Source organism: Cibotium barometz, chromosome 26, assembly GCF_041138505.1.
Source record: "Cibotium barometz isolate CiBa-2024 chromosome 26, ASM4113850v1, whole genome shotgun sequence".
NCBI classification, from domain to species: Eukaryota; Viridiplantae; Streptophyta; class Polypodiopsida; order Cyatheales; family Cibotiaceae; genus Cibotium; species Cibotium barometz.
The window spans coordinates 1,610,206-1,682,294 of NC_141071.1; the positions used below are offsets into that span (position 1 = coordinate 1,610,206).

Consider the following 72,089-nt stretch of genomic DNA (forward strand, 5'->3'; position numbering starts at 1 on the left):
TCTCTCTCTCTCTCTCTCTCTCTCTCTCTCTCTCTCTCTCTCTCTCTCTCTCTCTCTCTCTCTCTCTCTCCGTGTGTGTGTTTAAACCAAGATCTTTCCTTATCCTTACCAAATTATATGTTGTTTGGTAATTTACCATAGTGCTATAAACTGTAACTTCATGTGTGGCTGCATTAGCTCTTCCATCACATCCTCACTTCATTGTCACACCATAATTCTCCTTTGCAAAGGGGTTAATGTAGAACTTCCTTTTACTAGATGGAGGCAAGAAGGAGATAGCCTTTGCAGTGGTTTTCTCTCATAAAAGGTGGAACACCATATTAGATAATTTGGGAAAAATCCCATTCCCATTTGAAAAATGGGAGCATGGTGAACTTGTCCAAAAGTTTGTCAAAACCCCCTCATGTGACATATCATCGGAAAGATCTTGAAGAGTAGAATCTAAATCTATGATCTCCGACAAATTTGAAGTTAGTATGTTTAAGATATGTCCAAAACTATATGGAGTAATTGATTCCCAAAATGTGAGATTTTTTCCAAATTACCTAATATTGACTTGTGGGTGGAGAAGATGCTAATAATGAGAGGAAAAAACCTACAAAACCTATCTATCACAAGTAAGTAAGATTCAAAATAGAGCACAAGCAAGAGGGTAGTGATAATCCTTGGGTAGGCATGTAGGTAGGCAACTTGTTGAGGTGGCATGAAATATATATGCAAGGTAGAAGTTTTCCAGGTCTTCTTCTATTATGAAAGTATCTTAGGCCCTTCAAATAAAATCAGTTTTGGTAGAAGAAGTGGCCCCAACCTCTTGATCAGTAAAATTAGTGCCAAGACCACTAATGAATGATTTGTATGGGTAGATGGTGGGTTGGACCTTCTCAGTGGAATGACAAGATGTTATTCCCATATCTCATAGCTTGAGGCATGGAGATTCGACATTTTCATTGGCTAATACCTTAACTAGGGCGAGGTTATGTTTGTGTAAAATTAGAGTCATACTAGAGGTTGAATTAATTGAAGCTCTTTGGAGGTACCCGATGGTGATCCATGCACTGAGACAATGGGTTATACCATGGGCCAGTCCCCTATCATGGTTCCCTTATCCAAAGATATGCCTCAAGGGTTATCATTCATCATTGAGGTTAGTTTTAGGTGCATGTGTCCATGTGTGCCATGAGGTGCAAGATGTGAAAATCAACTATAATGCGCATAGTGAAATTCACAAGTGGCATGCATGGGCAATGGAAAAAAGGTGTGTCTAAGGGTATATGTGTCTATAGTTTATAGGGTGTGATATAATATATGTACAAGTGGCATGCATGGGCAATGGACAAAAGGTGTGTCTAAGGGTATATAGTGAAATTCACAAGTGGCATGCATGGGCAATGGACAAAAGGTGTGTCTAAGGGTATATAGTGAAATTCACAAGTGGCATGCATGGGCAATGGACAAAAGGTGTGTCTAAGGGTATATGTGTCTATAGTTTATAGGGTGTGATATAATATATGTACAACTTAGGTTTAAGGGGTTTGTCTTGCCATGTGGACTCACTGAGCAAAGGCAAAAGGCTGCTTTCCCATCCATAAAAGCTTTGACATCACAACAATCAACGTCATCAATTTTTGCTTGCACACTTGATTGAGCTTTATCCTTCTAGTTCCTGCTAGCAAGTTAGTGTCAGCAATGTTGTGCTACACGGGAGTGTTGTGGGACCATGGTGGTTCCTTGCGATTTCTTGGCAACACCACAAAAGCATGTGCATAGCTCTCTTGAGGCTACTTGTTGTTGGTGGCACCATGAAAGCATGTGCACCTCTCACTGGGGTGTTGTGGTCCTTTCATGGTCCCTTTGAGTCTTGGAGTTTCTTATTTTGGTGGAACCACGAAAGCATGTGCATAAGGCTATCTTGGGGGCTTGGTACCATGATTAACTCTTCTTTGATGGAAATGGAATCAATTACGGCCACTTTAAATGAAGTTAATATTACCTCTCTGCTTAGTGTCCACGTGCTCTTTCGACTCCTTCAAAGGTGGTGTCGACACATGAATCAAGGTGGTTGGGCCACTGCTCTCCATTACTACTTAAGCTTTGGGATTAGCATCAGAGTTATGATTTATGTCTCCATCTTTGGTCTCCATTCCTACTTAAGCTTTGGGGTTCGCATTAGAGGTACTACTTAGGTCTGGTTAAAGAGGCTTGTGATCCGGGTTTTCTTGACTTCAAAACCTAAATGTGGTGGTTCCCTTTGTAGAAGCCTTGTGCTTTTAGTAGCTTGGTTGGGACCCAACATAATGTTATTTTCTATGGGTACAAATTGGGGTTCGGGTTTGTTGCTTGACTCTCTTTGAATTTAGAGATTAGGGCATAGACCATGAGGTCTTTGGGACCTAAAACAGAGGGGTTTGCTGCTTGACTCTTCAAATTTAGAGATTAGGGTGTAGACCATGAGGTCTTTGGGACCCAAAATAGAGGGTTTTTTTTGTCGTTTGAAGCCTTGAGATTCTAACATTTTGACAAGGACTCAGTTTGTGGGAAAACTCTTTTGCTTCATGGTAAAACTATTTTGATTAAGGCTCCACCTTGTAGATCTCTACTCATGGGTAGGCTTCTGGCTAAACATTGGATGCTAGGTCTTTGCTTGGGCCTTTACATTCCTTGGCTAGCTAGGGCATCCTTGGGTACCTACTCTTTTTTTGTGCCCCCTCCCCCCCCCAAGGTTCGTTGGGGTTAACATTTATGGGCCCTTTTGGCTATCCCTTGGTCTTGGGTATGAAGGGACAGTGGCACAAATCATCCACCTCATCTTCAAGTTCAAGTGTGTTGGCTCTTAGTTTCCTAGTCATCGAGTCAAATAAGTATCTCCAAAGATAATAATTTCCTTTCAAAAGAGAGAACTTATTGGGACTCAAACTTTCAAAGATAAGAAGGCTCTTAGGTTCCTAGTCAGATAAGTCTCTCCAAAGATAATAATTTCCTTTCAAAATAGAGAACTTATTGGAACTTGGAATTTCAAGGACAAGAAGGTTGTGAAGCTATTACGTGGTGTCAGCTTTTAGGTTCCTAGTCATCCAGTAGGATAAATCTCTCCAAAGATAATAATTTCCTTTCAAAAGAGAGAACTTATCGGGACTTAAACTTTCGAGGAAAAGAAGGTTGTGATGCCTTCTTTGTCCTATGATTTTGATATTAGCCCTTACTTTATTTGTGCACTCACTCGGAGTTGGACTACATGTAAGGGATGTGGCATTGATCCTTCCCTAGGGGGTAGTGTATCTGAAGGGGATGTGTACTTATCCTTCCCTAGGAGGCATTGTATCTGAAGGGAATGAAATAAAGTCACTGTTAATCACCTCATAGAAAATGTTTTAATGACTATGAAGACCCATTAAAGGCCTCTCATTGAGTCCTCACAACATATAGAAATGTGGGCCCTAGTTAAATTGGTTTGTGAGGCGAAGACTCTAATTGGCTATTTTTTATACCTCTTAAGGATAGTCACTGGTTTGATCAAGGCCTTTGGCAAGCTTTGAAGATTCCTCATAGGTTCTATGATTGTTTCTCTGGAGTAGGGTGGTCCAAGTATGCTTAGGCAGGGGTCAATGGTGTCGTACTCAACCCCTTGCTCAAGTATGGGCTCTAACTAGCCTACACCTTCCTTACTTGTTGGGAAGAGAGGGTTTAAGTAGGAGATCACTTGTTGCTATCTCTGTAAGAGAGGCAGCTTGAGAGCTCTCATCTAAACCACTTTGACTAGCTGATCATGGTTATGTTCATGTGTGCTCTTTGAGGACTTCTTCTTTTGGACCTTTAGATCTAGTTCATTAGCAGCACTTTTAGGGCCTACTACTACATCCTTTAGGGCTTGTACCTCAAGTTCTTTAGCTACTTGCTTTGAAGTTGAAGCTTGGGCTTTCTACTTATTGGCAATCTTTAATGTCTTTTCCTTAGCTTGTATCCTCTTGTGATGGAATTTAGGGCGACTATATGAATTTCTCCTTGTACACTCAACATGATAAGGTTTTTTAAAGTGGATGATGCTTCTGCTGCTTGTCCCTCTACTAGGATAGCCCTTGAAATTATGTTTGAATCCACACTTGTAACATGTGCCTCTATAAGGAATAACATTGGGCTTTGGGGATGGATTTAGGGTACTTGGTGTGATGACCCTATGAGGTCACTCCACAACACAATGCAGGCCCTTTCAATTAGCAAAATGGTAGAGGTGGCGTGTGTGACATGTCATTAAAGTCTCTCGCTCTTTGTTGCACCATGGATTTGAATAAGGAGACATAGTCAATGGTTGGGGGCTATTATCCATAAGAATGATATTGCTTATATAACTCAGAGCTATCATATGGTAACGTCACCGAGTATTATTGTCGTACTAGCATGGTTCTATTAGGACCGATTATGGTGGTAGTACCAAAGGTGGGTATGGCATTGATGACAATCTCTATACAGACTTCTTAATAAGGAGTTATAAATGGTTACTAGATTATATGTCAATTGGGGATTATTTATATGGCTCATAGGCCTAGTGGCTGTTTTAGCATTGGAAGCATGGGTTGTGGTGCTGGAGTCCACCCTATCAGGTTTCCTTGGCACCAATAATTAGCTCTATCATGGTTCTCATGATACTGGCCAATGAGCATAATATTATTGATATTTAGGCATTTAGCAATGGACCCTTTGTACTCCTATGGTATGGTTTCGTCGATGATAAAGTGCACATCAAACCATATCTGTTAGTGTGGGTGTCCAGCTTGAGGAACTGGTTAGGGCTGGGCCTTGAGGTTTCCCTTGGGTATGGCCCTAGTGTTTCCTATCTCTTGGTTGGGGTGGGATGACTTCTACACTAGTGTCCCCTATCTCTTGGTTCAGGTGGATAATTTCTACATCCTTACCTTGTAGATCCAAATATTGGCTGCTAGGCTTGAACTGGAATTCAAGGTTATGACCTGACTCTCTTAAGAGATTGGAGTGCAGTGTGTGAGGTTTTTGGGACCTAAACGAAAGGGTTTTTGTTGTAGAAGCCTTGAGCTTCTAATATCTTGATAGGGATCCAAGATTGGGTAAAACTTTGTTACATGGGAATCTTGCTTGGTAGATCTCCACTCATGGGTAGGCTTCTGGGCTAAATGGTGGTTAAGTCTTTGCTTGGGCATCATACTTTCCTTAGCTAAATCGTATACTTGGTTACTCATTCTTTCTTGGGTAGGCTTCTGGGCTAAATGGTGGTTGTCAAGTCTTTGCTTGGGCATCATACTTTCCTTAGCTAGCCATGGTACAGTTGGTTACTCATTCTTTCTTGGTGACCTTCTTGAAGGATTATTGAGGTTGATGTTTGGGGGAGTGGTCTTCGTCTTCGTGTCGGTAAGGTTTTGGATCTCCAAAATGGTTTGAGGGAGTGGTCGATACTGTGAGCAGAGTGTTGAGTGTTAGGGGTTACCTGAGATGATGTCTTGTACATGGAGGATGAGGCTTGGTAAGTTGATAAGTTTGGGGATGTCCTCGACCCCCAAGGGTACGGTCCTTAAGGAAACTGAAATGTTACATTTATTTTCTACCAGATGACTACACAATTAGTGACCCATTGCCTCCCAAGGATGATGCTCTCTTTCATTATACCTATTGCTAGTGAAGGATACATAGAACTTGCCAGATGCAAGTTTAGTTCCAATATAACATTTAGCTTTAAGATAACCATCCATGAAAATGGAAAGCCAGGCCCGTGCGTTAACCAAGGTGGGCCATGCAACTAGGTGGCCTTTCTGGGGGAACTCTAGCTCAAGGTGAGTGATTTCATTCTGTTTCAAATGCACCAAGCATGAACAAGGGTGTAATTTTGGCACTATCTAATCGTGCAAACCTTGTCCCAAGATTTTGTGGAAGAGTGTCCGTGGGTCACTGAAACATGAATCCAATCCTCGCTGTCGCTAGGCTCTGGGAGGGACTCATATTATTGGTCCTCATCTTTACCATCCAACATCTTATTACAACCTCTACAGACATTAATTGACTTGGTCCGAGTGGTTGTGTCACACTCATTGGGCAAGAATTCCCCAACCTATGGGATGATTCTTCCCTATTTTCAAGTTTATTTTCAAGGATTGGTTACCCTTGTGTATGTATATGTGATTGATTTGAAGCAACCTTGCGTCTCTCATGTAAGGCCCTCTGAGGATCATGGTGTATGACCCTCTTCTCTAAAACTCCATCAGCTTGAACGTGTGGTGGAAGCTTAGCCTTGAAGGTCTTAATCCTTTCATCTTAAAGGATGCTAAAAGGTTTAAGTGTATTCCCGTCAGCAAGGTTGAGACCACAAGGCTTGTACCTATGAGTGGTGGTTTCCCACCCATGCCTCCCAGCAATCCTTGGTGATTGTGTTGACACTAGCACCACCATCCAAGATTGCAGATACAGTCATTCCTTTATAAATGATAGGTTACATAACACCATTCCTTTTACGCTTTTGAAATAGTATCTCGGCTTGTTTTTGGGCACTTTTGGTTGTTCTTCTTTCTTTGGAAGAAGAGCTCTCAATGTGGCATGGCTCATCCTCCTTCACTTCAAGTTTAGATGGGTGGGCTCTTAGGTTCTTAGTCATCTAGTCTGACAAGTCTCTCCAAAGTTGAGAATTTTCTTATAAAAGAGAACTTATGGGGACTCCGACTTCCAAGGATGAGAAGTCGATGAGGCCTGCGATGTCTATTGTGCAATATTCAATTTCACTTGATTTATACTCACTCAAAGGTTTAGACTTGCCAATGTGTAGGGGATGTGCACTGATACTTCCCTAGGAGAGGCGATGCCTATGATGGCGTTGAAATAAATTCGTCACACCTATCACATCCGAGAAAATATTGTGGTAACAATGATGACCCATGGAAGTTCAACTTTCACCTCCCACTAAGTCCTCCTTCACTGCATCTAGCAATGCAAAATCTAGTTGAATTGGTTCCAGAGGTAGAGGCTCTGGAATTGGCTCTTTTTGCAGAATGGTTATGGATTTTACACAACCTTTGGCACACTCTGAGGTTTCTTTACTCATTCTTTACACTATGATGACCCATGGACCTACAACCTGCAATTGTTGTAATCTCGGTCAGTTCCCATACATCTAAATGTATAACATCTAATGGTCTTGCACTGACATGCTTTTTAAATGGGAAAGCATGTTTGGCCTACTTACCAAGCTAGCATGCTTCACGTACTCTATGCATACCATTAACCTTAAACTTTGGTGAAACTACAATAATATTTTGGGCCTGTATAGACTTTAGTCGTTGTATATTCACATGACCAATGCGCTTATGCCATATGTCAATATATCTGTAATGACACATGTCCCATGCGCAAACATGGTTGCCTCTATCTCAGGCATGTTCACATCCTGCCATTTATGTTACCCTTTACAACTAAGCGACACTGATTTTTGAAGTCTTCCACAAAACATACTTGAGGATTAAGCCTCACTTGTAGACCTTGCTCAACCATCTATCCAACAGAAATCAGGTTCTTTGTAATATTTAGAATATTAAATACATCTGCCAAGTACTTTATTTTGCTATCCTACATAGACGATGGCACTTTACCAACATGCGTAATGGGATGCGTAGTATCATCACCTACTTCTACGTAACCTGATTTTTCTATTTTCTACATGTCTCTAAACCACTCACCATGATTGGTCTTGTGGTTGGAGGTGCCAGAATCCACATACCATTTATCTGGAGATCCTAACATATCTCCTATTATTGAATTGAGCATGTGTTGCATCACAAATAGTTGCTCACTTCTGTCATCACCACCATGTTTTTACTAAATGATGCATAGTTGCCTTGCTGTAACTTTTCACTTTTGATGTCATTTCGCTTTTTAAAGAAGTCCTTTGCCATGTGCCCTGGTGGTGTATCACAATAATAGAACTCTATGCTATTTACACTCTGATTTATTTACCAACCACCTTGGCCTCTTTGGCTCCCCCTGCCTCTAGACTAACCTCTTCCACATGTGTATGATTGCTGATATTGCGAATCATTGAACTGTTGTTGTCCATAATTATGGTTTCCTTGCCGGCTATCACCTTGGCCTCGACCACTACCTCTATCTCTGCCTCTACCTGAATAAGAGTAGAAGGTCTATTCTGATGTATTCTTGCTTTGGAGGAAGAGTCCTTACCTAGAGATTTTTCTTCTATGATCACTATAAGCACCAAGTCCTGAAAGTTGGGAGCATTCTCTCTGACTACAATAGAGTTCTTGAATGGCTTGTACTCTTTGCTAAGCCCATTCAAACAGACACTCACTAAATCATCATCTTCCACTGATACATTTACAGACCCAAGGGATTCAACAATGCCCTTGATCTATAAAGCATACTCATGATAGACATGCTTTTCTTTTTCACAGTATACATCTCTTGTTTTAGATGCAGTTTCTTTGCCTTTATATTGGTTTAGAACATCTGCACACCAGATTTTGCCATGCAATTGTGGGAGTGTTAGCATCCTGTATGTGTCCTATCATTGTATTAGTCATTCTAAACTTCTAGGCATGGAAGTTATTCTTGTCTAGCTACTTACTGCTGATAATCTGGTTGAGTCCGTCAGACATGTTTGCGTACAACAATCAAAAACCTACAAATAGACAATTTCTATATGCAACCTGTAACACAATAGTATCTTCTGTGACTGCGCTGCAGTGGTACTTCAGCACAACCTGTATGCCACCAGATTTGACCAGAGTACATTGCACTCTCTAAAGGCACTAACGCACTGCTGCAATGCAATAACCATATTTTACCCAGAGACAGTTCTCTACTAAAACTTCGCTAAACTCCCGAAAATACCTTATAGTAATCGAACAGAGACCTGAACGCACCCAAAACATGATTCTGACCACAAAAGTATAGTACAAAGTATTTTCTGCGTATCACACAAGTTCTTTGTTAAGGCTAGGTGAAATTTAGAAAGTGTGGTTTGATGCACTATAGTCAATTGTATTGTCGTTCCAACAATTAGTTTAGATCATTTCACTCTGGTAAAACGGTCCCTAACAAGTGCTTCAGGTCTAAAACTGATTTCAGAAATGTCTATTCTATTCAAGCTATAAAATAATCTTTTTTTTACATATATTTTTTATGTTTAAAGATTTTTTTTATTTTTCTAAATTCACATGAATTGACTCGTGTGTTCACTCATGTGTGTCCACTCACGTTTGTTGACTCACGTCTATAGGCTCACGTCTTTATTGTATGAACTAGACTCAACACCTTGTATTTTTATGAAATATGTCTATTTAAATACGAAATTTTATGCGCTAGGCCTATAATAGGATTGGTGTGCAATTATTGAATAATATTATACTTTAATGATCGAGTAATTACAAAGGACAAGAATTTTCCTTCAAAATTATAATTGGTATAAATTGTATGACAAGAAAATCCTTAAAGGACATGAGTGGTATGTCTCTACAAGTCTTTAAGGCACTAATAATTGATTGATACAATATTAGATATACCTACTTCTAGGCTTACATCTAGTTGACTCATGACTCACATCTCCAAGCTCATGGCTCACATGTGTTTGACTCACGTCTTTTTTCACGAGATTGCGAACTCATGTCTCCCAATCCAAGAGCTCCTTTGGCTTGGTTTTTGAAGCTTTTAAAGGTTTTTGGGACTTGGTAGGAGATGATTATAAATCTTAATCCTAATTAATAGTCATTATATGCAAGATTTTTTTTGCTAAATTTGCATGCTTCTAAGCTATCAATTCAAACAATGCATGAAAAAATATGAAATGCATGAACAAAAATTAACGATTGCACTCTAATCCACACCTAATGGAACTTAATGCTTATGATTCCACTAATAATCATAATTGATAAGCTATTACTTAGCTCAATGCAACAAAATCAAAGCGTTATGGACTCCAAAATCATGCAAATCACGGACTGGAGATTGTGACACTAGAAAGTCAGTTTCTAGACATTGCTCACTTAGATCCGGTGTCCTCTCTTGGATTAGTAAGAAGCAACCCATAGTGGCACTCTCTTCAACTGAAACAGAGTACAAGGCCGCTTGTTTTGTTGTCTATGAGGCAGTATGATTGAGGAGGATTCTAACAGATATGGGAGTTCCAATGAGGTCATCCACGACTTTACATGCGACAATCAGAGTTGCACGGCCTTTGCAAAGAACCTTGCGTTTCATGCTCACACAAAGCACATTGATCATTATGTGCGGGAGTTGATTGAGAATGAGATTGTGGAGCTAGAGTACTATTCTACGGAGCAGAATTGTGCCGACATCTTCACCAAAGCTCTTGGGAAGAACCAGCTCACTCGACATCTTCATGGACTTGGCATTGGACCAAGAAACTCTTTTAGTTTATCTTCGGGTGGACATTGAGAAGGAGTGTTAGTATATTTTCAATGCCCGCCTCTCAACATGTATCTCACATTGATGTATGGTATATATTTGTACGGCCCCCATTATGAGAATAAGCCATTGGTGCACGTATCTTTAGTGGGAACCCCAGCTTAAATGCTGAAAAGGGCCGTAATTATGACCGTTGATGGTTAGGAGATGATGAGAGATACAAGCGTTAGTTGGGTCTGAGACGTAGTCCCATCCCGAAAAGGTATAGAAAATATTTCCAAGAATATTCTCTTGAATACTAATTTTATCATTAGTGTGCAGTGGTCGGTTGGGATGCGTTATGAATGCACGGGCGGTGAGCCACGTCAATGCAACGTAACCACCCACATCTTGGACGCATCCACCGCACTACCTGTAGCACTATAAATGGACATAGTTGTCACAAGCACAAGCATCCAATGCTTGTGAGCATATATTCCCCATACTCTCGGTACGTCCTCTATCCAGAGTCTTATCTAGATCGTCATCTAAGCTCTACACTAGAGCACACGGGTGGACAGCAACATCATATTGTACCTATCTTGTTTGGTATAATCAAAATTTAAAAATTCTCTCTAGTCTCTCTATTGCATTGTCTAGTGTACTTTTTCTTGCTATATTTGTTTCCGTTGTGCCACATTCTTACACTATCACATGCCATTTGAAAGATCTAGTCATTGTTGAAGGTAGCCATGACTGCTCATAATACTCATGCTCTCTACTGATCAGGTAGCCCTTTTCTATGTTACTTGAATCTACACTCCCTCACTCTCTTGATAATTTCTCATCAAAATCTCCATAGAGATGCAGCTCTCCATCCACAGTGGGATCCAAATGTGTGGCTTCTACTTCTTATCAACATCTGGTCTGTATAGTGAGAAACAAAGGTGCTATGACCATGGACGAGACACTTGTATAGTAATCCATGAATGTCCAAGTGAAAAAGTGGTGTCATTCGTATTTCACCTTTTTTGGGTTCTGGATCTGACATGGCGACTTCCAAGCAGTTTTGCAACACATGTCACAATAAGAATGATTTTGAAAACAGTATCTCAAGACAGATTCGATGGTGGATAATAGATGCATACAATTTGCAGCAGCCTTGAACTACTTGAAGCAGCATCTCAAGACCATGGTTTTATGGTGGATGTAGAGGCATACAATTTACAGCAGTCTTGAACTATTTGAGACAGACGCCTTGCTTCAGACCGTGGGACATGAAAATATAGTACACCTGCCATTATTTCTTCTTGGTTTAAAGTGGCAGCAGCAGCATTCATACACTCTTCGTTTGTATCACCTCGAAAGCTTTCCTCAGATTCAAAAACTTCTATCGGCTGTTTCCTATCACTTCCAGAGCCAAAGTTTGATCGATTAGCTTGACGTATTTGTGTTTGTAATGCTGTCAAGTCAGGTTCTTGTAATCTCAAAGTTGTAAGATCTACAACCATGGTATCTAAGCTGCCAGCCGGCCCCTACAGTATAAAATGAAAATCAGCAGTTGGAGATGGAAGAGCTGACCTCTTCACTCACATTTGAATAAGAGCTGGCCTTCTGAGTTTTGATAAAATTTTCACAAAAACTTGAAGATCAAGGTCTTTTGCTGCAAATACCTGGTCAATCCGTAAACATGGCCACCCAAGGGCATCACAGTAGTTTCTAAATGTGTTTGACAAGGGATATCGACGAGTCCACAGTTGTCGAACTAAGTAACCCCTCTTCTTTGCAAGCTCATATGCCTAAAACACCCCAAAAAAAAGAAGGCAAAAAACTTAATGAGCATGACATGTGAACATTCAAAACCTTTAAAATTTACCAAAAATGGCATGTGAACCTTCAAAACCTTCGTGAAGCTTTTAGAGAGTAAATGTATGGTAACAAATCAGCATTGCACTGTGGCTTATTGCAGACACTCAAAGACTAAAATAGTTCTTTCTGATTTGCACACCTATCCTCTATTCATGTAAACTCTATCAAATCTCCATCAGGCCACTCCTGTACCCAGTGTGCTCCCTCCTCAAGCTTGAGCCATTCCACTCTGCTCACTTGCCAACACAACCCATTTACAGTAGCTTTTGGGTCTAATAAAGCACAATCAGCTCTTTGACCATTCTCCAAGCACCACCTGCGTGCCCTCCATCGTCTACTTACTCTCTGCTGGCTCTTGCTTGTGCCTAGCTACTGCGGCCCCTCCCTCCAATTTGACTATCTCAAAGATGCTCTGCTTAGATTTCTGCATTCCTTGCATCTAGATATTATTTGATACCCCTCTAAGAGGTGGTTCACACACATACCACTCTCTAGGAGATGGTTCACACACACACACACAAGCAATAGCTTGATCCCAATAGTACACATGCTCCTCTGGCTCCCTTTTCCTCCCACTTAGCTTTTCTTTACTCCACTTGCAAGGGTGTGAGGTCATCCCCTGAGTATAGCTTGGTAGCTTTGAGAACTACCAAAAAAGAGTAGCTTTGAAAGCTACTCTTTTTTTAAAACAGCCCATGATTCAAGGTCTCTAAACTTGGTAAGGAGAAGGGGTTGTTCCCTCTATTATAGATCCTTCCTGACTCTCCATGCATCTACAAAGGGAGTTCATGTGACACCCATTTGCCTGCATAGTGCCACGTGCAAAAAAGACCATACCAGACTTCACATAAGGTGTTTCGGCCACCACACATTGCATTTACAAGCACTGCCATACTAGCACACCAACAAAAGTTGAAGTCTCGCAAAATAAAAAATTCAATGAAACACAGACAGCAGAACATGATCAAGACGTCAACACGACACAGAGTCCCAGATTTCAAATTGCAACTCCCAGCACTGTTTCACCCATCAATGACCATAGTGTCACACCTACAGGTACAGCGGGAGGCACACCTAAAAGTACAAGGATGTTGGAAGCATAGTGGACAGCATCTTGGGCGACCAGGCCGACAAGAAGTGGGTGCCCAGGTTGAGCCAGGAACTGGAGCTTCCACAGACCTTCGGGCAGCGCCCCCTGGAACAATCCCCCTTGTCCCCCTTTTAGCCCCTGCATGTTTCCTTTGTCGAAGGCCTTCGGGCAGGCTCCAATTGGTACGGGACATTGGAGTCAGACATGGGCCTATGGATTGTGCAAGAGCCCTAGCCTTGGCTCGGGGAGATCAGTGGATGTCAATCATGGTTGGGAGGTGAGCTAGCCTGCTACCTCATGATTAGGTTTGGTACTAACCGTGTTGTGATTCGTGGGGAGGACTTTGGTATTGGAGCCACCCTAAAACAGAGGCTGACAAAGGTATGTCCATCTAGGCGTAGATGTCAGGATTCCGAGTATTTCTCTCATCGTTTCGCTTTCCCTAAAACGATTGCTCTGTTGAAGTTTCTGTTTACAAGGATTTGCAGGCGTTTAGGTTTGCATGACGTTGAGAGGGAGAGAGATAACAAGCGCTCTTTTTTTTTGTTTGGTGTGTATTGGGCTGGTCGAGTACCCAGGATAGGCATGGGGAGCCAGCAACCCTCTTGAGAATGGAGTGGGCCGATGGCATAGGAGGCTGGGCAGCAGCCGCCTTAGGGCAGCCAAGCACGGCTACCCTAGGCAGCCTGACTGGGGACATGGCCGGTCGCAGCACCCAGCGCATAGGCCAGCAGCAGCCAGCCGCCTGCAGCCCACTTCCCCCAGCCATAGTGGCACAAACCCTTGGCGATGGGTGGAGTATAGGCAGTCTACGCAGGGAAAAATGACCAGGCTGCGTGTGCAGAAAAGCACTGTTGGGGTAAAGGCATTATGCCCACCCTTATAGTGTGTACAAGCCCATAAGTTTTATAGTACATAGTACACTTAGTACTTTTAACGTACTAAGTGCACTATGTGTACTAGAGCAAATATACATGTGTGATAGGGGAGTCACACACTCATACTTTGTGAGTTGACTTATCCCCACACGTCTCTCTCTCTCTCTCCCTTCTTCTCTGTGTGTGTCTCCCACATGAAACCCTAACTGTTTCAGCTGAGCTTCTTTAGCTCCCTTCAACTGGTATCAGAGCCTCAGTGCATGATGAAGCAACTTCTGTAATTACTGGCTATGGCGGCACTGCTTCCAATATTGAGGACACCTGCATGCCAAGCTAGCACGAAGGCAAGTGTCTATGGACCGGCAGTTTGAGGAGTTTCGCGCGCAGCTGGAGGAGTCGGGCGCCGTGCGGGAGAGGCTCCGTTCCAATCGGTAGCTCCCTACCGTCGACCGTGTCACTGTTTCGTCTTCTGGCAGCTCCCGTCCGTGTGCTTTGACACGGCCTCCACTCCGCCGTCTGTGACTTCCCAACATCAGCCCTTGCCTGTCTGCTGCACAGTCGCCGCTGCCGGCTCCAAGGTATAGTCGCTCTACTCGTCTGCACGTTGCCGATTCTCCCACGCCGCCTGTGTTTGCAGCCTGCTGTCTACGACTCAGTCCGGCAACCACCTCTTCGTCATTAGCTCCCGCATGCGTAGCTCAAAGTTCGCTCATTGCAGCCTGTGAACTCGGCTACACGAGTCAACAAATACGACACCCCCCCCTTTCTGCAACAGAAATCAGAAATTTTCAGAGGTATTTGCTTCAATTTTGGTATTTGCATGTCCATTATCATCAATTGAGCAGGTACAGGTCCTAATGGCTCAGATTTGCGCACAATTGGCAACATTGGGTGACATTGGTCACATTCCGGGTCAATTGGCAGGAAATTGGGTGTCAACATTTGGGGCTTTTGATGTAATTGTGCCATTGGGCATGCTGTATGATGTGAGCAATCTCACATTCCGGGCTAAATTGCAGGAAATTGGAGTGCAAATCAAAGGGCTTTTGTGCCAATTGGGTTGATTTGCATGCAGGCACTGGCATTTGATGCTTTGGGCAATGTGTTGATGCCTGTCAAGCACTCAATGTGCCAGTAAATCAAGGGGCTTTTATGTATTGGATGTATATGTGGCCACGGGGAAGCATTGTGAAGACTCTGGATGCCTTTCATGTGCATTAATGTACCATTCATGATCAGAAATTGATCTTGAATCAAGGGGCTTTTCAAGATTTTGTGCTTGTTGAGCTTGGCAAAGCAGCAGGGAAGACTTTTATGCCTTGAACCCTCAGTAATCCACTTGCAGTCAAGGGGCTTTTGCCCAATTTCTGTCCGGGACTGTTGTATGCAGTGGTGAGGACTGTCAAGGTCTGATTTTCACTCATTTGGACAGCCAGGAGAGCATTTATTGCTACTGTACTTGCTGGTACAGATTTGGTACAACTTTGTACAAGTTTTGGCATGACTGTACATTGATTTGAGTGAGGAAAAGGCTCATTTTCAGCTGCTGTACTTGCCGGTACAAATTTGGTACATCATTGGTGAGCACTTAGTACTGTTGTACAGTATTTTGGAAGGGGAACAGAGCACATCTAAGGTGCTGTCATAAATCTGCAGCAACCAGATTTTGGTGATTTTATCACATTCAGTGGGAGGAGAGTTGCATTCGTGCTTCCGCAGTGGGAGATAACTTTGGGAGAACAACTGTGAGCACTTTGTGTGCTTTGGTGCAGTGTTTGCACATCTTGCAGGGAGTCAGGCATTGACTATGTCAAAGGTTGCATATTGCTATGGCAACCACAGGTGAGAGCTCTTCATTGCTTCACATCAAAAAGCTTGAAGGCTCACATAATTATGACATTTGGCAAACCCAGTGCTATAATGTGTTGCTCCAGAAGAAGCAGCACAAGCCCATCAAAGAAAGGGGTGTAATGCCCGCTTCTCTTACTGCTGAAGAATGGGAAGATATGGATGAGCTGGCAAGATCCACCATCATGTTGTCTATGTCAGACACTTTACTTTTCAGCATACGTGAAGAGAAGATAGCTTGGGGAATGTGGCAAAGATTGCAGGACTTGTATGCCCAGCAAAGTGTATTGGTTGAAGAAACTCATAGGTCTTCAAATGAAGGAAGGGGCGTCTATGACAGCCCATCTAAATGAGTTTAATGGTGTTGTCAGCCAGGTCATCAATCAAAAGTTGGCAATGGACGATGAGTTCAAAGCCACCTTTCTCTTATGCACTTTGCCAGAGAGTTGGGACACATTCAGGACAGCCACTAGCAATTCAAATGCTATGCTGTCATATGCAGATGTGGAGGGTGCTCTCCTTCAAGAGGAGATGAACAGGAAGAACAACTCTGTTGGAAAGTCCAATGCAATGAGCACGTGGGAGATCCCAGCAAAGGGCCAAGAACGGGGAAGAAGCAAGTCCCGCTCCAAAAAGGACTTGGAATGCCATTATTGTGGCAAGAAGGGACATTTCAAAAAGCAATGCTACAAATGGAAGAATGATCAAAAGGAAAAGGGCAAAGGCAAAGACAAAGACAAAGATGAAGCCAAAGATGCAAAGCCAAAGGGCAAAAGTGGAGTCAAGATTGAAGAAGTCAATGTGTCACATGCAGCTGACAGTGAGGATGAAGTCCTATTCATGTCTTCACTTGATGCCCATTCACTCCATGCAGGAGATGGTCATTGTATGCACTCATGGATCATTGATTCAGGTGCCTCCTTTCATGTCACAGGTGCCTCCTTTCATGTCACAGGTTGCAGAGACTTGTTTGTCAGGTATACTGCTGGCAATGAAGGAGTAGTTTATTTGGGTGACAACCATGCATGCCAGATTCTTGGCAGAGGTGATGTGAGGCTTGTGTTTTCAGATGGCTCACAGCTTATGCTCCATGATGTCAGGCATGTGCCTGAGATCAAGAAGAACCTGTTTTCTATTGGACAGCTTGATGATGCTGGTTATGTTACCACATTTGGTAGTGGAAAGTGGAAGATTAGTAAGGGCTCACTGGTTGTTGCCAGAGGCTCTAAGGTGGACACTCTTTACTTCATGCATGCTGGTGTTTGTCACCATGCTAATGTAAATGCAACCGAGTTGCCGGAAATCTCTATGTGGCATAGCCGGTTGGGACACATGAGTGTCAAAGGAATGGAGCAATTGTCTCGTTTTGGTTACTTGCCTTCTCTAAAGTTCTCAAGTTTTCAGTTTTATGAGCATTGTATATATGGCAGGCAACTCCAGTGCCCCCACAAGAAAGCTCTTGGACAGAAAGATGCTCAGTTAGAGCTTGTGCATACAGATGTATGTGAGATGCCTCAGCTTTCTTTGGGAGGGGCAAAATATTTTGTCTTTTATTGATGATGCCACACGCAAGGTGTGGGTTTATCCTCTTCGTTTCAAGAGTGATACATTCTCAGTGTTTGAGAAGTTTGTTGCTCATGTTGAGAATCAAACTGGCAAAACACTGAAGGCTTTGCGTTCCGACAATAGTGGAGAGTATATGTCCAAACAGTTTCAGGACTTTTGTGATGCTAAAGGCATCAAGAGGGAGCTCTCTGCTCCTTATGATCCTCCACAAAACGGGACAACAGAGAGGATGAACAGGACCATTTAGGAGAAGGTCCGTTCTATGTTGTCACATGCTGCGTTACCTCATGGTTTTTGGGCTGAAGCTGTTATGACAGCCGTTCATCTTATAAACAGGTCACCTAACACGAGGCTTGGTGGGAAAGTGCCAGAGGAAGTATGGACAGGGAAGCCTCCGTCCTACAAGCACTTGAGAGTGTTTGGTTGCGTTGCGTACGTGCACATACGCAGGGAAATACGCACCAAACTTGATCCTAAGTCTCACAAATGCATATTCCTAGGATATGGTGACAGAGGTGAAATGGGGTATAGACTTTGGGATCCAGTGAATAGAAAGATTATACGCAGCAATGATGTCATTTTTTATGAAACATGCATGTATAAGGAGCCTGCAAGGCAACAGGAGCCTTGCAGAGTCATCTTTGATGATGATGGACATCATGGACAACAACCAAGGGCTGTAAATCAGCCATTACAGCAACAAAACCAGGCCTTAAATGGTGCTGAAAATGGTCCAAATGGACAGCCAGAGATGGCAGAAGATATCCCTATGGATATCCCACAGTTAGAGGAGATACCGGGCATGATCTTTCAACCTTATGGCATGGAACAGGAGCCACCAATAGGTGATATGCAAGCTGGACAGCAACCTGCAAATGATGATCATTGGGTACGGAGGTCCACAAGACCCTCCAGACCCCCTGACAGGTTTGTTCCAAGGGTTGACTACTTGATGCTCACTGACTGTGGGGAGCCCTCTTGTTATAAGGAGGCTTTACAGAGGGCAGACAAGGCTCTTTGGGAGCGTGCTATGAAGTCAGAGATGGATTCTCTGCACAAAAATGGAACATGGAAGTTGGTGCATTTGCATACAAGCAAGAAGGTTTTGCCATGGAAGTGGGTTTACAGGCTCAAAGTTGCACCTGATGCAAAGCCAAGATACAAAGCCAGGTAGTGGCTAAGGGCTTCAAGCAGGAATATGGTGTGGACTTTGATGAGATCTTCTCTCCAGTGGTCAAAATGACCACACTTAGAGCTATATTAGCTTTGGTTGCTCATGATGATCTGGATTTGATTCAGATGGATGTGAAGACTGCTTTTCTTCACGGTGATCTCCATGAGGAGATATATATGCAACAGCCACAGGGTTATGCAGTGAATGGAAAGGAAAAGCTTGTATGCAAGCTGAAAAAGAGTCTTGATGGGCTCAAACAGGCACCAAGGGAATGGTATCATAAATTTGATACATTCATGAAATCCCAAGATTTCAGGAGGAGTGACATAGATCACTGCTTATACACCAAGAAAGCTTTGGATGGCAGTCTATTGATCCTCATCTTGTATGTTGATGATATGTTGATTGCCGGGAAATCTCGTAAAGAGATGGATGCCTTGAAGAAAAGGCTGCATCAGACCTTTTGATATGAAAGATTTGGGTGATGCAAATCACAGAAATCAGCATGTGTTGTATTTGTCTAAGAAGGAATACATTGGCAAAGCTTTGCAGAGGTTCAATATGGAGGGGGGAAGAAGACTAGTACTCCTTTGCCTCCATATGTGAAACTCAGTGCTATGGAAAGCCCACAGTCGGATAGTGACAGGGCTGATATGGCCAAGATTCTGTATGCTTCAGCTTGTGGCAGTCTCATGTATGCCATGGTTGCTACCAGGCCGGACATTGCATTTGCAGTGGGAGTGGTTACTAGATACATGGCCAAACCTGGCAAGAAGCATTGGGAAGCAGTGAAAGGTGTCATGAGATACCTGAAGGGCACACAAGATATGTGCATCTGCTTTGGCAAACAGGATGCATTAGTGCATGGTTACACGGATTCGGATTATGCCGGTCATCCAGATAACCGGAAGTCTACTACCGGTTATGTGTTTACATTCACAGGAGGTGCTGTGTCATGGATATCCAGAATGCAGAAGTGCACTGCCTTATCTACTACAGAGGCCGAGTATATTGCAGCCACAGAGGCTTGCAAGGAGGCATTATGGCTATCTCGGTTAGTGGTTGATTTGGGTTATACAGGGGATATTCCATTGTTGCATTGTGACAGTCAGAGTGCCATCCAGTTGGCAAAGAACCCTGTCTTTCATGCAAAGACGAAGCATGTGGATGTGAAGTATCACTTCATCAGAGAGGTGATAGAGAACAAGCTGATTCAGCTTGTCAAGATTCATACGGATGACAACCCGGCTGATCTGTTGACAAAGAGTTTGCCTCCAGAGCGGTTTTCTCATTGCAGACACTTGATGGGCATTGGATGAGGCCAGTTTCAGCCTTGATATGGCCTTGTATATTATCATGTACATGCTGATTTTTTTTTTTCCTTCACTTAAGGGCACATTGCCTTTAAGTGGGAGGTTGTTGGAGTAAAGGCATTATGCCCACCCTTATAGTGTGTACAAGCCCATAAGTTTTATAGTACACAGTACACTTAGTACTTTTAATGTACTAAGTGCACTATGTGTACTAGAGCAAATATACATGTGTGATAGGGGAGTCACACACTCATACTTTGTGAGTTGACTTATCCCCACACGTCTCTCTCTCTCTCTCTCCCTTCTTCTCTGTGTGTGTCTCCCACATGAAACCCTAACTGTTTCAGCTGAGCTTCTTTAGCTCCCTTCAAGCACTAGGCAGCATGTATAGAGAACAAACAGACCGTTTTTTTATATAGAAAACGGCTCCAATCCTTTTTTAAAGAGTGGAAAAGCAGATGTTTTTTTCGCTAAACATACTCAAAGGGTTTTTTAAAAAGAAAAGCTCAAAGAAAACGGGGAAAAGCTACAAGCAAAGAGAACAGCACAGCAGTTTGTTTTGTGTTACGTACCTAATGCTAACCCTTGGGGTTAGGAAGTTGGGACTATATGTATATATATATATATACACACCTAGATGAATCCAAGAACATGCCCAAATTCACCTTATAAGAATGTGCAATTTATAACCTCGTGGTAGTCATCCACAAGACAATAAACCATCAACTCCATCATGCATAGTATGCACAGGGTTAGGGGAGCCCTGGAATTAGGGAAAGTATGCAGATTCAAGTGGCTAAAGTTCAGATTTAATAAATCCAAGGTTATTGGCTATTTATGACTGGACTATTATTTATAACAGCAATAAGCACTATGTAAGTGAGTCTTGGGTTATTATTGATTCATTGTGGTCTGGACCTAGACCAAAAGGCTTACTCCTGCTATGGACATGGCGGATCACAAGTGGTCCCTTAGGACAAGCTCTAGTTGTATGGGGCACCAAGGCTGCCTGGCTTGGCTTGTGAGAGTGGAACCTTAGCCCCTGGCTCGGGGGTGGTTTGCGGGAGTGAACATACATTTGGGTTGTGAGTGTCACCATTTGGCCGCCCAAGTGGTCTTCCCCTATTTCGTGCTAAGGTACAGGGAGCCAAGGAGCTTCATGTCGCCCGTACTGAGGCCAAGACTCGTGTCACCTACAGGAGGCTGGACCTCGTGTCACCCGTAGTGTGGCCAGGACGTGGAACCCACTATCAGGGATTCAAGTTTAGATTGTCCACTAAGCCAGTTCCGTACTCGGGAAGACGTGCTATTTATAGGTTCTGAGAACGGGAGATACATCCATTGCATAATGCACGAACAGGAGACACACATTTTCAGCCATTGCTACAAAGTGTCGAAAGCATGTAAACACCTCTGCTGTCGCTTTCAAAGGGTAAACCCAAGCAAACCTGGAGTAGTCATCAATGAATGTGATGAAGTGAAGATGCCCCCCTATGGATGGTGTCCTCATTGGACCACATACATCACTATGTATGAGCTGTAATTTACTTTCAGCTCTAACAGCTCCATCTTTGGGGAATGGTTTTCGTTGCATCTTTCCCAGAATACACCCCACATACATGTCTTGGTGGAGACTCAAGAGGCGGCATATTATCAACCATATGATGCTTCTACAAAAGCATCAAACTCCGAAAATTTACATGCCCAAAACGAGCATGCCATATCTCTACATCATGCATAGCAGGAGTGTGGGCAGCCACTGTATTTACATCATAAGTACGCTTGTCATAGCTGTCCAACTTATACAAGCCTTTGTATCGTGTTCCAGAAGTGACTATTTCATAACCCTTCCATGGGTCTTTTACTAAACATTTCTTATCTTCAAATTCAACCTTTAAACCTTGGTCGTTAATGGCTGAGACGGAGAGTAGATTTTTCTTTATCCCTGGAACATACAATACATTTTTCATATATATATCAACACCATTGGCTGCAATAAGTATGACATTGCCAATTCCCTTTACTGGATATGTGGTATGATCTGCACATGATACAAGGCGGCCATTTGAAGCATAAACCAAGTGCTATGTGTAGGCATATGCTCACTTATGGTAGTGCTATGTGTGAACAGGGCTTAACCAAGGGCACTTTTTCCCATGTGGTTTTTTCCCTTGGATATCAAGTGTGAAAGGACACTCTACATATAATATTTTGTACTTCTATATTATATGGATGTGACACACATGCAAGGGTTGACTTGCATTTTGTGGCTACCACACTTTTGGCTCTCTCTCTCTCTCTCTCTCTCTCTCATTTCTGTGTGAGCTTCCTCTTCCTGCACCTAACCCTAATGTGCACGTTTGTGTGTGTGTGAGTGTGAGTCCAACACCAACAATTGGTATCAGAGCTGGGCCTGTGGAGTTCTGTCCCTGAAATCTACAGCATACTGTGAGTTTCCGTCCGACAACTGTGAAATTCCGTCGCCTGCACAGTTTCGTCCGTCGTCGGAACCAGTCCGTCCGTCACTGTGGAGTTTCCGTTGACGCAGGTATTCCGGCCACCTCTCCTCCGCCTACCTCATCCACGGTCACCGCCCAGAGTCAGCGGCACTAGTGGGGAGAGCACCACCGTCGCTCAGCCCACGGGCGGCGCTTCCCATTTCAGATGCTACAACCGGCCGCGACGCTGCACAGCCCGCCGCCGTGCCCCACCTGCGCCGACCATCGCCGTTACAGCCGCCGCCCCCACGTTTCTGTCCGGTTCAGCCTCGCGTTTCCGTCCGGCGCCGGCATCGGCACCGGCACCGGTTACAGCTGCCACCCTCGCATGCCTGCCCTACACAACCGCACGCAACTACATGCCTGCTCTGCCCTTCAACACTTCCTTCTGCTGCGACTCCACTTGACGCAAACTTGTACCTGTACCTGTTCGTCAGACTCTGTACCCTCTGCACCACCACTATCTTTTGCACTCTGGTGTTCGCCTCCCTTTGGTCCCGCCATCTGTACCTGTACTCTACTGCCACCCGTACTGTCCACGCCTCCATGTACCATTAATTCAGATTTTTATTGATTTTAAAAAATAAAAAAAAAACACGGCTTTGCAGCCATTTCAGGGCAGGTTAGGTTCAACAAGTTTTAGGGGTTTGCCAAAAATCCCTTTTTGCCAGGAAAATTGAAAAAAATCCTTTTTGATACAGGGTTCAGGCAATTTTGGGGGATTTCTCAATTTGATGCCAAATTGAAAAATTGGACATGCTGCTTTGCTTGCAATTTGGGGGTTTTCCAAATTGAGGTCAAAATCAGCAAATTGAGACTCTTTCAGTTGTAGAAATTTGGGGCTTTTGTGAGAATTGGCCAATTAACTGCACATTGAAGCAATTGCAGTGCATAAAAATTGGGGCTTATCAAATTGGAGCATGTAATTGGGCATTACAGCTGTGATTTGTCGCATATGTATACACATTGTGTGTAATTGGACAATTTGGTACAGGTTTACACTTGCTCAGTTTGCAGGCAAAAATTTGCACAGGACATCTGGTTGCCTGGCAGTGCACATTGGTGCTTGGTTTGCTTGAAGGTATATTTTGTTGACATGGCTCAAAATGCTACAGATGTATTTGGTGTGCTCACCCAGGAGGACAAGTTGGATGGATCTAACTACTCCCTCTGGAGTTTCATGATCCATAATTTGCTGGTAGCCAAAGGGCTTTGGGGCATCGTGTGTGGTGATGACGCACGCCCACTTACCATACAGCCAGCCATGCCTCAGAGGGGAGGTGCTCAAAGAGCTCCTGAGGTAGAACCTGCTCCCACACAAGAGCAGAAGAGATGGGACTCTAGGGATGCACAGGCTGTCATGGCCCTGTGAAAATGGAGCAGGACAAGTGTGTGCATGGTGGTTGCAGAGTCAGAATATTTTATGATTCACATGGGGGGTGCCCGGACAGTGTTTAAGATGTGTGGACATCCCTAGGTGTGAAGGGGGAACATTAAAACATTAAGTTTGAATGTTTATGGAAGTTTGCCCCTAGGCCTTAGTGGCCCTAGGAACTTATTAAGTTGGGGCCCTAGGGATTAAAGTGAGAAGGAGTTTTCTCTCTCTTCACTCTCTCTCTTCCCTTTTTGGGGAGTCGTGTAGCAAAAGTGGAGAAAGCCCTCATGCGCTTGTATCCTATCGTGGAAGAGCTCAAGGAGGAGGAGGCGGCTGCTGAAGATCAGCTTTGTTGCTGTTTTTCTGAGAGAACCAGCCGTACAGCACTGTACGGCCAGTACTGGACTCTCTCTCTCTCTCTCTCTTTCTCCTCTGTTGCTGGCGGCGCACAGAGCAGCTGCTGGTGGCTGCGCAGAAGCCCTATACAGGCTGGACAGTCAGTTTTCCAGCCCATACCTTACTGTACGACTGCCGTACAGTGTACGGGCAGTCAGATACAGCTCATACAGGTGCAGGCGGCGCTTTACTGGGTGCTGGACAGACCTGTGCAGGCTGATTCAGGCAGGTACAGAAGTGGACAGCAGGTTGTTTATGCAAGTACAACGCCTGGCACGCATCCCGAGGCGGTACAATCAAGTACAGTGCTGATTTTCAGATCTGAACTTTCAAGGACAGCATAGGAGTGAGCATCAGGAGGAAGATACAGGCAAGTGCAAGCACACGTGTGAAGCAGGATTGTGGGTTCAAGTGCCTGCAGGCACAGATTAGTGCTGTTGCTACCTCCAGAGTTGTTTCACGAGCTGAACTTGGTAAGCCTTGACTCTGTTCATCTATCTCTCTTTCTGTTGCTTGATGTCTGCTACAGGTATGTGTTATCTGGCTCCTTGTGAGAGGAGGAGTATGGCAGATTGACAAGGGATTAAGACAGGGATTGAACAGCATATGTGTGTTTGAGCTGAGAAGATGTATCAAGCTCTTGAGTTATGCCAGATGTATGCCCATGGCTGGCCTGCTTTGTGAACTTGGCTGATCAGAGGGAGGCACAGTGTGTTGCTTGAGGACACAGATCTGTGTGCATAGATCCTCTGTGCTGAGAAGGATTTGTGGGCAGTCAGATTGGACTTACAGGTGTAAACTCTTGGCTGGTTTTTGTGTTGTACTCAGCCATACATATTATTTTAATTGAATAAAGAAATACCGCAAGGGGCGCCAAGCTTTGGGGCCAACAGGTGTCGTTGTGTTTTCAGATTTGGGCACTCTAGCTCCAATCTGTGTTTTGTTTATCATCTAGACTACAAGTGGACGGGTGTTAGCTCTTACCGCACTCTGGTTTTCTATCAGAGGCCGGTTTCAAGGTTCCGTTGCCGGGACCAATCATCAACTTTCTGAAGGGGGTGAGCTCGTGGTTGCTTTGAAGAAAGCCATCGCTGAAAATTCAGCAATCATGTCTGATACAGAGGAAGAGTACTTCTATCAACAAGAAGAAGAGCAAGAGTCTTCTCCTGAAAGAGATGTATCTGAGGATATTTTTGCAGGAGAACAGGCTGCAGATGTTGAGCCTTATGAGGATGTAACACAGCCAGAAGATGTGCATGGTAAAGAGGATGATGATGCTCGGTTCAAAGATCGCTTGGCTAGCATGCAACCTGGGATGCAAGGCAATATGTTTGGTGGCATGCAGCCAGGTATGCAGCATGGAATGTTTGGAAACATGGCTGGGATGTATGGTATGCCTGGTGTTGGAATGGGAAATGTTGACCCAATGATGGGTATGAATGTTGGGGGCAGCAATCTCACAAAACCACTTCCCTATGATAATCTAACGCCTATGGGAAAGGCGAAGGATTACAAGGAAGGGGGAGCTGCAATGAAGTTTGACACTTTCAGTGGGGCCAAGGATAAATTGAAGGCACTTACCTTTTTACAGCAGTTTGATGCTGCTTTTTCTGGTGGAAATTACACAGAGTCCTCGAAGGTGAGGAAAGCTGCCACTTTTCTCAAGGGCAATGCTTTGCAGTGGTGGTCTACTCTTCTTTTGCAGGGCATAGCACCCACCACATGGGTTCAATTCAAACAGGTTTTCTCTTCCGTATGGCTCACATCTACATTTGAGGTGGATGTTATGACAGCATGGCACAAGCTGGATGCTTCAAAGTGTGATAGTTTGGAGGATTATAACAAGAAGTTTTGGGAAGCTCTACTCCCAGTGACTTCTTATCGTGCCGTGCCATTATCTGAGCAGGTAGAGAAGTATTGTTGTGGGCTGCCCAAGGAGGTACGAGATTATTGTATAAAGACAAGAGTAACGAACATGTCACAGATGATTGAGAATGCTATGACAGCCAATGCGTTACTCACAGGTGGTTCATCTGGGTTTAAAGGCAGTAAGAAATTGGGCAAGAAAGCTGAAAAATTTGGGCATGCTTCTCGTGATGCTAAAGGGTCTACAGAGACAAAGTATAAGAAGTTGCCAATGCCCAAAAGGACTTCTAAGGAAAGACAGGCTTTGAGAGATGCTCAAAGTGTTTTTACTGTACTGAAGAGGGGCATATGTCATTCAATTGTCCCAAAAGAATGTCCAAGAAGGACCCTGACAATAAAGGAGAGCCCAAGCCAAAGAAACAAAAGCCTTCTGCAGGCTTAGTTCCTGATCTTGTGGGGGAGCAGCTAAGTGGTGAAGCTACAGAGTTGTGCAGGGCATGGGGCAAAGTGAGAGATCAGAATGCTTTGATCTTCTTTGACACAGGTGCTAGAGCCAACTTCATTTCACCAGATTTGGCTGGCCGACTGGGGATTCGCGCAGAGGAGATGGGGCCGTTACATGAGGCAAATATGGCTTGTCCAGGGTATGCAGAACCCGTTACTCCTATCATTGGGAAGCTTCGGCTTCATTTGCAGGGTTATGTGGACAGCGAAGAGTTCTTCATCATGCCTTTGGATGGCTGTGATGTTTTGTTGGGGATGCCATGGTGCCACAGGGTACATGCGGTGGTGGATACTTACAACAGGAAAATTACTCTGACTCATAGAGGGAAAGAGCATGTATTGGATGTAAAACTCAAAGGGGAATCTGTTCCTATTGTATCCGCTTCGGCGATTTCATCAGTAATGAAAAAGCATCTTTCCGCGTACTTGATTTATGTAAAGGATGCACAGGATGATGAGTCTAAGTCTAATTTGTCAATGTTAGATAAGGACAGGGCTGATTTCTTAAGTGAGTTTCAAGACTGTTTTTCCGAGTCATTGCCAGGAGAATTACCTCCTGAGAGGCCAGAAGATCATGCCATAGATCTGATTCCTGGTAGTACTCCACCGAATAGACCGCCGTATCGTGTTAGTGCAGCCCAACAAGAAGAGATTATGAGTCAGGTGCAGGAGCTATTAAAAAAGGGGTTGATTCAGCCTAGCTCATCACCCTTTTGCTCACCTGTGCTCTTAGTGCAGAAGAAGGATGGTTCTTGGCGCATGTGTATTGATTACAGGGCGCTGAACAAGAATACCATCAAGAATCGATTCCCCATACCGAGGATCGATGACATCTTGGACCGCTTACAGGGCTCCACAGTTTTTAGTCGTATTGACTTGAAAAGCGGATATCATCAGATACGCATTAGACCCGAGGATGTGCATAAGACAGCATTCCGAACCACATTTGGGTTGTATGAGTTCTTGGTTATGCCCTTTGGTTTGACAAATGCGCCTGCCACATTTAACAGAATGATGGACAGGATTTTCAGGCCTCATAGAGAGTTTGTGGGCACATTCTTTGATGATATGATTGTGCATTCACGAACTGAGGAAGAGCATAGAAGGCATTTGGCCATTGTGTTTGCAGAACTCAGAAACCATAGATTGGTGGTTAATGGCAAGAAGAGTGAGTTTTTCTTGCAGGAGATACATTTCTTGGGGCATATTGTGTCTGGTCATGGAGTCCGTATGGATCCAGCCAAGGTTGAAGCAATACTTAATTGGCCAGCTTTGAGGACCGTGCATGATGTACGCAGCTTTCTAGGATTATGTTCCTATTACAGGCGTTACATACGGCACTTTGCTGAAATTGCTTCGCCTCTCCATGCTTTGACGAAGAAAGCAACTCCGTTTAGATGGGCTGATCGGGAAATTGCAGCATTCAAAAAGCTCAAAGAAAAGCTTGCTTCGGACCCAGTATTGGTGTTACCGGACCTCCGAAAGGCTTTTGTTGTCCAGTGTGATGCATGTGGAAGTAGCATTGGTGCAGTTCTCATGCAAGAGGGACATGTGATAGCCTATGAGAGTAGAGTTTTGCAAGATGCCGAGAAGCATTTACAGATGTATGAGAAAGAGATGTTGGCTGTAATTCACGCTCTTTCTACATGGAAACACTACTTGCTTGGGGCTGATTTCACTGTACAAACAGATCATCAGACCTTGCGATATTTCCTCACGCAGACTAAGCTTTCAGAGAAGCATATGCGTTGGGCAAACTTTTTGTCAATGTTTCACTTCCAGATTGTGCATGTGGAAGGCAAAAAGAATGTAGTGGCAGATGCTTTGTCACGCAAGCCACAGGTCTCTGCAGTTTCACTTGCTTATCATCATGAGCTTGATGAAATGAAAGAGCAGTATGCCCATGATGAGGATTTTGAAAGGTTGTATGATCAGATGTCTGAGGGTCACCGGCATGAGCATTACACTCTCAGAGATGGGTTTTTATTGATGCATGGCAGACTGTGTGTTACCAGGCCATTGCGACTCAAGGTTATGATTGAAAGTCATGCTCCACCGTATGCAGGTCATAGAGGTATTGACGCCACGGTCAAAGCAGTGGAGACTTTCTTTTATTGGCCAACCTTGAGAAGAGATGTTGATGCCTTTGTGAGGCAATGCATCGTATGTCAGAAGGTAAAGTTTGACCGTCAGAAGACACCAGGGTTATTACAGCCTTTACCTATTCCGGATAGACCTTGGGAGAGCATTGCCATAGATTTTGTATTTGATCTTCCACGGACACAAACGGGAAATGATGGCATCTGGACTATCATATGCAGGTTCAGTAAGCAGGCTCATTTCATTCCCGTGCGGAAGACAATTAAAGTGGATCATATGGTGAAGTTGTTCATGGCGAACATCTTCAAGTATCATGGCTTGCCTACGTCTATCATTAGTGACCGTGATCCACGGATGACGAGTTTGTTTTGGAGAGGGTTGTTTGACAACATGGGTACAACTCTCAAGTTTTCATCGTCATTTCATCCACAGACAGATGGTCAGTCAGAAGAGGCTAACTCTACAGTGTTGGATCTTCTCAAGTGTTATGTGTCAGAGCACAAGCAACAATGGGAAAAGTATCTTCCTTTGGTGGAGTTTGCATATAACAACACTGTACATAGCTCGACAGGCAAGGCGCCTTTTGAGATTGTAGAAGGAGGGAAGAATTTTGCATACAAAGGACAAGATCTTTGAGGCTGATCAGTACGTGGAGAGCTTAGATGAAGCTTATCGGAGAGTTAAGTTGGCCCTCCAGAAAACTCAGCAGAAGCAAAAGAAAGCCGCAGACCGTCACAGACGTGATTTACAGTTTGCATTGGGTGATTGGGTTCTTTTGCGTTTTGAAAAGGCTAGACTCAAGAAGATGAAGGGTAAAGAGCGCTTATTCCCTAAGTTGAGCATGCGATATTATGGGCCTTTTCAGGTTTTGGAAAAGATTGGTGAGGTAACCTATCGTTTGAAGTTACCAGATCACTGGAGGATTCACAATGCTTTTCACGTGAGTCTTCTTAGACCTTTCCGTGGGGATGTGCCTGAGGATGTATCAGATGAGGCTCAGCCGGAAGTTGAAGAACTTGATGAGGTTCTGATTCCAGAGCAGATACTGGCACATAAAGAAAGGAAGGTACGAGGTAAAGTTTCCCGTCGCTATCTTGTGAAGTTCAAGAACTATTCACCGATGGATGCGAAGTGGATGGAGGAAGGTGACTTAACAGATTCACCTCAGGTTTTGCAGCTTTATCTCGATGCCTTTGAGTTAGAGCCGACTCTTATTGTGGCTCATTCAGGTTCAGCAGAGCATGGGTCTGGAGCATTACCTGATGCTCAAGAGGGGGGTAGCACCTCCACTCCCTTGATACAGACAGGCTCAGATGACATCTAGAGGTTGCTTGGTGCAGATTTTATCTCATCCGAAGGTACTGAGGCTGACAGTACATCTGTTTATGGGACTTCTATGATATATGTGTACTAGTCACATGGAGATTTTTGTGGATATGTATGGTTCACAGTGGTATACAACTTGGACTATTACTATGCCATTGGTTTGCAGTGAATGTTGATACATGTGTATGGCTCAGAGAGATTGGGACGCTGATCTTGCCATATTGTATATTTCACTTTGGATATTTTGATGCATCACCAGAATGCAATCGAGGACGCTTGCCATCTTTCAAGAGGGGGGTATGTCATGGCCCTGTGAAAATGGAGCAGGACAAGTGTGTGCATGGTGGTTGCAGAGTCAGAATATTTTATGATTCACATGGGGGGTGCCCGGACAGTGTTTAAGATGTGTGGACATCCCTAGGTGTGAAGGGGGAACATTAAAACATTAAGTTTGAATGTTTATGGAAGTTTGCCCCTAGGCCTTAGTGGCCCTAGGAACTTATTAAGTTGGGGCCCTAGGGATTAAAGTGAGAAGGAGTTTTCTCTCTCTTCACTCTCTCTCTTCCCTTTTTGGGGAGTCGTGTAGCAAAAGTGGAGAAAGCCCTCATGCGCTTGTATCCTATCGTGGAAGAGCTCAAGGAGGAGGAGGCGGCTGCTGAAGATCAGCTTTGTTGCTGTTTTTCTGAGAGAACCAGCCGTACAGCACTGTACGGCCAGTACTGGACTCTCTCTCTCTCTCTCTCTTTCTCCTCTGTTGCTGGCGGCGCACAGAGCAGCTGCTGGTGGCTGCGCAGAAGCCCTATACAGGCTGGACAGTCAGTTTTCCAGCCCATACCTTACTGTACGACTGCCGTACAGTGTACGGGCAGTCAGATACAGCTCATACAGGTGCAGGCGGCGCTTTACTGGGTGCTGGACAGACCTGTGCAGGCTGATTCAGGCAGGTACAGAAGTGGACAGCAGGTTGTTTATGCAAGTACAACGCCTGGCACGCATCCCGAGGCGGTACAATCAAGTACAGTGCTGATTTTCAGATCTGAACTTTCAAGGACAGCATAGGAGTGAGCATCAGGAGGAAGATACAGGCAAGTGCAAGCACACGTGTGAAGCAGGATTGTGGGTTCAAGTGCCTGCAGGCACAGATTAGTGCTGTTGCTACCTCCAGAGTTGTTTCACGAGCTGAACTTGGTAAGCCTTGACTCTGTTCATCTATCTCTCTTTCTGTTGCTTGATGTCTGCTACAGGTATGTGTTATCTGGCTCCTTGTGAGAGGAGGAGTATGGCAGATTGACAAGGGATTAAGACAGGGATTGAACAGCATATGTGTGTTTGAGCTGAGAAGATGTATCAAGCTCTTGAGTTATGCCAGATGTATGCCCATGGCTGGCCTGCTTTGTGAACTTGGCTGATCAGAGGGAGGCACAGTGTGTTGCTTGAGGACACAGATCTGTGTGCATAGATCCTCTGTGCTGAGAAGGATTTGTGGGCAGTCAGATTGGACTTACAGGTGTAAACTCTTGGCTGGTTTTTGTGTTGTACTCAGCCATACATATTATTTTAATTGAATAAAGAAATACCGCAAGGGGCGCCAAGCTTTGGGGCCAACAGGTGTCGTTGTGTTTTCAGATTTGGGCACTCTAGCTCCAATCTGTGTTTTGTTTATCATCTAGACTACAAGTGGACGGGTGTTAGCTCTTACCGCACTCTGGTTTTCTATCAGAGGCCGGTTTCACAGGCCATGTCATTGATAGCCCTTTCAGTGAAAAGGACTATTATTCCGCACATTCGTTCTTGCAAGATATCGAAGCTTGCATGGGACACATTGGAAGCAATGTATCAAGTATGCAACGAGGCAAGAGTTGCATACTTGAAGAGGCAATTGGATCTTCTTTCTATGGATGAGAGTGACTCCATGGCAGATCATCTCACCAAAGTGAAAGATTTGCAGGAACAATTGCTCAACATTAATGAGGTTATCCCAGACAGACAGCTGGTCACCAACACTCTCAGCTCGTCACCAACACTCTTCATTCTTTCCACCTTCCTACTTGGGCTTTCACACCTCTCTCAACCTCTCTACGAGAGGAGGTGGTGATCCCGTCACTTTTGAAGAGCTGGTGGGTTTACTCTTGCAGGAAGAGCAAACAAGAGCAAACTTATCGAGCAACCGTGGTGGAGACAAGGCATTTACAGCCAAGGATAAGGGTAAAGCAAAGAGCTTTAGGCAATGGGGACAACAGTCTAGCAAGGTTGGTCCTCTTCTGGTGGTGAAAAGTCTGACAAAGGGGATGCAAGCAAGCCCAAAAAGAAGGGCAAATGTCACTACTGCCATAAGCCTGGACACTACATCAGTGAATGTAGAAAGTGGATTGCAAAAGAGAAAAGGAAAGAAGTAGGCAATGCAATAGCAAACTCTTCTGATGACAAAGCACAGCAATCAACTAATGTAATTCAAGAAGAGTACACTTTTTTGGTCACATGTACTAGTGACACACCAAGTGCTTCAGACAATGATATGTCTTGCATTGCATCTGACAGACAGGATGTATCATGGTATTTTGATAGTGGTGCTTCGAGCCACATCACTTCATGCAAAGATGTATTTCAGCACTTGGTTTATGCTTCAAATGGCCGCACTGTATCATGTGCAGATCATACCACATATCCAGTAAAGGGAATTGGCAATGTCATACTTATTGCAGCCAATGGTGCCAATATATGTATGAAAAATGTATTGTATGTTCCAAGGATAAAGAAAAATCTACTCTCCGTCTCAGCCATAAACGACCAAGGTTTAAAGGTTGAATTTGAAGATGGGAAGTGTTTGGTAAAAGACCCATCAAAGGGTTATGAAATAGTCACTTCTGGAACACGATACAAAGGCTTGTATAAGCTGGACAGCTATGACAAGCGTACTTATGATGCAAATACAGTGGCTGCCCACACTCCTGCTATGCATGATGCAGAGCTATGGTGTAAATTTTCGGAGTTTGATGCTTTTGCATAAGCATCATATGGTTGATAATATGCCGCCTCTTGAGTCTCCAACAAGACATGTATGTGAGGGGTGTATTTTGGGAAAGATGCAACGAAAACCATTCCCCAAAGATGGGAGCTGTTAGAGCTGAAAGAAAATTACAGCTCATACATAGTGATGTATGTGGTCCAATGCGGACACCATCCATAGGGGGGCATCTTTACTTCGTCATGTTCATTGATGACTACTCCAGGTTTGCTTGGGTTTACCCTTTGAAAGCGAAAGCAGAGGTGTTTACATGCTTTCGACACTTTGTAGCAATGGCTGAAAATATGTGTGGATGTAAAGTCCAAACACTCCGCTTAGATAGAGGTGGAGAATACATGTCAAATGCATTCAAGGATTATATGCTTCAAAAGGGCATCAAACACCAATGTACTGTGCCTTATACACCGCAGTAGAATGGTGTAGCTAAGAGGAAAAATAGATCTCTCATGGAGATGGCAAGATGCATGGTGAAAACACAAAAGTTGCCTCACAATTTTTGGATGGAAGCTATAATGTGTGCAACTCATGTGTTGAACAGGTGTCCAAAAAAAGCTTTGAAAACCATAACACCATTTGAGGCTTGGTATAGCCGAAAGCCAACAGTGAATTATATGCGTACATTTGGGTGTTTGGCATATGCACATGTGCCAAAATAACTCTGAACAAAGCTAGATGACAAAGCAATCAAATGCATTTTTGTGGGCTACAGCAATGAGAGCAAAGGATACCATCTTTATAATCCAACAACACGAAGGATTTTTGTTAGTAGAGATGTGGTATTTGCTGAAAATTCAGAACAGCCCATGTACAGCTTGTATAAAAGTAATGATACAGGCATACAGGACATGTTTGATGGACTTTTACCCATTGCAATTAGGGGGGATTCAGATCAGCCAGCCCCTACACAAGAAAATCCTCATTTAGAACATGTGGAACAGCCAGCCATCCAGCCCCCTTCTATGGAAGAAGTGGAAGATCTTGTCAGGGAAGAGCAAACAGCCATAGACACAGCCAAGTCAGTGCCAAGATGGTTGCTGAAAACTTTGCAAAAAAGCAAACTTGCAGCTCCACTCACAATTAGAACAAGGGCTAGTTCCAGCCATGCATTGAATATGCATCGTAGGGAGTTTGCATTAGCCATGGGTGGTCTCTTTGATTCAGAAGAGCCTTCTTCTTATAAAGAAGCACATGAGAATGAGCATTGGGTGCAAGCTATGCAAGCTGAAATCTCTTCTATCATGAAGAACAATACTTGGGAGGTTATGTGAATAGTCCAGCTGAAAGCACATTGTATGTGAAGAAAACCGGTGCCGATATTCTCATAGTCATCTTGTATGTAGATGACATGCTCACTACAGGTACTAGCAAAGCACAAATTTCAGATTTCAAAGCTGATTTGAAAGCTGTATTTGATATGTCAGATTTGGGACCTTTACACTACTATCTTGGCATACAGTTTATGCATATACAGATGATGGCATTGTTATGCAGCAAACTAAGTACATAAAAAGTTTGCTAAAAAGATTTCACATGGATGAATGTAAGCCCATTTCTACTCCGTAGAACCACGTGTACGGCTTACTATGCATGATATTGGAGAGCCTTTTGAGGCCGGCATTTACAGCCAAGCAGTGGGATGCCTCATTTACTTGTGTAACACGAGGCCAGACATATCTTTTGGGGTGTCTTTGGTGAGCAAATTCATGCACAGCACAGGCACAAAGCATTGGCAAGCAATCAAACGCATTTTTCGTTATCTTCAGGGTACCCTGGATCTTGGTTTGTTCTATCCCAGGGGGGGCAACTTGCAGCTTTATGCATACATTGATTCAGATTGGGCTGGTGATTATGATACCAGGCAATCCACCAGTGGGAATTGTTTTTTTCTTGGCAGTTCATGCATATCTTGGTTGAGCAAAAAGCAACCCACTGTTGCCACATCTACTTGTGAGGCTGAGTACAGGGCAGTCTTCACAGCTACAGTAGATTGTGTATGGTTGAGGAGATTATTGGCTGATCTTCGTGAGTGTCAACAAACACGCACCACCACTCTCACTGATAGCCAGAGTGCTATGGCCGTGGCACGAAATCCAGTATTTCATGCACGTACCAAGCACATTGAGATTCATTATTACTATGTTAGAGAGAGGTTACATGCAAGGGAGATCAGTTTATCTTACTGCCCTACACAGGATAATGTTGCAGATCTATCCACAAAGGCTTTACCTCGAGAAAAGTTTGAAGCTTTCCGCAAAGCTTTGGGCTTACTCTCATACAGAGAGTGATCTGCTACCTTGTATAGGTTCACACTTCCACCTACAGGGGGGATTTGTAGGCATATGCTCACTTATGGTAGTGCTATGTGTGAACAGGGCTTAACCAAGGGCACTTTTTCCCATGTGGTTTTTCCCCTTGGATATCAAGTATGAAAGGAAACTCTACATATAATATTTTGTACTTCTATATTATATGGATGTGACACACATGCAAGGGTTGACTTGCATTTTGTGGCTACCACACTTTTGGCTCTCTCTCTCTCTCTCTCTCTCTCTCTCATTTCTGTGTGAGCTTCTTCTTCCTACACCTAACCCTAATGTGCAGGTTCCTGTGTGTGTGAGTGAGTGAGTCCAACACCAACAGATTGGGCATTGGGCTCCGTGTGGGCAGCCATCGAACTCTATGGACAGCCATGCACATGGTCAAGGGGCTAGTTCACACGGCCAAGCAAGTGGTACTCATGCTTCTAAAGCTTTGGGCAATAAGCATATGCATGCAGGTTATATAGAGGAGCAAATACATGCGAAATCATCTCCTAAATTTTAGGGAAAGTTGCTATTTTTGGCAATCTCCAATGGAATTTTCGTTCGCTTACCTCTGCAATTCGGCAGAGACTGAGGATTGCCAAAGCGGCATTGTGAAATTAGCTATCATGTGGGATATTTTTAGAGCTGAAGATTGTGGAATTTTCGGCCTTTGGATTTGGCACATGTGGCACATAAGAGGATAAAAGTGAGACAAGTGTCCTCACACTTGTCAATTCAGCTCTACACATAGCATTTTCTTGCTTATTTGAACATGAGAGAGTCATCTCTTGAGGGAGTTAAAGCTTCAAGTAGGTTTTTGGAGGCTGAAAACTCTAATTTTTCACCATTTCTAAGCCCACTATAGCCATATCCAGCTTGGGGAAGATGATTTTCACTACTCTACACCATCTTGCACACCCCGGATGGCTGTTTTTCAGCAAAACAGTCATAAAGCTTGCTGAAATTTCTAGTTTTATGCGATATAAGGGCTGTTTTACAGGTTTTGGCACTCATGAGTGAGCCATACAGACTTCCCACGATATACAACCATATATTGGACACCTTTTGGGCACAATTTGGACACAAAAGATGACTTTTTGGACGAAGTTTTGTGGGTTGAAAAGGCAAAACAAACTGGATTACGAGCTTTCCTCTTCTCCCTATAAATAGCCAAGCTCTCATTTGTACATATCATCTAGTCAACCTTTGGGATCAAGTCATAGGCAGTCAATAGAAGGTCTAGAGTCAACCCTTTGGCCAAAGGTCTCAGAAGTTGGTGCTATGTAAGTTGTGGAGAGGCTATCCCAATCCAAATGTGGATGCCTCTCATCCATTTTTTGTTGTGCATACCACCATGCATGAAGTTTTCATGCTTAAGCTCTCTAACTAGCACAAGTCCTAGTCGTACATCTGCAAGATTTTTACATGTCTGCTTTTCCCATTCTAATTGTCAGGTAATCTAATGATTGGGTGGCATGGCCAGGCAATATCTAAGCCACCCATGAGAAAATGATATGCTCACATTTGTAATCAGTGATTGAGCAGCTTTTCTGTCCTTATGCAGAAAGCTAGGGTAAAGGAATTGGCTAACCCATCGAGTTCGAGACCCAAGCATGCATCCCTGCCATGCTTGTCACCAAAACACAATATCATAAGTATCCCTTCCATTTTCATAAACAAGAAAAAAAGTAAAGAAAGGACATGCTCATCTAATGAACAAGCGAACAATTACTTACAAGAAGATCTTGACAATTGCATCGATAATGATAAAGCTACCATTGAGGTAGATGTGTCTCTATATTTCCACCAGTTGAGTTGCTCATCAGAATAACATCCCATGTGCATTGGCCAGTTTGAAATACTTTTGACAAGACCACTTCCCTTGTATAAGGGGAGTCATGTGTGTCAGAAATGTGATACATGCAGGTGGAACACCCTGTCAATTTGGCCACTAACAATGCTTGAACTCCACCTCTTCTAGATCCTGATGGCACTTCAACTCATTCCATAAGTTTACCATTGCAATGTGAGGTGGACACTGACAGCATCAGCCTAGATTGTAATTTTATGTGGGTTGAAGTAGGGAAAAGGCGGGAGCGGACGGGCGGGCCGGCCTTGGGGGGGGGGGGGGGGGGGGGTGGTGGTCCACAGAAGCCAGCAATTATGTACGAGTACATCAGCTTCTCCAGAATGTGCCACATGAGCTGCAGCATATTTTCTTACATGATGGTGGTGGGAAGATTGAGAATTTTACGCCACATCAGCTGCAACAAAATTGGCTATGGCATGAGCTGCAGCATATTTTCTTAAATGATGGTGGAGGGAAGATTGAGAATTTTACGCCACATCAGCTGCAACAAAATTGTTTCCATAGCCACTGATTGAGAATTTTATGCCACATCAGCTGCAACAAAATTGTTTCCGTAGTCACTGATGTGTGGAGGTTGTCTTCATCTTCAGGTACGGAAAATGAGGCTTGTTGGACAGCTCTGATCCCCTCTAAGGACTGCTATCCTTGATGGGATGGTCAATATCCCACATCATAACTTGGGTTGCCTTTTGTGTGGAATGAATGGTTGGGTGGACATCATTGTGGTTTCATGTGGGATGGTGTGATGGGTCGACATCGCACACCATAACTTCAGTTGCAACTTGATGTGGGATGATGGGTTAAGTGGACATTGTTGTGGTTACGGGTCGACATTGCAATCACACATCATAACTTGGGTTGCAATTTGATGCGGGATGATGGGTTAATTGGACATCGTTGTGGTTACGTGTGGGATGACATGATGGGCTGGGCCAACATCACTCTTTCGAGAGTTGGTTGGGTCACGTGAGGCATTTTGTAGCAAAGTAAAGGCAGGCAATATTTGGAAGGGTGGTACCGCTTTTGGGTCGTAGTCAATTCAGGTAAAAACAACGAGAGGTTGTGAGAATACCTTACGTTCGTCTGCATTCAAGCGGTGGGGAACAGCCCTGCTCCCAATCTTGGCCTTGCTGGCTTCTCCACGAGACAGGCGCTCCACATCATCTAAACTTGGTCTATCTTCAGGACAAGAATATGGCACACAAAACACATGAAGATTTGAGGTCAAACAGACACCCCTTGGTGCTGGTTCCAGCAAGAAGCTTACCTCGGAGAGGAGGATGAGCAGGAGGGTCTGCATCTCGCTGGGGTTCTGGGCTTATGAGCAGCTGGGGTTCTGGAATGTATGCAAAGCTGGTGATGGTGAAGGGCGCACGCGCGCGTCATTTGAAGAGACTTCATCAGGCACACATTCGCCATTCTTGCACAAGGCCTGCTTTCTCCAAACAGTGTCGCATCCGGTTTGCGTGCTTGTAGACAGAATACGTGTCGAAAGTATGACTTCTTGCCGCCGCCAGCAGTGCTGAAATTTGCAGCCCTCCAAAGTTTCACACGAAGCCTATCTATAAAGCCCGAGTGCATGGCTAAAAGCTATGTGAGGTGTAACCAATCACCCGATTACTTATTGCTAGTGGCAGCAAGTGCCATCTCCGCTACAACGTATCGCTCTTGTTAAAGCCTACGCACTCACACGAAACCTATCTATAAAATTCAGTTTTTAAAGAAGGCCACTCCATTGAATTTTGTTGAGAATAAAGGGTTTCAGATGAAGGCGAAGTAAATTTGTAAATTTTGAAGGCCAGGTAAAGTTGCAAATTTCAGGCTTGCCCCCCATAATGAAAGGCCATGGGCAGACACGACAAGTGACAAACTGTTTTATAAGAGGATTTTTGCTCTCCCTAGAGGCTCCTCAAAGAGGTATTCCTTGTCTTGTCACCATGTTTACTCTTGTATTCGAAGCTTTGATGCCTTGGGGGTGTGTTCTTTGCCTCTATGGGGAGACACGACAAGTGACAAACTGTTTTATAAGAGGATTTTGCTCTCCCTAGAGGCTCCTCAAAGAGTTATTCCTTGTCTTGCCACCATGTTTGCTCTGTGAGCTATGGGTGTATTCCAAGCTTTGATGCCTTGGGGGTGTGTTCTTTGCCTGAGTGTTTGGTAAGACCTCTTGTACACTTAGGAGAATAAATCAATTTGCTCATGTATATTAGTTGAACAAAAGCTTAGAGTTTTCACAAATTGACAAAGACAAGCATAGCATAAACAAATTGCAAGAAGAAAAGATGAACATCACCATCGATACCAACTAGGTCAAATCTTCACGACATGAGTATTTTAATATTGTATACTAAAACCTGGAGCTAATAATAGATGATTCGTACAAAATTGTTTGCTTTTCCTCTTTAACAAAAATAGCAAGCACTAAGAGCATGTACAATTATTTGGTTCAAGGCCAACCAAAAATAATAATATTCACGTGTGGAAAATACTCGCACCACCAATAAAATCCATATGACACCTCAACTGGTGACCCTCGTACACAGTGCGACACCTCAATCGGTGATCCTCGCGCTACTCATAACCCATGCGACACCTCAGTCGATAACCTCGCACACGTACACCTTAACTAGTATCCTCTGCACATACCACCTAAATCTATAATACTAACAATCATATTATGTCAGGTGATAAGGCACAAACACAAAACACTAAAATACACTAGCATATTATCAACACGAAAAATATCACCCGTAATACATAGTCACTAGCATGGCCCCACTAGGCATATGTCAATAACACTAACACATTAGTATTTTTATTGGTGTAATCACTCATGATACCAATAAGTTAGCACAACACAATGGCTTCTCAGGCGTCCCTAATTAGTCATAGAGGGCGACTGCTAGCATTCCTCTTGCTTGGGTTGGCAACTGTCCTCACTTGCATGTTTCCTCGTATGAGTAGATAATGTCAACACAAGTGCAAAAAAACCACTCAGGCATCCATCTAGCATCTTCTCTTGGATGAGTTTTAAAAGTTTAAAGGTATCTAGTGTAAGTGTTGCCTGTACGTGTAGTGGTGTGTTCATGATGTACAATTTTGTCTCGTTCTAATTGTCCGTCATCATCATCAACTAAATATGAAGACTCTTTATAAATAAGATGAGTAGGAATTGATCCTCTAAATGGTCGTAACAAACTTATATAAAAAGAATTATGAATTCTCTAATGGGAAGGTAGTTCTAGTCTATAGGCCAAGTTATTGATCTTATCTAACACACTAAAAAAGGACCGTAAAATCTAGGTACCGATTCGACAAACATGATTCTTTTCTATGCTTTTGAGCCTTCTTTTATCTAAGGATATAGTCTCCCTTTTCAAAGGGGTCATTGGCTTTCTCATTTTGTTTTCTTGACATATTTTTCTAATGGTTTCTTTTACTTGTTCATGAATAATCTTAAAGTCTTTTATGAATGTATCAACAACCTCAATAGTATGTGAAAGAAGGGTCATAGGTGTAGGTAAGGTTTTACCATAGACTATCTCAAATGGTGCCTTTCTAGTAGCTGAATGGGTCGTATGTTATAGGCAAATTAAAGAATATATAAATATTTATCTCATTGCCTAGGCTGTGATGAAACATAAGCTCTAAGAATATCCAAGGTTCTGCTATTGGTCACTTCGGTTTGGCCATTAGATTAAGGGTGAAAAGTAATAGACAAATATAATTTTGTTCCTAGATTATCAAATAAGGTAGTCTCGAAATCACTACAAAATTTAGAATCTCTATCTGAAATAATAATCCTTGGTAAACCATGATCAACAAGTATGTGCTTTAAAAATAGATGTGCAGTGAGTGTCTTTTTACATGCAATGAAATGTGCTTGTTTACTAAATCTATTAATTAACAATGGTCCATATCATGTCTTTGTGATTAGTTGTAAGAGGAAAGCCTATAATGAAATCCATAGAAATTTTATCCCATGGTTCATTAGGAATGGGTAGTGGCATAAGTAATCCTTGAGTTTTTCCCTTATAGCTTTTAATTTTCTAATAAGCAATACACTCAGGTACAAATCCAGCTACATCTCTTCTTATAATTGGCTAATAAAAATCTCGGACTCTAGTCTGTAGAGTAGAGGATACTCCTCTATGTCCAACAGAAGGGGGTTGGTGTAACTCTTCCATGATAGATTGTCTAAAACTTTATGTTATGCATAATCTCTTTTGGAAAAAGAGATATCTATGATGATAAGAATACTCTGAGTGTGGAATCCAACCACTATCTCTCATTTTGGTCCAAATGTCTACAGAGTCTGGGTCTTGGTTACAAGAGTCTCTCACAAAGTTAAAAGATGAGTTTTTCATTGTGGTAATATTCTAAATACTAGGCCTGTAACGTAGTGCATCAACGACCACATTCTCTCTACCAAAAATAGTAGGCTGGAAACTTTGCACGCCTTGTACTCAGACTACAATAAAGCTTTATTTTGATTTCCAAAGATGTTTCTAAAACACAAATGCATTGCAATCTGAGTTGAATAAAAGCAGTCCATTTAATGTGCCGCAAATATGAGAGATTGATTAAGTAGATGTCTAATACTCTGATGTGATCAAAGTATTAGACATCTAATACTTTGATTAGTCTTAATAATAATTTCGAAACCCATTACATAATGTTTCCAAATTTTTAATGCATGTACCATAGTAGTCAATTCTTATCAAATGTGTTATACTTGGTCTCAAGAGGTCAAAGTTTTCTACTCTCATAAGCTATGAGATGCCCCTCTTGCATTAAAATAGCTCCTATCCCTAAACCACTAGCGTTAGTAACAATCACAAAGAAAGGTCTCGCAAAATCTAGAAGTTATAATATAGGTGCATTAGTGACTGCTTCTCTCAAAGCATTAAAAGATTTTTCTTGTCTTTAAATGGGGGGATTTTTGCGAGTTTAGCACTCAAAAATTTTAGAGAATCTAGCAAGCTTTTAAGGAAGGCCACATGTTTTTCTTCCAAATATTTTACTAGGATACCTCAATTTAGTAAACATTATTTAATACCATGGTACCCTTGATACAAATATATTTTTTGCATATTGAAAAAACTTGATAATGACAAGTGGACATATTTACGTAATCAAAAACATAGTAACTACGATTATGTCATCCTAAAAATTATTCAACTATTTAAAACCATAGAACCCTTGAAGCAAATATATATTTCGCATATTGAAAGGACTTGGCTATGACAAGGGGAAATATTTACATAATCAAAAACATAATAACTAGGATTATGTCATAATTAATACCAATGAACCCTTGAAGCAAATATATTTTTTCATATTGAAAGAACTTAGCAATGGCAAGTGGATAGATCTATATAATCATAAACATAATAACATGGCTTACGATATCCAAAAAATTATTCAACCATGAGTGTCACAATATCAGCTCTACATTGTCCAAAAAACTATATCATCATAAGTGCCAAAAATTTGTCCAAGCATAAGCGTAAGTGTCATAAGAGTAGGTCTTCTCTTTTCCACCAAAAACTATATAGTCAAAAGTGTCAAAAAATTGGCCACGCAGTGTCATAAGAGTAGGTCTTCTCTTTTCCACCAAAAGCAATATCACAGATAGGTCCATGGACGGGAGAGAGCTTCCCTTTATGATTTGGTATCTTTGGTTGGTGCATAAACATGTTTTCATTCTGATGAATTTTGCATACGTACACCAAGGTTGAGACTCTATATGCACTTCATAAGACTTATTATCTAGTCCATCTCCTATCTCAAATATCTCATGCTCATATTGACTAACAATCTTTTCAACCAGTACTGCTCAATCCATTGTCAATGCATAATCTATCCTCTTTCTTCTTCTCTTAAAATGCATGTTTTCCATTTCATGTGAACTCCACTTCTCCCAATTGACTCCATGCCCATCCTTTTGAATTCACTCATAGGAGTCTTTGATGATGTAGCACTACTAATACCTTCCCGTGTGCCTTCACCTATGATGTTTGATGTTTCCATCTCGCAATGCGGTGACATTTCAGCAACTACACCATCTGTATTGGCCAACCTAAAACCAACATGGACCAATATATTTGCCTCTTCTTGAGTCAAACTTTTTCCCTCCTCAATGGGCCAAGGCAAAACTAGTATGGGTGAGATATTGCTATCTGGGAGTTAAATGGGTGCCAAGTGTGCATTACATCATCGGGGCAAAACCACATGAATTGTTGCCTCTTGCCCCTTGATCCTGGATGATTTCTCTCTGAAAAGAAACATGGACATGGCACACCTATAGAACAATTGTGGATGATTTTATTGCATTTTGTCTTCCTTGTTTCTTCAATGATCCACCTAGGCATTTCACCTTACAATTTAAAGGTGTCCTCCTGATTTCCCACTATGTTCGATGAATGGAATGCTCCATAACACACCTTCCATCCAACATAAAACGGAGTTGTGCTATTGGTGTGTCATGTTCAAGTGTTGTATCTTGCTCTGCGAGAAAAAGATTCCCTTGGTCGGCCCCTATGTTGTTTGTTTTTATTTTCATAACTATACTCTAGATGATGGGAATTGTTATCCTCCACATTAACCACATGAGATGGCCTTCTTTTACAATGCACATTTTCCCTATCACCTTCTAATACCTCAGTGCCTTGATACATTGGAGCTCCACCAACTGTTCCTTCCACAAGGCCAGCCACTTCAGCTGGCATGAGGAACATTCCTATTAGAAATCATGGCCATCAATGTCTCTAGATTAAGTCCAGATCCTACATGCTTTCCCAACATGTATGCATGTTGCTTTGCACATTGCAATAGAGAGTTTGCCATATATATGAAATGCATGCATTATGCAATGCTAGATCTTTTTCTTATGACCCTCTCCCGCCATCCAACTCCCATGTTTAGACTCTACAAATTTATCCTTGGCATGTTTGCTAGCCCTGCAGAAGAGACAACCTAAAATTTTGACATGTGTAAGTATTAAGACTTAACTTAAAGGACGTTATCGTATATTAATCATACAAACAAGTTACTGAGAGTACCGCTGATATCAATTCTCCACGATGTGTGATACGGATCTCCCACCAACTAAACCAACTATCCAAGGTAGGGATGTCTGGTTGCCTCGCTTGCTTCTCCACCAATTGCGAATACATCTAATCTGAGACATTGCCTCCTCTTTAGTCAATGCATTTCTCCATTTCTCACACAATTCTTTGTGTTCCATTTGATCTTCTTTTCTAACATATCAGGTTGTGTGATTTATCAAACTCTAATCCCAATGGAAAAGACATGATCTTTCATGACCCTCCATTTTCTCATCAGCCCCTTTGTTGTATATTATTCTCATAGCATTTCGATTGGCTTGTGCTTCATTTCCCATGAAGCCATGGAAATCAGCTTTTTCATGACCATTCCTTTCCATCATTTCATTAAGAAAAGTCCAAAAAGGACTTGGGATTCTGTATCTTCCTCTTTCATCTCACATGTTGCAATAGTAACTCTTGAATCCTGCACATTATTAAACATAAAAATCTATTTATTGTTACATAGATTAGCACTGTACCTTTAATAAAATAAATAAGTGTGTGTGTGTGTGTGTGTGTGTGTGTGTATGATAACTTGTTATACTTATGATGGATCATAAACGTGGCATGCCATTGTTACTCAATCATGTACTCTATGCATATGATTAAACTACACCCATGCAAGATGGAGGTTGCCATGACCACTTTGTCTCATTCGGTTCACCAAGTCCACACCTCAAGCTGGACCCTTGGTTGACATTTTGAATACAAAACACCTTTCACTTGGCAACCCTTGTCCAGGAAACCTACTTCCTTGGAAGAAATTATACATTGAATTCTTCTTTAATACCAAGATAGCATCATAGCCAACACCAACATGAAAAGCCTTATTTCTTTCATCTACAAAAATACTTCTCAATCTACAACCCCAAAAAAAAAAACATTAGTACCCAAAGAAATACACTGACAATTTTTATCTTGTTAACATACTAACAAGGGTACCTTTGATTCTCCACTAGAGGAGCCATTTTTTTCGATAAATTGGTCAATTTAATGTCCTAACTGTATCATATTCAATCCTATCTTCTTTTAGCATTGAAGACATTATTAATTCTATGGCTATTGTCATCTGAATCTTCCTTGGTCCAACACTACTATCTCCTTAAATATCCCACTGAACCAACATTCTAGTTTTCTCAAAGGTAGCTTTAGATGTCCCTAGCTGTACTACAAGCTTATGTTTCCCACAATGAATCATTAATCTTGTATAGCACTCATTCAAGGGCATGGCATAATAGACTAAACATTGGCACAACATAATGCATGTAGCGGGTATCTTGCAAAAGTGACAAATCACCTTACTGCGTCCATCATCTACAAGCATACCCCCACTACTAACTTCCTAGCCAATGAACCCTTGAATTAGACTTCATTGTGAATGCCAGTATTTTGATAATTTGGGTAAGTAGCCTCTTGCACTGTAACATTCCTAGGCATTGGCTGACTCTCACAATGCCATCAAATGATTGTGTACTTGTATTTACTCTTGTCCATGGGTGCCATCATATTTGTGTCCATTGAATCCATGCATGTATACCTTCCAAATGTTGGTGGGAAATCCAATAACACATCTCCATCATACTACCTAGGTATTTCACTGATGACGATCATTCTATGCTCAATCATGTTGATAAGCTTACACAACAAGCTTGATGGAGGTAATTGGCTAATGACTGGTACAATGCTTTGGTATGTATTGCATCTCTGCAAATCATCAATTTTGCCTTTCTTGGTGTTATCTACTAAAATAGTAGGACTAATAGGATTCTCCCCTCAGTCTTCATGGAAGCTACATCATCTTCGTTCCTTAGAGCTAGAGTTTCCGCTACTTCATCTGTTTAGGAGGGATTGCTATCATCACCTGAAGAGGACTCCAAGACAACACATGAAGGGCCTGCAACATTAGAACTTTGGGGATAATTGCTATGTTAGTTTTATTGTGTTTTAGGATCATGTTACTAAAATTATGTTACTACAAACGGTGGTGCAAATGTGCAAGTAAGAAGTAATGGGCATTCAAGCTTTCTATGTTTTGGGTGGAGCTTATTTTCTTTGCGAGGAACTGATTTGAGATAATAAGGTTACCCTCTCTCAAAGGAACCCTGAGTGGCTCTATTATGCACCTTGAGAACTCAAGGTAAGCTTCCATAGTATAATAAGACTGTGAGGAAGAGCTGCAAAAGGCTATACTCGAATAAGACACAATCTATTGGAATAAGAGAGGAAATAAGAGAGTAAGTTAGAGACTATAACCTATCATTAACACATTGTTGCAATCAAGAAAGATCGTAAAAATACTTATTATCATAAATTTCAAGAATTAAAGACCCACTCATTTATTTAACTAAGATGATCTCTCTAACTGACTGCTAACGAACTAAGATGATCTCTCTAACTGACTGCTAACTAAACAAGCATGCATACATTGCCCTCCCTAACTAAGCATTCCACAATGTCAAGACTAGACAGGATCTTGTTGTTATAAAATCATGTTAATACATTAAATTAGCACAATGTGGCTATGTATTGAGGCCTTGTCCTAAAACTAAATTTTGAAAGATTTCAGATATTTTAATGGGACATTGCTTTAACTCTTCTCTTAGTACACATCTTGCTTGTAAATGCACCCAAGCCTAAAAAATGGAGCGCTTCTTTTCAATGATAAATATTAATTATAATTTTATTTCTTATAACTAAGAAGGATCTTTTCTTTTGAAGGATAAAATTCTAAAAAATGAGCCTGAATTCCTAAGAGAAAGGAGAGAGAGAGAGAGAGAGAGAGAGAGAGAGAGAGAGAGAGAGAGAGAGAGAGAGAGAGAAGAAGAAGAAGAAGAAGAAGAAGAAGAAGGGAGAAAGAGAGAGAGAGAGAAAGAAGGGAGAAAGAGAGAGAGAGAGAAAGAAGGGAAAAATAAAAATAGAGGAAGAGAGAGAGAGAGAAGAAGGGAGAAATAAAAATAGAGGAAGAGAGAGAGAGAGAGAGAGAGAGAGAGAGAAGAAGAAGGGAGAAATAAAAAGAGGGAGAAGAAGGGAGAAATAAATAGAGAAAGGGCTTCTTGCATTTGGTCACCTCATCACCTCCGTTCACTACATCTCCTCATCGCCGCCTCATCTCATTCGTTCATTCCATATCCTCTGTCTCACTGTGGGGACAATGTTTATTGCTACTAAGTACAATGTTTTTTCATGCATTTTTTTTCACAAACATTAAAAAAACCTTCCATTTCTATGTCGAACATCGAACGTTGCTACCAGTTTTTTTTTTTTTGCATTTGGTCACCTCATCTCCTTCATCCTTGCCTTTTTCATGGTGTTTTTTTTTTACCTCACAAACATTTTTAAAAAAACCTAGATATAATGTTCTTTGTAGCTACATATGTAAAAAAAGGGCTTTGGGTTATCCTAGAAGCCAACGCATGCTTCTGGGGTAGACCAAATCCCTTTCTTATTTTTGCATATCTAGCTATACAAAGAAGCTGTGCCATGCCGTGAGGTGATGTAGCTCTCCCTTACTTGGTCATCGCATGTCATCATCTAATTCAAACACAACTCATGGAGTTTGGACTGCTGTGATGTAGACAACATTAAGAATGACGTGCCGTACTGTGATGTAGATATGCAAAAACAAAAGGGCTTTGGGCTGCCTGAGAAGCTAGCACATGGCTTTTGGGGCCACCAAAAGCCCTTTTTTTGGCATATCCACATCATTGCAAGGGCTCTCTCCAAGCAGAGATGCTAGAGCAGTCTTTGGAGGAGGCCAAGGATTCATAAAAAACCAACATGTTTGATCCTCTAAAGCCTATTTAAGTTGTGAATACAAAGGCCACCCTACCCCCAGTCGCACATCTCATCTGAAAGGAGATGGGGTCAATACGCCTAGCCTTAACACATGGGTGTTCCACCCTTGAGTTTGTGCTTTACATCCCACATTGTCTTTTACCTAGATGATATGCTTATATAGACAAGATAACATCACGCTTGGTGAGACCTCTTATTCTCCACCAAGAATTAAAAAACAAAACAAAAGTTCTCACATAAGAAGTTCCACGCATCCATTTTTCACTACCTTTATAGAAGAAAAACCTTACATTCATTATAGAACCTTACGTTGCCTTTTCCTAATACTTTATGAAAGTTTTAAGACATTTCACGTAGAAGTGTGGTTTTTGAGGGAGCTTTTACTGGCAACTCTATAAAAGCCAGTGCATGAGACAAAGGGCTTTGGGCTACCCCAAAAGCCAGTGCATGAGACAAAGGCATGTATGCCCACAAAAAAGGGCTTTGGGCTGCCCCAGAAGCCTGCCCATGCACTGGCTTGTGGGGTAGCCCCAAGCCCTTTTTTGTGGGCATACTTGCCTTTGTCTCACACATGGCAGTGTCGGAAGAACACGTCAAAGCCCCAAGAAAATTACGGGGTTGGGGTTAGATTCAGGTGTCATTGTTAGAGATGTCTTTGTAGGAATCATTGGAGAATGTCAAGGAGAACACAATAACCTTTCATATGATAAGATTGTATCATTGTGGAGGGCATCCTCTTCATCTTGTTGGAAATCATATGTACTCTTTTAAGTTGGGTTATATGTGATTCATCTTGTCGGAAATCTTATGTACTCTCTTAATTTGGGTTACATGTGTGAGACCCCTCTGCCCCCTCCGCGCACCGGATTCTCAGTTGCTAGAGGCAGAGCAGAAGTAGCTTCCTCTTGCGTGGGGCAGGGTTTCCCACTCGGGGCCTCGCCCTCAAATGTTCGAACACGAGACTAATCTGGTGGTCATTCCGAAACCAAAACCGGGAAAATTTTCCTTGCCCAGAAAACGGGGACGATTCCACCTTTTTGATTTTCTTAACGAATTTTCTAACGGGGTCAAGAGACTAAACTATCCTTCACTTGATTAAACCAGATAGAAGGAAAACTATCACTAACTTAGTTTGAAGAAATCAACGCTTTTTTCCTAACCGAAATCAGGCACAGCCCCCGTTGATCTAATCATTTGAGGAAATCAACGCCTTTTTCCTAACCGAAGTCAGGCACAGCCATTGATCTACTCATTTCAGAAATTCTTGAGGTTTTTATTTAACTACTCGAATTCTAAGCGTATTCCTATTATTTCAATTTAATTATTAAAACTCCACTGATTCCAGCCTAACCCCATCCAGCCCATGGGTTACCAACCACAAGAATCGGTAGAACGAGACAATTACTCACCCACCCATAATTGAATGCCTTTCTTAACTTTTGCTTTCGAATACAGATATGCACACACTCCTCTTTAAAACTTTAACATATAAAATAATCCATTGGCAAATAGTTATTGGTTTACAGATGTCATAACTCAAAAATTCTATCCAGTCCCTTGTTTCTCAAAAAACAGTATCACTCTCTAGACTCTCCGTTGAGGCCAACTGGTCAACAATGAGATCCAGTAACAGATTACAATAATCATTTCGTCCATCATACACATATCTTCCACGACATATGCATGGGTGTCATAGGCACTGCGAGCCCGTGCATCTCTTGGTCAGAACCCTCCAAGATCCTCCTTAGGCGTCCTGGCACTTCACTCAGGGACCGCTTCGTCGACCCTCGCCCATCGTATCGGAAGCACATCATTTTTCAACCATACCGAGGCTGGGCAAGCTTTGTCGCGTGAGGTGTCCTTTGAACACTCCCCGCCAGCTATTACAACCGAACTTCCCTTAGAAAAACATATACCAAACGCTCCCTCCAGTATTCTGGCGTAAGACAGTCCTTTAAGAAAACAGGGTTTCTAAGCAAGTTTTTAGTATATAAGGAGTATTTCTTGAATCAGTATCCCCAAAACTTCTTGATTGGAATTCAGAATTTCATACCAGAATTCCTCGAATTCTATAACCTTGATCCACAGATCCATTCGAAGGGCCCCAAACTTAGTTTCAGATTTGGCGGGAGTTTTGAGTGTATTTTTCTAAATTGGTCACACTTTCTTTCCTCAAAACTGACGAAAGAGTTTGGTCTTGGTCATAGTCTGATTCAAGGTTTGAGTCGGATAAGATTTTTCCGAACTATCTTTCTTGAAAAGGTTTGGTAATTCAGTTACTATTTTACTGAATTTCTTTCTTTGAATATTCACTTAACTGATTTCTAAATTAGTTACGAATTCCAATGAGGAATAAATTAATCATTTATCTGAATATTTTGATCTCGATAGATTTCTTGAATTTTCTTTTTTTACAATCCGTGTGAATATAAAACGATAGAAATTTCTCTCTTAGAGTATTTAATTATTCATTTATCAAATACTCATAGAATTTAAACATAGAATTTAAGAGAATTCTAATTTTGATATAAAAATTTTGTATGCATCTATTTATGCATAAAAATCAACTTCAATGGGATAATACTAAAAAAAATCCTTTTATGTATCTATTTATGCATAAAATCAAATTTAATAGAAATAACACTTTTAAAATAAAAAGAATTATAGAACTCTAATCTACACAATTTTCTAAATTCAAGAGAGTAAACAATAAGAAGAGTTTAGTTAATCACTTAGTTAATCTTTCTAGGATTAAGAAAGGTTGGAATGTAAAGAAGAGAAGGGGGTAGCCTTTTCATCAAAGGCATAGCATTTGAATTTAATTCAATCATTTGCAAAACATAAAAATCAAGAAAACCATAGATTTTTCATTAAAATTCATAAACAAAGTAAGAAAATTAGCTTACATGGAGCTTGTAAGCTCTCCTTTGGCTTGAGGGATTGAGGGTTCTACTCTTGTTTGAAGCAATAGTGGCCACCAATTCACTTTGGAGAGGATTAGGTAAAAAACAATTGAATTATTAAAAAAATCAATGTAGATGGCTCAAGACAGGAGTAGAGTAATAGTGCATAAACACCATTAAGCTTTTACAAAAGGGGGAGGCTTCTATTTATAGAAAAAAGTGAGCCTCTAACCAAGCAAACTGATTCTAGAAATTTCCAGATCAGTTTGGTCAATTTTTGACCATTTTTGGGTCAGTTCAGCTTACTTTTTGGATCTAGATTTAAAACAGGAGAGAGGAGCGATGAAAATATCTCATTTTATTGATTAAAAATTGGGGGTAATGATGAGAAAAAGGTGCCTACTTCATGAGGGGAGATTCCCACACCGAGGTGTCAAAATTCAGTTTTTTAATTCTTTTCTTTGGTCCTTAGTCCACTCTTCATCTTATGTGAGTATTTACTTATTTTTGGGGGGTTTTTCTTTTATTCTTCAATTTATCTCCTCCCTACATTTGGATTAATCTCATTGGCATGTCAAAACTTTGTTTGGACCTTAATCCAAAATTTTTTGAAAACAGGGACCCTTAGGCAAAGGTCTTTTGTGCACATTATAACATTATTTCTAATGCACCTTAGGAATTTCTTTTTAAACTTCTGTTTCGGGGGAATTTATTTTAATAAGAAGGGATATTTTTCCATCCAAAGATATCTAAAAACTGAATTACCTCTCTCTAAAATATTTTCTCTTTCTAGGCCAAAACAGGTAGAAACAAGATCTTTTATTATTCTGAAAAGGGGATTGATTACAAGGGAAGAAACTGGACATCTTGAGGGGCTGGGGAGGATATTTTTCCATCCAAAGATATCTAAAAACTGAATTACCTCTCTCTAAAATATTTTCTCTTTCTAGACCAAAACAGGTAGAAACAAGATCTTTTATTATTCTGAAAAGGGGATTGATTACAAGGAAGAAACTGGACATCTTGAGGGGCTGGGGAGGAATCTTACATTCTCTCCCACTTGAAAAACGTGAGATGTCCTCATCTCGCAAAATGGGGGTAATCCCGCAGGCTGGGGAGGAATCTTACATTCTCTCCCACTTGAAAAACGTGAGATATCCTCATCTCGCAAACTGGGGATAATCCTGCATCAGTTCGGCTTCTTTCTCCCAGGTGGCATCTTCAAAAGGATAGAACTTTCATTTGACTAATAATTCTCCCAGAATTCTATTCCTAAGAACCTTCTCTTGAACATCAAGGATTTCTTCAGATTGGAGTTCCATCTGCCCTTGGGTTGAAGAAGTTAAGAGTTCATCATTAAGCACATGATTCGGGCTCGGTACATACTTCTTAAGTAGGCTGACATGAAATACATTATGTACTTTGAGATGAGGAGGCAGAAGAAGTTCATAGGCTAAGTCACCTACTTTCTTTGTAATCAGATATGGCCCACAGTATTTGGGGGATAACTTCTTGTACTTCCCAAGAGATAGAGAATTGCTTTTGGGGTGTACTCGAATGAAGACCATATCTGCTTCTTTGAATTTTCTGCGTGACCTCTTCTTATCTGCATACTGCTTCTGTCTATCCTGGGCAGCTTTTATATCCTTGCGGATTGACTGCATCTGCTGCTCCATGTCATCAAGCATCTGTCTGGACATCTCGACCCTAATCAATGGATCGGACCAAGTTAATGGTGTTAGGCAGTCTTGTCCATACAGAGCTTTGAAAGGGCTCATCCCGATACTTCGGTGATAAGAAGCATTGTAGGCGAATTCGACTAGGTGCAGATAGCTTAGCCACTCTTGGGTTCCCTGCCTGTTATATGCACATTATGTGTGCTATGTTATATGCACATTATGTGTGCTATGTTGTATACACATTATGTGTGCTATGTTGTATGAACATTATGTGTGCATATACTAGGAGGCTAACCCACATTAGGCTTGTGAGCATGATGGGAGCATGGGAACAAGCTTTAGTGGAGCATGGGTTAGGACTAACCTTAAGGGTTAAGGTTAGGGTCAGGCATCCAAGGGTCACACATGGGAAATGGAGAGTCAAGAGTCACTCAAAGGAGGCTTGGAGGCTTGGGCTTGTGAGGCCAAGGCTATGTTATGCTCTCTTGTGTAGAGTATCATATCTACTCACTTACCATTTCACACTATAGCTACATGCTATTGGATTGAAGTTATACCTCTTGATGGTATGGGACATCAAGGTAGAGGTATGATGTATTTAATTTATAATTCATGTGTGCATCCTTTGGGCTCCAGGTGGTTGAGTTTATGCCTAATTTATGCATAATTATGCATAAAAATTATCTAGAGAGATCTTAGGGTTATAACAATGATATCAGAGCAATCTCTAGTTAATTATTGTTGATTTTTTGAAAGTAAATTTTAATATTTACTAATAAAAATATGATTTTGTTGATTTGTGTTGATGATTTGCACATGGATTGTCGATATGGCAATTGGAACACGTGTTACTACAATTCAATGGATGAATAGAACCTCTTCCCGAGATAAGCTTTAAGATGTGACCAGGTCTGGGTATTTCGGTCGAGAGGGTTTGTCTCGCAATGGTTCCTCCATGCGACCCTTTCCACAATTTTCAATCTAGCTAGAGCCATCTTGCTCTTCTCGTTATAACCGGTTACATCAAAATACTCTTCCATTGCCTCGATCAATTTTTCCACTAGTTCTCCTAAATGTTCCCCTTCACCCTTGAAGGGACCACGTTGGGATTGGTGCAGGGCTTTACGAACGTCCAGATCTAACTCTTCATCATCGGTAGTAAGAGGATCCAGCTGCCTACCATGGCCCGCGTGCCTCATGATTCTGACAAAACGATATTTTTGTCAACTTAACTTTGTCATCAGATTTATGACTATTTAATTTTTGAGATTTATATCTTAAACAAATAAATATTCCATCATAATTCTTGAAAACAAGATTCGCTCTGATAATTTTATTAACCAATATTCACAACCATGAAAACAATTTGGAATCTTTTACAAAACATCTTTTATTATCAAAAGTTTTTGATATATATACATAGAGCGTCTCAGCTCCAAAAGTCACCGCCTCAATCGCGTACGCATAAAAAGGCGATACTGTGATGGAGACATGCTATGATATACACGATTGGTGCTGTAATTCTTCTCCTAGGAATAAAGCGATTAAGAAGTCTAAAAATACGACAAGAAATTCTAAAATTTCGGGGTGAGTGATTATAGAGTTGTACGTAATGAATAACTCCTAGCCTTGTCAAGATCATGGCTAGCGAGATATTCTGTCTGAGTATCGTTGATTGGTATTGACATGAATACTTCGCCCTCCAGAGAACCACATATGCTAATGTCGCGCTACTGGATCAGGAAAGTATAGATCCTCAAAGTGAGATGAGCGAGTCTCACTCTGCTTCCTCGGGTTGTAGTAGCGGAGTTGATGAGATTTTCGAAGGCAAAGGTGATCATATCCTGACTCTGGGAGAGTCCACGAATGCTAGACAGATTTGGGGTATCCATCTAAAAATCCAATTCAATTTAAGAGTTTTCAATTTATGAAGTTCATTTCAAACATAATCTTAACAAGTGAAAACATTATTTCCCAGATTTACTTTAAAATTTTAAGCAATTTCTGCTGCTATTTCGTAAGTTTACAACACTGCTCTGATACCAGCTGCTGTGAGACCCCTCTGCCCCCTCCATGCACCGGCAGATTCCCGGTTGCTAGCAGGCAGAAGTAGCTTCCTCTTCCATGGAGCAAGGTTTCCCACTCGGGGCCTCACCCTCAAATGTCTAGACACAAGACTAATCTGGTGGTCATTCTGACACCGAAACCGGGAAAATTTTCCTTGCCCGAAAAACGGGGACGATTCCACCTTTTTGATTTTCTAACGGGGCAAGAGACTAAACTATCCTTCACCTGATTAAACCAGATAGAAGGAAAACTATCACTGACTTAGTTTGAAGAAATCAATGCTTTTTTCCTAACCGAAATCAGGCAGCCGTTGATCTAATCATTTGAGGAAATCAACACCTTTTTCCTAACCGAAGTTAGGCTTGAATACAAGGAGTATTTCTTGAATCAGTATTCCCAAAACTTCTTGATCGGAATTCAAAATTTTATACCAGAATTCCTCGAATTCTATAACCTTGATCCACAGATCAATTCGAAGGGCCTCAAACTTAGTTTCAGATTTGGCGGGAGTTTTGAGTGTATTTTTCTAAACTGGTCACACTTTCTTTTCTCGAAACTGACGAAAGAGTTTGGTCTTGGTCATAGTCTGATTCAAGGTTCGAGTCGGATAAGATTTTTTCGAACTATCTTTCTGGAAAAGGTTTGATTCAGTTACTATTTTATTGAATTTCTTTCTTTGAATATTCACTTAACTGATTTCTAAATTAGTTATACGAATTCCAATGAGGAATAAATTAATCATTTTTTTGAATATTTTAATCTCGATAGATTTCTTGAATTTTCTTTTTTTACAATCCGTGTGAATATAAAACGATAGAAATTTCTCTCTTAGAGTATTTAATTATTCATTTATCAAATATTCATAGATTTTAAACATAGAATTTAAGAGAATTCTAATTTTGATATAAAAATTCTTTATGCATAAAAATCAACTTCAATGGGAATAATACTTTTATTAAAAAACATCCTTTTATGCATAAAATCAAATTTAATAGGAATAACACTTTTAAAATACAAAGAATTTCTTTATGCATCTATTTATTCATAAAAATCAATTTTATAAGAATAACGCTTTTATAATTAAAAAAATTCCTTTATGCATCTTTCTATGTATAAAAATCAAATTTAATAAGATTAACACTTTTGTAATAAAAAAAATTCCTTTATGCATCTTTCTATCCATAGAAATCAATTTTAATAAGAATAACACTTTTGTAATAAAAAAATTCTTTATGTATCTTTCTATGTATAAAAATCAAATTTAATAAGAATAACACTTTAATAAAAAGAATTTCTTTATGCATCTTTCTATGCATAGAATTCAATTTTAATAAGACTAATACTTTTATAATAAAACATTTCATTTATGCATCTTTCTATGCATAGAATTCAATTTTAATAAGACTAATACTTTTATAATAAAACATTTCCTTTATGCATAGAACTCAATTTTAATAAGACTAATACTTTTATAATAAAACATTTCCTTTATGCATCTTTCTATGCATAGAAATCAATTTTAATAATTAATATCAGTGATATCCATGCATATTCATAGGTGAATATGTACATGGAGTAATTAGAATATTTCTTTTAGATGCAAAAATGGTGGGAATTACTCTTTTGCAATAACATAAAAACAAACTTTCTTTTTCACAAAATTTTGGAAAATTTTACCATAACCTCCTTTGTATGGTTGACCATTTCTCATTTTTATCTTTCTTCACTTAAATTAATTAACCCAATTTAGAATTATAGAACTCTAATCTACACAATTTTCTAAATTCAAGAATAAGAAGAATTTAATTAATCACTAAGTTAATCTTTCTAGGATTAAGAAAGGTTGGAATGTAAAGAAGAGAAGGGGGTGGCCTTTTCATCAAAGGCATAGCATTTGAATTTAATTCAATCATTTGCAAAACATAAAAATCAAGAAAACCATAGATTTTTCATTAAAATTCATAAACAAAGTAAGAAAATTAGCTTACATGGAGCTTGTAAGCTCTCCTTTGGCTTGAGGGATTGAGGGTTCTACTCTTGTTTGAAACAAAGTAAGAAAATTAGCTTACATGGAGCTTGTAAGCTCTCCTTTGGCTTGAGGGATTGAGGGTTCTACTCTTGTTTGAAGCAATAGTGGCCACCAATTCACTTTGGAGAGGATTAGGCCAAAAACAATTGAATTATTAAAAAATTCAATGTAGATGGCTCAAGACAGGAGTAGAGTAACAGTGCATAAACACCATTAAGATTTTACAAAAGGGGAAGGCTTCTATTTATAGGAAAAAGTGAGCCTCTAACCAAGCAAACTGATTCTAGAATTTTCCAGATGAATTTGGTCAATTTTTGACCATTTTTGGGTCAGTTCAGCTTACTTTTTGGATCTAGATTTGAAACAGGAGAGAGGAGAGATAAAAATATCTCATTTTATTGATTAAAAATTGGGAATAATGATGAGAAAAAGGCGCCTACTTCATGAGGGTGTTGGAATTAGGGTTGCAGGAAAGCACACAAAGCTTAGAGAAGAAGAAGCAAGAATGCACACAACACAAAGTGTATTAGATTGTGTCAATGTACAAAAGATAAGTTAGCCCTAGAAGGATGGGCGTATATACAAGCCAGGGGAAAAAACCTCCTAAAGAGGGAAAAAGTGCCCCGGCGGTACTAAGTGTGTTCACACACATCACTGCCTATATATATATATATGGCAACAAATCCCCCCTGGGAGTGATGGTGTGAACGAGAGCTAGCACTCATGTATAGGGGAGTGCCATGTCCGAAGTAGATCAGTCCACAAAGGGGAGCAAGCCCAAAGCTTTGCGGAAAGCTTTGAACTTCTCACGAGGAAGCGCCTTTGTGAAAAGATCGGCGAGGTTGTCCTGTGTTGGCACATAGGCCAAGCTGATCTCTCCTGCTGAGAGTCTCTCCCTAACATAGTGATAATGCACCTCAATGTGCTTTGTGCGAGTTTGAAAAACTGGGTTTCTCGCAACTGCCAATGCGCTCTGACTGTCAGTGAAGATAGAGGTGGCAGACTCCTGTCCAACACCCAAGTCAGCCGTCTGAGCCACACACACTCAACCGTAGCTGTGAAAGCTGCCCTGTACTCAGCTTCACAACTAGAAGTGGCCACAGTAGGTTACTTCTTGCTCAACCAAGATATGCATGAGCTACCGAGCATGAAACAAAAACCACTTGTTGTGGACACTCTTGTGTCATAGCAACCAGCCCAATCTGAGTCCGAAAAAGCATGTAAATCTGGCGGCAATGATCCCCCCTTGGGATAAAACAACCCAAGATGTATGGTGCCACTCAAGTAGCGAAAGATGCGTTTAACTGCCTTCCAATGCTGAGACCCTAGGCTATGCATAAACCTGCTCACCTGTGAGACTGCAAACTGAATGTCCGGCCTCGTAATGCATACATAAATGAGGCAACCAACAGCTGTCTGATAGAGTGTGACATCAAAGTGATCTCCAGCATCATGAAGACTCAACTTCAAACCTGTCTCCATTGGAGTAGCAATAGGCTTGTAGTCTTCAAGGCCAAATCTCCGCAACAATGTCTCAATATACTTTGTCTGACACAAAGCAATACCTCCATCACACTGCTTAAATTGTATTCCCAAATAATGATGCAAATGCCCCAAATCTGACATCTCAAAAGAGGCATTCAAATCAGCCTTAAAATCAGCGATATGACTTTCATTTGGTCCTGTGAGTAGCATGTCATCGACATAGAGAGCAATGATTAGATGTACATCATCCACACGTTTAACATACAAAGTGCTTTCTGTTGGACTATTCTGAAAACCATGTGCAGTCAAATATGCATGTATCTTTTCATACCAAGCTTGTGGAGCTTGCTTTAAACCATATAAAGTCTTTTTCAACCTGCACACTTTGTTTTCCTGCCCTCTTTGAACAAAACCACGAGGCTGTGATACATACACCTCCTCATGCAAATCTCCATTTAAGAACGCAGTCTTTATGTCCAACTGATGTACATTCCAACCATTATGAGCTGCCAATGCACAAATGCTACGAATGGTAGTCATACGACAAGTGGGAGCAAAGGTCTCATCAAAATCAATGCCCTTTTCTTGAGCATAACCCTTTGCAACAAGTCTAGCCTTATAGTGATCAACGCTGCCATCTGGCTTTCGTTTCAACTTAAAAACCCACTTACATCCAATGGCCTTTTTACCAATAGGCAAATCACACAAAGACCATGTACCATTCTTCATTATAGCATCATATTCACTTTGCATTGCAGCCAACCAATTTTCTAATTTTTGTGCCTCATCAAATGAAAGAGGTTCTTCCTCTTCACACATACTAGACACAGCCAAAGCATAACAATCTGATGCATAAGAGACATGCTGAAAACCTGAACGAGTACGACTAGATATAGGTGCATCAATTTTACTATCACGCAAGGTTTGCACCAGCCATTTAGGCATACCTCTAGCCTGCTCATTTTCAGCCCTATCCTCACAAATTACATCCTGTAAATCTGCATCAGAAATAGGCTGATCTATGATGTCGTTTGAAATCTGCATAGGCTGAATATTTGCCTCATTATTAGGACTTACATTTGAATTCCCACCTGTAAACAGAGGCAACAATGTATCAAATACATCCCGTGAGCTCACACCTGTCTCTTTGGTACATGATAACAAAGGCTGCACAGCATCTTCTACAAAAACAACATCTCGACTAATCAAGATACGCTTTGACTGCGGATGATACAATCTATAACCCTTGCTCTCAGCACTGTAGCCAACAAAAATGCATTTGATAGCCTTATCATCCAATTTTTTGCGTTGTTGCACAGGTACTAAAGCATAGGCCAAGCAACCAAAGACACGCAAGTGACCAATAGAAGGCTTCCTGCCATGCCAAGCTTCGTATGGAGTAATAGACTGCAAGGCCTTAGTGGGACACCTGTTGAGTACATATGCAGCACACATGACAGCCTCAAGCCAAAATGCATGTGGCAAAGCTTGGCTCTTGACCATACATCGTGCCATCTCCATAAGTGACCTGTTTTTCCTCTCAGCAACACCATTTTGCTAAGGGGTATACGGCACTGTACATTGGTGTTTTATCCCACGACTAGCCAGAAATGCATCAAACTCTTTAGACAAGTACTCCCCCCCAAAAATGCATCAAACTCTTTAGACAAGTACTCCCCCCCTCAAACGGAGGGTGCCCACAGTACAATTGGATACATTTTCAACCATAAGAAAAAACTGTTTGAAGCACAAAAACACTTCAGACTTTGCCTTCAGTGGATACCATGCATGCCTTGAGTAATCATCAATGAAAGTCACGAAGTACAAGTGTTTACCAAATGACGGAGTTTGCATAGGCCCACATACATCACTATGTAGAAGTTGCAATTTGCGAGTGGCCCGCACAGAACCATCCTTTGGAAACGTAGAACGCTGCATTTTGCCCAAAATACAGCCTTCACAAACATGTTTCAATGGTGCCTCAAGAGGGGGCAATGAAGAAACCATATCAAATTTCTGCAAACGCAGCAAACTAGCAAAGTTCAGATGACCAAAACGAGCATGCCATAGCTTTGCATCTGAAACCGTCTTTTCATCAGAAACTGCATTTGCTGAATCTTCCACACACTTTTCATAAGAATTGAGCCTATACAGCCCACGAAACAAGGTGCCAGATACAATAATCGTATCAAAAGAAGTCAAATCATGAACAGTACATCTGTCATCCACAAATTTGACTACAAGTCCAAGTCTAGCAAGCGCAGAGACATACAATAGATTCTTCTTTATCCCTGGCACATACAAAGCATTTGAAAGTGTGAAAGCGCTGCCATTTGGAGCAGTAAGCATAATTTTACCAATGCCCTTCACTGGGTAAGAAGCATTATTGGCACATGTGACAGTATTCCCATTAGGGACAGCCTCAAGAGAAGTGAACATATCATGATGCGAGGTAATGTGCTTTGTAGCACCACTGTCAAAATACCATACATGAGAGTCAACAGAAACTGCCAAACATGCATCATGTACAGATGGGTCATACTGGCAATACACGCTAAACGCCCATTCTGTATCCTGCACAACATTTGCAGAATCTGCATTTGTAGAAGCATCTGCTATTGTGGCTGCATTTGACTCTTTCTTCTTTGCCTCTTTAGCCTTTAGCTTAGGGCAATTCCTAATGACATGATCGTTTGCCTTACAATAGTTGCACCTGGTCTTTTTCTTGCCTTTATCAAGAGCCTTCTCAGACTTATTGTTGCTACCTATGGAAGGAGAAGAAGTTGCAGACCTATTAATAGGAGAAGAAACAGTGGAAGGGGCTGCCTTACACTTCTTCTCTGCTGCTGGGCAGCAATAAATGCTCGATCAACTGCACGCTGCCTGGCCCTGTTTTGCCTGGATTGTGCTTCTTGCAAGAGCTTGTTGACTAAAGTATCATACTTGACAGCATCAGGTCTGTCCTCAGCAAGAAGTCTCCACGTGGAAGCAAAAGTCTGATATGTCTCAGGTAAAGCATCAAGAACAGTCTGCACAAGAGAATGATCAGGAATAATCTCACCTGTAGAAATCAACTGTTCTTTGAGATCTTTAATCTCAGCAAGAAAAACATTCATGTCATCATCTTCTTGCATAATCTTCAATTCTAGCTCTTTACGCAGGTAAGAGATTTTTGCCTCGTTACGACCTGCATACAAACCAGCTAGAATATCCCAAGCCTGTTTTGCTGTTTTAGCTGAACGAATATGTGGGGTGATGTTACGTTTGACAGAAAGTGCAATCAAGGCATGAGCCTGTGCATCTTTACCATCCCAACGAGCTTGTTCAACAGTGGGTAAAACAGCAGCAACAGTAGAGCTGCTAGAACCTGCAACATCCTCAATAGATCCTACATCCATAGAACCTAGACGTACATCCATACCCTGCACAATGTTCCACACTCCTTTTGCAACCAAAACATGCTGCATCATGTATGCCCAAAGTGGGTAGTTGCTGTCTCCATCCAGTTTGTCTTCAGCAGACAACATGCGAAATACATCATTGCTGTTATCAGCCATGGCCACTGACTGAAACTGATGCAAAAGCTACCTGTAAACGAAGCAAAGACTGAATAGAGAACAACTTGTGCTATGTAGCACGGTCCACAATAGAATACGTATGCCTGTTTTTTGCAGAAAACTGCACTGTCGAAATTTCTGCACAAAATGACGAAAACACCTGTGCAGAACTTGAAATGCAAAAACGGAGCCCGAAACGACCTCAGATGCGATTTCTGAGAACGTTAGGCCCTACGGGTTAATTTACAGAGTATAGAGACCTGTAAGCGCTCGTGAAAGGAGAACGTGAGTCGGAGGGTGCTGGCGGTGTAGCCCTGGGAGCCGATGCCTGCTCTGATACCAATTGTTGGAATTAGGGTTGTAGGAAAGCACACAAAGCTTGGAGAAGAAGAAGCAAGAATGCAAACAACACACAGTGTATTAGATTGTGTCAATGTACAAAAGATAAGTTAGCCCTATAAGGATGGGCGTATATACAAGCCGGGGGAAAAAACCTCCTAAAGAGGGAAAAAGTGCCCTGGCGGTCCTAAGTGTGTTCACACACATCACTGCCTATATATATATATGGCAACAAATGAGGGGAGATCCCCACATTGGGGTGTCAAAATTCAGTTTTTTAATTCTTTTCTTTGGTCCTTAGTCCACTCTTCATCTTATATGAGTATTTACTCATTTTTGGGGGGTTTTTCTTTTATTCTTCAATTTGTCTCCTCCCTACATTTGGATTAATCTCATTGGCATGTCAAACCTTTGTTTGGACCTGAATCCAAATTTTTTGGAAAAACAGGAGCCCTTAGGCTAAGGTCTTTTGTGCACATTATAATTTATTTCTAATGCACCTTAGGAATTTCTTTTTAAACTTTTGTTTCGAGGGAATTTATTTTAATAAGAAGGGATATTTTTCCATCCAAAGATATCTAAAAACTGAATTACCTCTCTCTAGAATATTTTCTCTTTCTAGGCCAAAACAGGTAGAAACAAGATCTTTTATTATTCTGAAAAGGGGATTGATTACAGGGGAAGAAACTGGACATCTTGAGGGGATGGGGAGGAATCTTACAACATGTGACTGAGTTGTATGTGTTTGGATTATATGTGATCACAAATTATGCGTGAATTGCATAGTTTTAGGTGTATGTCACAATACAACCTACGATCATAAAAAAGGAGATTGTTAAGTGGCACGGAAGTAAGCAACACCCAACATTCAGTGGTTGATGAATCACCAATAGTCCCAACTCTTGAGAACATCCCTATCACTTCTCAAGTGCAAGAAGACGTGATGGAACCAAGTGATGAACTAGAGTTAACACAAAATGCTCATAATGCAATAAATAATGAAAGAGATGAAGACAAAGAGCAAGAAACTCTCATTCCTTGAGGGCTCATAACACAGATACAGCTTGGCCTTCTTTAAGACTCCTTGTCAAAGTTCTATGTTGTGTGTGAGACAGAGAGAGCCACCTCTAATTCCATTGTGTCGTTTGGTTGTGTGAATGAGGCTAGTAGGATGGCACAACTGGATGTGATCGATCTTGTGGATAGATTTGATAGAGCTGGCTATATTGATGCCGCTGCACCATTTCTTGTTAGTTTGAAAAGGCCTAAGGAGGGATTTATTTAAGTTAATGATGATGATGTACAGGAGTGGCATCCAATGTGGCCAAGAATTAACACTATGTTTGAAGAAGAGCTCCAACGGGTGGTCGGATTTGAGAGGAAAAAAGTTTTTGGTAGGGGATGGGAATCATCGCCTCAAAGCTTGGCTTTCTTGTATCAAAATGAGGGTGAGTGTTAAGGTCTCAACTCAAGATAGAATTGCCAAGTTATTTGTATAATGTAGAATTTATTTTTACACTTCATGAACTACGCAATATAAGTCCTTGTGTTTTATATATTTTTAAAGGCAGTTATGTTTGCCATTTATCCTCAAGTTTGTACAACATTGATTGTATGCATCTTATGCAAATGTTTAGATGTTACTCATGGTCAAGAGGGAGAGTTGTTACTCACTCTCAGTAGAGTAAATTGGTGAGCACTCGTTATAGTTTGGAGCTAAGTAAATGAGGAATGATATTTTGTCTATGTATCATTTCACTCATGGGTAAATGAATATATAGTGTTTTGTATATGTAGCATTACAAGGACTCATCCACCTACCACTCTTGGACATGAGATCTACATGTTTCATAAGTTTGGATTGGCAAACAAAGAGAGTATAATGGTAGCTCTCCCACCAGAGACTCGAGCAATTATTGAAAGAGAAATGATTCTAGAGATAAGAAGTGCACCTGTCAAACCTTGGAATAACATCCCAACTTGCATAATGGCCTAATTGGTCTTCAAGGTACTTGTTTAGTAGTCGAGACACCAAACCAATTCATGGTTGTTTTGTAGAGATGACTCACCAAGAGTGGTCTACTTTGTGTTACATAGGAGGATTTCCATGAGGCCCTAATAGCAAAAACTTCTATGCTTGATTGACAACTACTTGGAGATGAAGAATATGAAAAGCAATATACTCTTATCTAAGAGTAGTGGAAAAGGTGTGTATATTGATATTAGCTCTACTGATTATGTATGGGAAAAGTTAAAAGACGTTGAATAAGATTCTATGTGTTTGTCTTGCAGAGATTCATAGGGCATACAAAAACTGCTACCATTGCTAATCCGAATAATGGTCCCAATTTCTTTCAAGTCTTATTTAACATTGACTAGATTAATAATAAGGTGGTGAAGAAGGACAACTTGCAAGGGATTACGACTTCAATAGTTAATCCTACAAGGTGTGCATCTTTTAGTTTCACATAGTTTCTCATCCTTGTTTTTGCCTTTTGTCATGGGGGTATAGATGTTGAAAAAACATTAATAACCTTGTAGGCGAAAAGGAGATCTTGAAAATCTTAGCATGGCCTAAATAAGTGCGATATAGTTGGGGAATACCAACAGATAATATGTCTTTCTGCACTCACATGAAGAAGGAGACATATTGGTACTATGCTTGTATGAGGGCTTTTGAGATTATCAGAGATCTAGACATTGGTGGTGAGCCATTTCCAAAGGGTGTTGAGGTATATTTCAAGGACATGAGGATGCATCATTTCCAAAAAGCCTTTACATACTTGGAGGCTACAATGAAGAATGCTAAGCTTATGGACAAATAGCCAAAAATTGAAAAAATTGCTTACCGTTTGGTGTACATGTAAAGATTAAGTGTACAGTACATGTATTATGTCACTTTCTACTCTTAGAATTTGTGTATGAGATGATTGCATATTTTTTGGAAATTCAAAGGTGGATTTCACATCTCATTGAGAGTGGGTAGCTCATAAAATGCCAAATGAGACATGAATGGCTGTCATGGGAGACTCCATCTTGCATGTAGCTTTGTGTATGGAAGGATGAGGGTTTGCTAGATTGGGAGCATGTATGTTGCCCATTGTGGATTGAGTACCCTTGAAAGTGAAGAGGATCTTATCCAAGGTATGCATGGAAACACATTTGAGCTCGATCTCATGCATTATCGATCATATCGAGTGTACTTGATTTTAGTTGTATTTACATTTAGCATACCTTTTGAGTGTTCATTCTATTATGAACCCTTCAGGCGCGGGTCTGCATCGTACCCCACCACCTGCTGTGTGGATAAAGATCCCTCTCTAAAAATAAAATTGGACTGAGACTTGTTTGGATCTGGAGTTGGTGATCGCATGATGTTCGTGGCCCATAGGGTGGTGGTGGAAATGCAAGCATGGATTCAAATATCCCAAATAATAATGAAGGTAGCTTACTCTAGTGCATGATTGTGTTTCATGAGAAAATTTTGAGATGGATTGTACCTAACCCTAGTTAATATTTGTACTAGGTTTCAACATTAGAGACGAAGGTGAAATGTTGATGGTACAATTTGTTTTATGGTGGTCACCTCTAAGTTTTTTGCTAGCTTATCCTAAGTTTGTCTTTATATCATGTTATGGTGGTAGGAGATCATGGAATAATATTTACTTTTGTCCATCGTATTTGTGGATGCATGATTTAGATGGCATGCTCGATTGAACAACCAAATAAGTATTGCTAATTTAAGTGTTGAGAATAAATATTTATCAATGTTTACATCCTCTCATTTCTTCCTTATTTATGTTGTTGGGATGATAAATCAATGAAGAAACTAGTATGTTTTTTTGCATCCACATGCCATGGAGGGACTAACCTTGTGTTATGCTCTATTGCACCTCCCAAGAGAGAACTGTACCCATTCACAATCGGAAGAAGCAATAGACAACAACTATCGTGGGTACTTACCAATGCTTCAAGCTCACGTCCCTTGAGCTCCCCAAGCTCGCTTCTAGAAGCTCCACTCCTCCAATCTCCATCTCCACGCTGTCACTCTACGGAGTCGCTCTACCACAATGCAAGGCAATCTACCTCTCACTCTCCCACACACATGCATAGAAGAGGAACATGCACTAGAGCACACACACACACTATCTCTCTCTTATAAGACAAAAGTAAGAGCTCTCATAGCACAAAGGGGGATTGTGTTATTTCATTATGAGAAATTGCCTTTTATACATCTGGCCCTTATTCACACTTGGGTGCCCAAAACTTACTAACTAAGGCCTTGGGTGGCAAATATCTCAAAATGTAAAACTTTTATAGTGCCTTTACATAACACTCATTAATGTCCTCAATTAGAGGAGCATCTTTGTTAATCCAAATTGGGATTAACATCCCCCTACTTGATGTAGGTTCTTTTCTTAGAACCTTTACCTAGGTGGAAAGACCTGGTCATTGAACTCGTGTCTGCAGAAGTTTCGATGGGATTGAAGCTTTTTAAGGGTTCTTCAAACTGCCGATTGAGATATCTACAACTTGGTGTCTACCATTTCTTTGAACGTGACATGCATGTAACCTATAAGACACCTAAGAAAATGATAATAAAGCATCATACCTCTTTCAATTAGGCCTCTGTTCATGTCGAAGCAAAGCTGCTCTGCCTCAAATCCATCATACCTTTCTTTTGGTTGATCAATAAGAACTACGATCAACTTCATGAATATTATGGCAGCTACTATATCTGGATCTAGAATTCTGTGCCATGCTCATATCCATGTGACCAATTACTGTCGTTAACTTGTGATATCCTGGAATGTGGATGGGGGGAGAAGTGACGGAAGTTGTAATAGACATGAGAGTCCCATTGCTTTACTTCATGGAATTGGAGTGGAGTGAGTCGTCTTTTGATTGGCATGAATAATGGATCCACTCGTTGTGTTGGCGTGGATCACTGGTACTGAAAACTATATTCTAGGACCGTCAGATACTCCTTGTGCCAATCCGACTGTATGCCAAAATCCACAAGTCGGGGGCTGGTATCATCTCTTTTGATTCCTATATAGCCTCCCCTTTTATGTACTCTGGGTGTTGTTTGCGCCATCTACAGAAATAATAGCTGATCATGAATATTACAATTTGGATCTCTAGCAGATCGACCACGTGTAGATTGGCTAGCTTGGTGTGACGAGCCACATTCTCCCACAAGGTTCCCTCTCCTCCCATTGGTAACAGCTCTTCTAATTCTGACATTGGTGCTCGGAGAGGGTATGCTACATATGGCTTCCTCGATGATTTCGTGTGAGAATATGCATATGGAAGGATCCTTTTGGTAGGTTCAAATCGTGTGATTTGCATGAGAACCTTGAATATAAGTTAGGGGGTTGCCTGCTCGGATAAAGCCCTTGTATTCTACATCTATCAAAGACTCAAGGACATTTACATCAGTAAAAGCTTGGATATCATCTTGAGGGTGATGATCACGTACCTCATCGGCGGGCCTTGGTGGAGATAGAGTTGGTGCCGGAATCTCCTCGGGGGTGAGAGTGTTAGTGGAAAAATCAACAAGGATAGAAGAGAAGCGAGAGAAGATACAATTGGCCTCAATTTTGTTAGTAGGAGATACACTAGGAAAGGGATTTAATAACTTACTAACTAGCGATTGAAGAGAACACTGGATAAGTAAAAGAAGTGGAGGTTCCTAGTGTTTCTTCTTGACCCTCTTCAGAACTTGAGGGCGGTACGCTGGGCTTGTTAGTCTTCATAAATTCTTGGAGGTCAAGTATAAGTGTTGTGGTTAACTTAGGATATTCAATATGCTCCTTATTAAAATTATAAACCATGTTAGTCAGCATAGCCTCCAAATGTTTATGGATATTTTGATAAAGTTTTATAATACCAAAAGGATGATACAATGTGGATTCTAAGAGGTTTTGATGTTGATGGGTATTATAAATTTTAATCTAGCCATGGCTAATAACCCATCGGTAGCTATGTGCAACAACTTTGTAGTTGGCCAGTGTCATTGGGATATCGTTTGGTAGAAACAGGTCGAGTTTAGACATTGTCATCCAAGATGTCTGATTGTTGTAGCACCCGACACACCAGCTACTACAAAGGTTTAGCACTATGGGATGTAAGGGGAAGAAGAAAATATTAGCTGGGTCAGTAAGGATTATATCCCCTCAAAGTATGCCCATTACCAAGGTTGGGTCTGAATCCCTTTCGGTGTTATGATGAGTTAGTGTTAGGTGTCCCAAACTTAGGTCTTTTGTTAGGTTAATTTTGTATTGAAGAAGAGAGAGGGTTAGTGTAGATAAAAATAATGTTAGAGTCTGAGGAGGGGCCCGAGGAGTTACTAGCAACAACGAACCTATCTTCGAGGCGCATTCGATGAGTTGGCATAATTCATCTGGTTAATCAATCCTTTGAGATCTTTGTTAGAGGGCGAGCTGCAATTCCAATTCCTATATCCTAGAATCTTTGGCGGTAAGTAGTGTGGAGATGGCTACTTACCATGCATTTCGAGCAGCGGAGCGGCTAGCTCTTTATATTTTCTTTCAGCTTCCTCCTTTGCCATCTTGGAAGTGGTGGCTTGAGAATTTGCCTCTTCAACCTGCTTTAGCCACTCCTCTGCCAAGATTTGGCTGCTAGTTAGTTGCTGGTGCACATGTTCAAGCACCTATTGATAGCTCACCAGAATTCAATATATCTCCATCATCCTTGTAGTGGTGATCACCTCATTGAGGGCTTTCAGCTTCTTAGCATGTGCTTTATTCAGTTTTTCTCTCAGTTTGAAGGCTTACCACTTTTTGTTCCACTTTAGTAATGGATTCATTGAGTGCGTTGATTTGCCTTGTTATATATTTTTCTTCCTTAGCTTACAACGTGGCATGGGCTTCCTTTGGCTATTGTGTATGTTGCTCCTCTTTCTCCTTGGTATTGCCACTTCCTTTTGAAGTTGTGCCGTTGCTTGTTCTACCTGTGTCGTGAGCTCTGTTTTTTCCTTGGTGGTGTAAACTATCATATTGTTGCTGATCAGCCTGTTGTTGCCTTCCAAGGTTTGGAGCCTTGCCTCCATTTCTTCATCTTCTTTTAAACTCTTTATGATTACCTTTCTATGTGTGGCATCCATTGTAGCTGATTTCTCCTTAAGCGCCTTCACCTGGTTAGTGGAATCTTGTACTTGTTTCTAGATTTTGGCATTCCTATCATGTAGCATATGAGCACTAAACAAATGACATCGCCATACCCTTCTGTTTGGTGTTGCACTAGCCTATTAAGGCCTTCCATGGTCTCTTCTAGGAAGCAATCAGCCTCGAGATTGTGCAAGAAGGATTCTTCTCCTATTGTGTCCTCAGCATCCATTTGCCTTCACTTGCTGGGACTTGGAGTCTCATCGGCTCTCTTTCTCTTCTCAGCTTCTTAAACTGCTTGAGTTGCCTATGGTTGTTGTGCTGAGGTGGCCTCTTCATTCCTTTCACCCACATCTGTTTTGTGGCAATTGTTGTTCCACTGGAGCCTGTGTTGCACCAATCTCTACTGAGGTAGGCTTATCTGAGATTACTGAATCACGGAGTGGGGAGAGGTTTTTGAAGACTAACTGGGCAGGGCTAGAAGGTGGTGTGTGCAGTGTTGACTCTGGAGTGGCACTTGCTGTTAAGCTTGTATTCTCCCTTTCTTTTGCTTCATGTTGCTCTTGAACCTGTTGAAAGGACGCGATGTCTTGCGCTACCTCTTCTTCTAGATGGTGCGCATTTGATTCTACCTCTTCTTCTAGATGGTGCGCATTTGATTCTACCTGTTGGAGGCTACCCCACATCTTCTTACTTTCTTTGACTTCTTACCACCCTTCAGCTCTTGAACTAGCTCCTTAGTCTCCTTTAGGACTGCTTGTCCCTACTGTAGCTCTTTTGAAATGAGGGCAGATAGCTCCATGGTTCCTTCAGCTTGAGGTACCTCTGCCTCCTGAGTTCCTTGGGGAATGGGGAAATTTGCTACATGGTTGAGTACTTTGTTAAGGAGGTACGGATTACACACCTTTGATTGGTGTGATTTTAGGTAATTCTCCATTTCCCTCTGTATATACCAAGCCCAATCCTCCTGTTTCTCCTCATGTACCTTTGCTATGCGATTGAGAGGGACCTATTATATCTGTCCACTGGCTTTACTTGCATGAGCATTGACATTGCTCTGCAGCTCTCTCATATGCTTCATCCCTTATATTCTCGTACTTTGCCCCATTTGAGTTATAGTAGGATACCCTCTTCAGCATGTCCTCCATGGGCATCTGATCGATTGTATGGACATGTGTCGATATGGGGGGGGAACTGTAGAGCTTCCCATATTATCTCCTCCATGATGATGAGGACTTGCTTAATCAACCCATCAAACTTTGTGATGACTATACCTCGCTTGGTATTTTTGTCGTAAGACTTCAGACATTTTGCACATAAGGTTGGGTTGATGGTGCGAGGGAGGACCTCTGCCATTCTACCAAGTCCCACTTTCTCTAGCTTGTACTAGTTAAAGCATGAAGGTTTAATTTGTGAGATGTTAAATTGTGAAAAATTAACCCATGAAGGCCTTAAAATGTGAAGCCTTAACTCATGAAGGGTTAGAACGTAAAGGCTTAAAGCATGAAATGTTAAATCGTGAAGGCTTAACCCATGAAGGGTTAAAGCATGAAATGTTAAATCGTAAAGGCTTAAAGCGTGAAAGCTTAACCCGTGAAGGGTTTAAGTGTGAAGTGTTAGTACATGAAGGGTTTAAGTGTGAAGTGTTAGTACATGAAGGGTTTAAGCGTGAAGGGCTAACCCCTGAAAGGCTAACCTGTGAACTAGCAGTCTGTTAGTTCATGAAATAGTAGATTTTGGTGTGACGATTAACACTGTGGAATGATTGTTAGTGGTTTGCGGTTGGTGTGGGCAACCAAACTTTAGCAATTAGTACACTATTATCCAAATTGATATTTTAGTTTGGACTCCGTGAAATAGTAGACTAGTATTTGATGGATTAATTTCCTAATTCTTTGTGAGGGGATTTTGTTACCTTGATGAAAAATGCAGGTGGAGGGATGATGAAATGGCAAGGTGAAAACAAGAAAATGCACAAATCAATTCATTTTGCACAATGCAAAGATGTGTTCAATGTTTCAAAAGAGCTTCAACAATGTGTTATGCTTAACGATTAAAAAAAGTGAAAGTGTGTGTTGAGCTTCTACCTGAGAACCAATGGTTGCACACACCTAATCGATGATGGAGAAGAGTAGGGAGGAAAGCACGCCGATGATGGAGAAGTGCCAGAAGATGATGACGGTGGAGAAGCTCGAGAAGAAAGCCAACAAAAAATGCACAAAAAAGGAAAAAAGAAGTATTTATGATCTAGCTGTCAGCACACCGGCGGCCATCTTAATTAGGTATGCCACATGTTTGCCTACGATTCGTGGAGGTTTTTTGACCATTTCATGACGTGAACTGACATAAGTTAGTTCACGTCGTGAACTAGGTTGAAGTGTTTCACGACATGAAACAACCCTGAGGGTTTCACAGTGTGAACTAGCTTGAACTGGTTCATGACATGAAACAACTTATATCCTTATGCATGCAAATATTGATACCCTATGGTTTCCTATATGCTCAAACACTCCAAGGCCACATGTTATGCATTCATAGGAGTAGAAATGTACACATGAAACGAATGAACATGTTTCACGGTATGAAAAGCATCCCTTTACCTTCTTGTACTACCCAGTTGCTTGGAGTTG

The 72,089-nt window shown here is 41.5% G+C and overlaps 1 protein-coding gene across 1 annotated transcript; it reads right to left on the reverse strand.

Moving 5' to 3' along the window:
* Nucleotides 1-11,313: 11,313 nt before the first annotated feature.
* LOC147623561 (uncharacterized) lies at nt 11,314-38,903 on the reverse strand. Its single transcript, XM_086820857.1, has 4 exons — nt 38,634-38,903; nt 38,439-38,541; nt 12,039-12,164; nt 11,314-11,900 (listed from the first exon to the last, which is right to left on the reverse strand). Exons 1-4 carry the CDS (start codon nt 38,783-38,785, stop codon nt 11,550-11,552), a joined length of 732 nt encoding a protein of 243 aa, XP_086676983.1. The 5' UTR covers nt 38,786-38,903; the 3' UTR covers nt 11,314-11,549.
* Nucleotides 38,904-72,089: the final 33,186 nt, after the last annotated feature.

Bases quoted from the DNA above. Each gene is read 5' to 3' on its own strand.
- LOC147623561 (XM_086820857.1), bottom strand. From the start codon at position 38,785: ATGGCGAATGTGTGCCTGATGAAGTCTCTTCAAATGACGCGCGCGTGC. The intron at 38,542-38,633 runs GTAAGCTTCTTG...TCCTGAAGATAG, and splicing joins TGCTCATCCTCCTCTCCGAG to ACCAAGTTTAGATGATGTGG. The intron at 12,165-38,438 runs GTATTCTCACAA...GGGGTGTTTTAG, and splicing joins TGAATGCAGACGAACGTAAG to GCATATGAGCTTGCAAAGAA.